General features: G+C 39.9%; 2 protein-coding genes across 2 annotated transcripts; one reads left to right on the top strand and one right to left on the bottom strand.

The window, feature by feature from the left end:
* The first annotated feature begins 4,830 nt into the window (after positions 1-4,830).
* On the top strand, positions 4,831-14,576 carry ANKRD1 (ankyrin repeat domain 1). Its single transcript, XM_004369921.1, has 9 exons — positions 4,831-4,912; positions 5,525-5,704; positions 6,643-6,780; positions 7,127-7,234; positions 8,509-8,607; positions 10,569-10,667; positions 10,841-10,939; positions 11,054-11,152; positions 14,134-14,576. The coding sequence occupies exons 1-9, from the start codon at positions 4,886-4,888 to the stop codon at positions 14,242-14,244; spliced, it is 960 nt and encodes a 319-aa protein (XP_004369978.1). The 5' UTR covers positions 4,831-4,885; the 3' UTR covers positions 14,245-14,576.
* Positions 14,577-27,651: 13,075 nt separating this feature from the next.
* Positions 27,652-59,543, bottom strand: RPP30 (ribonuclease P/MRP subunit p30). The gene is made up of 11 exons (XM_004369920.2): positions 59,443-59,543; positions 57,608-57,663; positions 57,019-57,075; positions 56,537-56,611; positions 55,541-55,612; positions 42,006-42,095; positions 34,179-34,295; positions 33,559-33,588; positions 33,108-33,145; positions 32,646-32,725; positions 27,652-27,837 (listed from the first exon to the last, which is right to left on the bottom strand). The coding sequence occupies exons 1-11, from the start codon at positions 59,522-59,524 to the stop codon at positions 27,728-27,730; spliced, it is 807 nt and encodes a 268-aa protein (XP_004369977.1). The 5' UTR covers positions 59,525-59,543; the 3' UTR covers positions 27,652-27,727.
* Positions 59,544-63,988: the final 4,445 nt, after the last annotated feature.

Here is a 63,988-nt window from a genome sequence, read left to right as displayed (position 1 = left end):
AGATTTGTTCATTCTTCTGGCAGTCCATGGTATATTCAATATTCTTTGCCAACACCATAATTCAAAGGCATCAATTCTTCTTCAGTCTTCCTTATTCAATTAAAAATACCATGGCTTGGGTCAGGCACACCTGATAACATGTCCAAAGTTTGTGAGACAAAGTCTCACCATCCTAGCTTCTAAGGAGCATTCTGGCTGTACTTCTTTCAAAACAGATTTGCTCTTTCTTCTGGTAGTTCATGGTATATTCAATATTCTTTGTCTCCCTAATTCAAATGCATCAATTTTTCATCGGTCTTCCTTATTCATTGTCCAGTCCTCACATACATATGAGGTGACTGAAAATGCCATGGCTTGGGTCAGGTACACCTAGTCCTCAAAGTGACATCTTTGCTTTTGAACACTTTAAAGAGGTCTTTTGCAGCAGATTTGCCCAATGCAATACGTCATTTGATTTCTTGACTGCTGTTTCCATGGGCACTGATCGCAGAGCCCAGTAAAATAAAGTCCTTGACAACTTCAATATTTTCTCTATTTATCATGATGTTGCTTATTGGTCCAGCTATGAGGATGTTTGTTTTCTTTATGTTGAGGTGTAATCCTTACTGAAGGCTGTAGTCTTTGATCTTCATCAGTAAGTGCTTCAAATCCTCTTCACTTTCAGCAAGCAAAGTTGTGTCATCTGCTTATCGCAGGTTGTTAATGAGTTTTCCTCCAATCCTGATGCCACGTTCTTCTTCATATAATCCAGGTGTTTTAATTCATCTTGGTAAGCAAAAGTTATTCCACTATAGCCTTCACCTACCACTAACACTGGGAAGCTGCCAATATCTGTGAAAAAGAATCTTTTATTTATGAGCGACCCAACTGGCTTAGGGCAGTTTGCATCCACTTTCTATCCAGAGCCCTGCGCAGAGGAGAACTTAAGTCTTGACTGTCCCCTTCCTTTGAGAGATGAAGACAGATGTCACAATTCTGCTCAAAATGTCCCCAATACTTTAGGCTTTTCAAATACAGGTGATTCTTTTCCGGGCTGGTGGGGGAGGGGAAACAACCTTGAACCTTGTTTGCTTCACTTTTATGATCTCCCTTTGGCATTTCAGAGTGTGTAACTGAGCCATGGCTTGGCAGTGAGGATGCCTGGATTCCTGGCTAGGCTAAGTCAGCCACTTCACAGAGCCAAGAAAGGTGAGTAGCAGCTGGAACTGCTGAGGCTGGTAAGAGGGATGGCAAAATGAGCAATTGCAAGTACAACAGTGGAACAAGGAGTCTTCTGAGTCAGAATCTGGCAATAGCCCTTGGAGCCCTTCATTTTAGTGTCAAGGTGAGTATTCTAAGGATAAGGATTATTAATAACAATCAAATTGTATATGCTATAAAATGCCTTTGATTGCAATGGATAAAAAAATGACCATTTTGAAAAACAATCTAAATTTCCATAAATATGAGATGGTTAAATAAACTATAGTATGTCCACACATGAAAATCCAAGCAGCTGTTTAAAATAATGAGATAGATTTGTTTGTGCTGATAGAAGACTATCTCCAAAACACGTTATTGGGTAAAAAAATCAGTCAGATCTCAATTAAGCAACATTCTCTGTGTGTTATTTTAATTTCTAACAATAATGTATGTGGTTAAGAGCTATGGCTGCTAACCAAAAGGTCGGCAGTTGGAATCTACCAGCCCCTTCTTGGAAACCCTATGGGGCAGTTCTACTCTGTCCTATAGGGTCACTATGAGTCGGCATCGACTCAAAGGCAACAGGTTTGGGTTGTTTTATTTTTTTTAATATAATTAAGAAATATAATAAGAAAAATAAAAAGTCTGGGTAGAAGTACAATGTCTTAAACTTCAGGTTTTATGCGGAAAGATGAAATTGCTCTTGGAGCTGAGCTATACGGCACCGGAAGCCAAGAGGTGTCTGGGCATGTCTTGTGACCCCTAGGTGATAGCAGTAATTGCTTTCGGCCCTGCTTCTCTGCCTCTTACTTTCTCCAGCTATAAACAAGGTTATAATTCTGGTCACAGTCATTTCACCCATTGAAATGCATAGATCCTGAGGTTTCCTGAGGTAATATTGGCAAAGCTCAAAGACCATTCCCCTGTTTATTCTGACTATAGATTTTTTATAAAACCCATTGCCACAGAGTCCATTCCGACTGACAGTCACCCAACAGGAAAGAGCAGAAGTGCCCCATAGAGTTTCCAAAGCTGTAATCTTTATAGAAGCAGATTGACACATCTTTCTCCCGTGGAGCGATTGGTGGGTTCGAACCACTGACCTTTCAAGTTAGCAGCTGAGCGCTTTAACCACTGTGCCGCTAGGGCTCCATATTGTTGATACTGGGTTGCTAAATGATTGCAGAACCAGCTAAGAGCTTAGTTGTTTTCATTCATCTTGATAAGGAAAAGCTATGCCCAGTTTGAGCCATGACGAAGCCGAACATACAAATTTCAGAACTTACCCTACTAGGTGAACTTTTAAAGAAAGGAAGCTCCTTACACACAAATGACAGAGAACTTTCCTCTAGTTGAGAAGTTTTGTTTTCAAATTTGATGAATAAGAATGATTTGAAAATACAGTTTTGTTTTGTGTGTTGTTAGGGAGAAAAATGCATCAGAATCTCTTTTTGGAAAGCAAATCTTCTCATGTTTCATAATGACAAACTAGATCAACATGGAAAAAGGTGGAGCGGCAAGCAGGGCAGTGATTATGCTGGTCCTGACCCCCCACCCCCACCCAGGATCTGCCCAATTCGCCCCTTTAAGTTCTGCCCATTCCATCAACCATTCCTCAAGTGCCATTCTTCTGCAGAACCTCCCTTATAGAATCAGCCAGGTTTTAGGGAATAATTAAATGATCAGAGGAGGGACAGAGCTTGGTGAACCATTCTAACCCCTTTTACTTGCATTCTTTGAGGTGACTTGAACACTGTAAAATCTTTTAATCAGTTTTCATTGGGGCCTGAATGGGTTCAGGAAGGAACTGCCCCAGGAAATCCACTCTGGGCTCAGTGATTCTCTGCCACTATTGAAAGGAATCAAAACACTTCAGCCTAACTTCCACCACTACTTAATACTTTTGTAGCAAATTACTTAATGTTTCTCTGTCTCAGTATCTTCCTTTGTAAAATGAGAGCATTGATCTTGCCCCATCTTAGAAGGCCCTGACAGCTCTGGGATGCCATATTCAAGACCCTTGATCAACCCATGGTTCCTCCCCAATATCTCCTAACATTCCCCTCAGTTTGGGTTAGGCTGGAACAAAAAGGCATAAGAAATGGTAGGAAAAGCTTAAATTTTTTCTGTGTCACTTCTCACTTAGAAAAAGGGCCCAAAGTAAATAGTAATGGCTGTATTCCCATCTAAGAAAAGACCAGGAGATTTCCTTTAAGTGAACTCTGTTTTGGGATGGGATATTAAGAGACCAGAACATATGACGTAGGAGTTATTGAGAGGGTTCTTCCTTGTCAGTGTTTCAGTTCTGGGGGTTGTTGTCTCATTCTGAAAGTTCCAGAAAATCCACCCACTAGCTGATCAGTTAAAGAGGGGAAGAAGAGCATGGCAGCCACATTTGTTACTTGGGTGAGTTTAGGGGAGTGATCGACACAGAAAGGTCAAAATAACGGCCTAATTAGCACTCCCCTCCATAAATATCTCCCTTCCCTCACTCTTGCCTCCTTTCCTTTCCTGGAAAAATAAAGCTTTAAAATGGTTTTGAAGCTAGTAACTTCAGTTTCTCCTTGATCTGTAAAGAGGTAAGCATTTTTACATAATTTAACACCTCTGAGATAGAAATCTGAAACAGAAGTCTTTTTCAACCCTCCCTAAGGCAAAGATCATCTACCCCTCTGGCAATGTTCTCATACCTTGCTGCATCAGAATCATCTGGGTGCTTTGAAAAATACAGATTCCTAGGATCATCATAAACCCACTCAGAATCCCCTGGAAGGGGGCCCAGGATCTGCATTTTTGACAAGTTCCCACAGGTGATTCTTTTATCGATAGCATTTGAGAACTTTGGCGCATGATATAATCAAGTTATGCCTTTGCTTATACTTGGTCTCATATAATCTATCCCTGCGCCACTTGGATCCTTCTGAAGCAAAAAAAAAGAAAAAAAAGCTCCAGTTAGTATGCTGTTTTAGAACACAGTAAGAATGTCATGTGCTAATTCTGTCCAGTGACACCATGAAATAAAAGTGTATTACTGAATGCTTTCAATTTCTTATAATGATGGTAAGGTGGCATGTCATGGGGCCTTTTTAGCCCCAGACATCACTCCAGAGAATTCCAAACAGATATAGACAAGTGCCATTAGGACCCGGATCCTTTCTCCTGAGGCTATTTACACATAGGAATAGGATGTCCTGAAGCATCACTTCCCCACACTGAGGTGTTGATAAGTCTGGTTATCAGAAAGATATTATTGGGAGTGTGATATGCTGGGCATTTACATTTTCTTGATAGGTTAGTCATATGAAAGCTGACAAAGAAGGGAAAAGAGCAGCGATGTGGTGCAATATCAACAGACAGCTGTCCCCTGGCTTCTTGATAAATAGGATGACTCACATTGCTGAGTGGTGTGGTCACTGCCAGAGGAATGGCCCTCTCACATTTCTTCCTGATTCACATATTCTGTGGGGTTGGCTTGTTGGCCCCTCCCTCTTCGGCTTCCCAGACACTGAGTCTGGAATGAAAATTCACCTGCCTCTGAGTTGGCCGCCGAGGCGGTGTAGGGGTGTTACTTGGGTTCCCAGGTTGGAAGATTATCTCACCCAGCCCAAGCTATATAAGCTGACTGGTGTGGACTGGCTCAGCAGAGCCGACTCCAGGGGTTCATTCCATAGAAGCGAAACATACAGACCTACTTCGGGCAAAAATGATGGTACTGAAAGTAGAGGAGCTGGTATGTAAGACTTATTATCTTTACTGAATGAAAAATGGCTCAGTCTTTTTTTTATTTGAAAATTTTCTTTCAGGCATGATGCATAGTTATTCTGAAAATATCACATGTGGAAAATTGTTGGTTGATGTGATGGAGTAAGTGAAACTGGAAAAAACGAACTGTCAGTAATGAATTATCTGCATCTTGTCCGTTTTTTATCCTCTTTGGTTTCATGACTAAAGTATGGAATCACGTGTAATTATCAAAATGCCTTAGAGAAGATGTTCTATTTCAAGAAAATATATCCGGAAACTCTATAACTCAAGGCCAAGAGTCATCAAAAGTACCTAAAATTGAAGAATTTTAAATAATCAGAGGGGGTTGTAGCTTTCCTAGGAAAGATATGATTAAGCAAATTAAAAATTGATGTAAACATGTCAACCTTACTCAAACTTTTGTTTAAACAAGAGACTAAGACAAGTACCTGAAAGCAATCCTGGAACACCTGTAGCTGCTTGTTGTACCAAGGCAGGCCATCACCAGGGAGGGCGACCAAGGACTTCCTGTGGCATCTTCTGTGGAGAGTGACCCAGCCAGGCCCTGCTGCTCTGACCCTGCCGTCTTCTTCTGTAGGTCATGGGGAAAAAGAATGGCAACGGAGAGACAGGGGAGTTCCTGCCTGAGGATTTCAGAGATGGAGAGTACGAAGCTGCTGTTACTTTAGAGAAGCAAGATGACCGGAAAACACTTCCTGGTCACCATGAGAGCCTGAGGGAGCAACAGTGGAAAAGTGAGAAAGAGAGAGAGGCAGAGGTAAGAACTTTCTCGAGGAGTCCACGAGTTGGAGGTTGGGGTTGCGGTGGGGGACGGAGATGCCAGGGAGGAAGGAGAGAAGAAAGAAACAAAATAAATGCAACCATTCCAAAGGCTTTCCTTTATCAAATTCTAACCCATAAAGAAGCAATTTATATGGAGCAGGTTGTGGGAAACAATTCTTTGACAAGACTATCACTTCTGGATTCTGACTCAATGATTTAATGTGCTATGACCATGTCCTGATGGAAAGATAGGCTTGGAAAGAAAAGCATGTCTAGTGGATTTCTGATGTTACATGCTGTCTAGTTAATTCCAACCAAGAGAGACGTTTTTTCCTCAGTGACACGGTTTGCAGACCATGGATTATTGTTTTGACTATGTCCACTGTCTGTGCTGACACAATCTGTGTTGCTGGGTGAATTTTTATTTTTCACTAACCACAGATAAAACACAAATTAGTTAGCTATCGTCCCGAGACAGTCTGTTTCACAGTTCCTGTTTAGCGGGCTACTTGAAAGAGATAGGTATTAATATTTCAGAATTTTATGCTTATTATTGGATTCTTTCGGGTTAAAATTTTTTTTTTTTAATTTTTGAGGATGATAAAACAAATTCCACAGAAATCTGGGGCTTATTTATGCCAGTAATTACAAAATAGACACTTAGGGATTAGATTGTGTCTCCCATTAGTCAAGGGCTGATTCTACAAGCAAAGAAAGTGAAGATAAAGGAATTAACTGAAAATGAAGCCCCCAACTACCTTAATAAGAAACACTACATTGAAGTCAAAGGTTTATTTTAAAATCTTTAATTTTTTTTGGCTTGAACTTTTTGCTAAAAGGATTTACTTCAGACCCTTCAGAGTTTGTTTAGACACAACCAGAACCCTTGTCGGTAGAGCCCACCATGTTATGAAATGTGAATTTCTATTTTAGCTCAAGAAGAAGAAACTAGAACAGAGATCAAAGCTTGAAAATTTAGAAGACCTTGAAACAATCATTCAGCTCAAGAAAAGAAAAAAATACAGGAAAACAAAAGTTCCAGTGGTGAAGGAATCTGAACCTGAAATCATTGTAAGGGCTGTTCAGTTTTGTACTACTACGCATCTGTGGTTATGCTGCCCGTTAACCAACTGCTCTTGAGTCAATTCCGACTCGTAGTGATCCTATAGGACAGAGCAGAACTTCCCCATGGGGTTTCCAAGGCTGTAATCTTTACAGAAGCAGACTGCCACATCTTTCTCCCACACAGTGGCTAGTGGGTTTGAACCACCCACCTTTTGGTTAGCAGCTGAGTGCTTAACCACTGCCCCACCAGGGCTCCTGTGGGGTTGTGCTACATTGGTATAAATATCTGTGAAGGGTTTGGTTGAATGTTAGAAAGATCACAGTAATGCTTATACTAGGTTTTTGGCTTTAGACAGAACCTGTGGATGTGCCTAGGTTTCTGAAGGCTGCGCTGGAGAACAAACTGCCAGTAATAGAAAAATTCTTGTCAGACAAGAACAATCCAGATGTCTGTGATGAGGTAAGGTTTATGCAAAGTACTGAAAAATCCAGTTCATTAATTCTGTGTTTCTTATGCTTTACTGCAGCCTTGCTAATATGGTGCCAAAATCATTCCACCTGAAATAGTTTTCTCAGCTGTTGCCACGTATGCCAAGGATCAAAATAGGAGAGCACAGTGGTTCCCTCCCTCAAAAAAAAAAAAAAAAAAAGATCTGAATTAGTGCTATGGATTGCATTGTTTTCTATACTCCACCATACGTCTAGCTGATTTTTCTGTCTGTCTTTAACTTCTTAGATTCTTGGTAAATAAGACAGGGCTAACAACTCCCCTTTGGAGAAATATACCCTTAGCATCATCTTTGCTTGGACCCAAACACATCAGTGCTAGACTAAGAATCTGGAGACTGGAGTTCAAGGCCTAGCTCTATCACTACTTGGCTATTTGATCTTTAGCAGCTAATTTACATTCTCTAGGCCTTGGTTTCCTTTCTGTAAACGGAAGGTATTGGAGTGAAATAACACCTAAAGTTGTTCCAGCTCTGTTGTGTTGTTAGGTGTCATTGAGTCAATTTCAACTCATAGTGACCCCATGTGACAGAGTAGAACTGCCCTATAGGGTTTTCTAGGCTGTAATCTTTATGGGAGCAGATCGCCAGGTATTTCTCCCACGGAGCCACTGGGTGTGTTTGAACTGCCAACCTTCAGGGTAGCAGCCGAGCTTAAGCACTGCATCTCTAGGGCTCTTGTTCCAGCTCTAATAGTCTATTAATCCATTTATTTGAAGTCAATTTATCAGAAAACATAAGTCGCTTTTGCATTCTTTCCCCCATAAATTGAAATGGGGGATCATTTCTAAAACTGAACTAGAGAAATGAGTCTTTTAAAAATGAATTGACTACTTTTTGATATTCAACCTAGCTATAGAGCAAGATGGAAGAAAACCATCTGATCTGCATGGCAGATGCTACACAAACAATGGAGGTACAAAATTCAAGAAAAGGAAATGTCAACATTTAGGTAGTTTTGAACCTTTAAGTTTGCATCCTTCAATGTAGACCTCTGAGTATTTAGAAACGTACATTACAGGAAGCGCAAATCTCGATTGCAGAATAATTGTTCTAGTTGTTCTGCAATTTTAGTAAATTTGAGATTTCTAGTTCATAAATATGCACTCGAGTTTCTATCAATTAGGTCATCAGAGTTCCCAGCCTCATGCCTCTTAGTTGAAAAGGAAAGGATTTATGCACATTCTCGAATGCATTGCTATCTCTTTTTTCATCTCTATCCTGACAGTATAAACGGACAGCTCTTCATAGAGCCTGTTTGGAAGGACATTTGGCAATTGTGGAGAAGTTAATGGAGGCTGGAGCCCAGATCGAATTCCGTGATATGGTAAATATATTTCTTTGCTTGGAAATGAGCCAAAATAAATCAACTATACCAAGCTTGAAAAAAACTACAATGAAAAACTGGGCTGATGGGATTGAAAATTGATCTGAAAGCACTCATTTCTCTGTACAAAAGAAAGTTGGGAGATGGGACTAGGTCATGTGGAAAGTATTTTCCATACATATTGAAAAGGAGAGGAGTGTTCCAGTGAAAGAAGGAAGTACAAGCTGTCAAACAGATTTCAATATCCTCATCAGAGAGTTGGGTCATTATCAAGACAGTAGCATTACTGAGAAGTTACCCATTTGCCGCTTGTCTTTCAGCACACCCTGTCCTTCCATTATACCTGGCAGCCTGCTCATGGCCCCTTGACTGCCAGCAACAGATCAGAATTCTCTAGTTGCACACTTTACATGATAGATGCCGATTACCATTGGTGAGACTTGGGGCTAGACTGTATACTAACTGAATTTCATCTACAGAAAGTAGCTGCTCTTCAGACCTCAGTAATTCAGACACTGTGATTTCTACTAAGACCAGCATATAGCATACTTTATGAACCGAAGCCTGGGCTTGGAAAAAGCTTCATTTATTTAAACAAAGCCCAATTTGATTTCATAGCAAAGTGGAAAGTGGTAATAGGCAGCTTCTGTCTGGAGGTGAGATGAGAAGGCAGAGAGGGTTAGGAGCCGGTTTAATGGACACGGGAAATCAGAGGTGGAAAGGAGGAGTGTGCTGTCACAGTGTAAGGAGAGCAATTAGGGTCACATAACAATGTATGTATAAATTTTTGTATGAGAGACTAACTTGAAATGTAAACTTTCACTTGAACTACAACAATAAACAAAAAAAAGAAAAAGTGGAAAGTGGATACCAAAAACTTGCAAAGGACTTAGCCAAAATGGAAGCCAAAAGACAAACACTTTAAAAAAAAAAAAAAGAAAAAGTAGAAGAAATAAAAAAAAAAAAATGCTTGCATGTAAAACCTGTTGCAGTCAAGTCTCATAACAACCCTATAGGACAGAGTAGAACTGTCCCATGGGGTTTCCAAGGCTATAATCTTGACAGAAGCAGACTGCCATATCTTTTTCCCATGGAGTGGCTGGTGGGTTCTAACCACCAAACTTTTGGTTAGCAGGCAAGCGCTTAACCACTGCGCCACACTAAAAATCATAGGTGTAGGATTTGGAAGGCCAGGGGCATATCAAATAGATCAGTGATAAGGGAGCCCTGGATGAACCAATACAGTGTGTGCAGTGACCACAGTTGAGAGCAGTTGAGACAGAGGCTGTGCTAGCATAAAGGACGGCAGAGAAGCAACAAGAGATGGATAAAGAGCAACAGGGACCCAGGATGATCTGTCAGATCTGAATTAAAATCTTCTGGAAGGGACTACTTTCATTCTGCCTGAGTTTTATAAATAGATTCGTCTAGAACTTTTGTGTGTATTTGGCAAAAGTGGTTAGAAGTTCTGGGTAGATGTGGATTTGAATATTTCTTTTGCCACTTACTAGCTGTGTGTTCTTGGGCAAGTAAGTTGAACTTTCTGGAGCCTTGCTTTTCTCATCTGTAAAATGAGCATAGTAACACCTACTTCAAAATGTTGCTGTCGGGATAGATGTGTCTAGAGTGTGTAGCACAAGGGTGAAACTTAGTAAATCCTCAGTAAATGGTAGTTCTTATGTTTTTTTAATTAGTTGGTTTCTGAAGAGCCTCCTAATGATACACACACATGCACACAAATACACATGAGTACATACACTCACACATACAGGCCAGCTAAAACCATTGGGCAAGAATCTTCAACTACAATAGATAGAATTAGCAATCCAGATGAGAGCAACCCAGTGTTACCAAAGAAGTCCTAGCAAACCTCAGGATCTCCTGGGCCTTAGAAACCAAGTATTAATTCCCTTGACCAGCTTCTTATTGACATTCTCATGTCCATTTACTTCCCGGTATAGCTCGAATCCACAGCCATCCACTGGGCAAGCCGTGGAGGAAACCTGTATGTCTTAAAGTTGCTGCTGAACAAAGGAGCAAAAATCAACGCCCGAGATAAGGTATTTCTCGTCCTCCTTCTTCTCTGCCTCCCAGCCTCATCGTTGTAGTCAGCTGAAGCCCGAGCCCCATGCAGGGGCCATAGCGGCCACTTCTCCCTCTCTTACATGCCTTGGGGTCTAGGGCAGTCTCCGTCCCGGCTCCCAGCCAATCAGCAGTCTTTGCAATTTTCCAGTTGCTCAGCACACCGCTGCATGTGGCCGTGAGGACCGGCCACTGTGAGTGCGCAGAGCATCTCATCGCCTGTGAGGCTGACCTCGACGCCAAAGACCGAGTGAGTAGCCTTGTTCGTTATTTATTTGGAATCATTCCTCAACCTGGGGTTCTCTTGCGGGGCCCACTTTCCGGCTTCAGAGCCACCCTGAGCCTGTTTTTTCTGCTTCTCTAGGAAGGAGATACCCCTCTGCATGACGCCGTGAGACTGAATCGGTATAAAATGATCAGACTCCTGATTCTGTATGGCGCGGACCTCAACATCAAGAACTGTGTAAGTACTAGAAACAAGGGCACTACCTTTGGGATTTCTAATTTACAGAAACGTGTCTTAAATACGTGAAAATATTCCCACAGTGGTAGTATTTGATGGAGGGTGGAATCTTGTGATGGTTTAAATGTCCCTGTCAATTTCCATAAGGACATTGTAAACCTTGGTAATAATAACTCAGGTCACTTGGTCAGAGATGGAGGAAGATGTAGTGACTGATACGACTTCAGTGGGAATCCCTGGGTGATGCAAACAGCACTTTTGGCTGCTAACCAAAAGGTTGGTGATTTGAGCCTAGACAGAGGTGCATTTGAAGACAGGCCTGGCAATCTACTTCCAAAAAAAATCAGCCATTGAAAACCTTATAGAGCACAGTTCTACTCTGACACCCACGAGGTCACCATAAGTTGGAATCTATTTGACGGCAGCTGGTTTTTTGAATGACTTCAGTGCATAGTATGTTGTTGCTCTTATGTGCCAACAAGTAGATCCTGACTCATAGCAACCGTATAGGACAGAGTAGAACTGCCCCCATAGGGTTTCCTAAGCTGTAATCTTTACAAGAGCAGATCGCCAGGTCTTATCTCCTGTGGAGCAGCTGGTGGGTTTGAACTGCTGACCTTTTGGTTAGCAGCTGAACACTTAACCATTGCTCCACTAGGGCTCCTTAGTGTATAATATAGTACCTAATAACTCTTAAAATTTGGTCTTGAAAATAAAAGGTGCTCAAAACTATTCACCTTCACAAACACCTGTGTCAGAGAAGACCAGTCTGCCTCGGCCATCCTTGGCTGTGCAAGACCTGGGGTAGTTAGGAATATAGGCACCCACCTTCCCCAAAATGATCTAAAGTTCTGCAGTGGTCAGTGCAGCCAAGGGCCAATGAGTTCAAATGAATCAATATTCAACCCGAGTAATTCTGAATGGTCCTCTCTTCCTTGTACCACTGTGAAATGTGTTAACTTTCTTCCAGGGTAGCCATGCTTTTGCCTACGTTTCTGGAATAATTTCCATTCATTTTCCACTTTGTTTCTCTGCACATCCCTCAAAATAATTCCTTTTCTCAGGCCCTGAAAATGCTGTATAAGTCCCTTCTATAAGTATTAATTTAATTTCACCTCTAAGCAGGGAACATAACTTTTCCTCATGGTCCCAATTCTCAGTGAAACATCATCTAATATAAGCTTAAAAAATACCACTTGGGGGAAAGGGTGTAAATTACTGAAGAAAAAATTGAAAGAAGCTTTCGGTGAATCCCTTTGCTAAGAAGGAAAAAAAAAAAAAACAGTCATCTTAGAATGTGAATAATTTTCTCCTCTTATTTGTGTTATTACGAGACTGAGAGGAATATTGTATCATAAAAAATAATAACTGGCTTGGTGACAGGAACAAAGAATAGTGATAAATGGAGACTGCTTGAGATGGGAAAGTGTTAACAGTAGGGTTCCCTCATACTTAATATTGGGGCTAGTCTGATCTAATATTTTTTAAAACTATCTGAAAAAAAAATAGATACAATGAAATCTCCAAAGCTGCAAAAAATACAATTTTTTTTCGGCAGTGAGATGCCAGCAGTAGAGATACCTAGCATACAGAGTTAGAGAAACTGTGGAAGTAGGCAGAAAATCAGGAGATGAATTTCAATAGAGAGTAGTGCAAGGAATTTGAGAGAATAATCCAAAATATACAAACAGGGTTCCAAAAAAGTGTTCTGGACCCATTAATTTCATTGACCCCAGTGTATCAATGTTTCCAAAAAAGACCAGTAAGCTATTGGATACCATCTTAAGGTAATTGGAAACAATACACAATACATTATTTTATCCTTGTCCAAAACTGTCTTAATGTCTACCAATGAGTGTTCTTCAAGAAAGACACACAGAGGTGGGTAAGTTTTAAAATAAAGGTTACAAGGCCACTAACTCAAATGGCCACAGGGGCCAGGTAGATGGCATAAAATTTTTAAATAGGTAGCTGGTGGGTTCTGTGTACCTAACTCTTGTAAAGATGTTGGCCCTTCCCCAAGCCAGTCCATTGCAGCTATGTGGAACCACAGGTACTGTGTTGCCAGTTCTTCTGATTTTTTTCATAGAGGTCACAAATCCAATTGGGAAATCTCAGGATTTCCAAATGTTGCCAATTAATTCTAATTTAAAAGAAATGTAAGCTCTGTTGGGGACAAACAAGACAGGTCTGCAGACTGATTTGCATCTCAAAGCTGCCAGTTTGCAACCTCTGGGTTAAGAGGTAGAAACACTTCAGAATAAATAGAGGTGGAAAAATTTAGGACTTTTCATATCTAAAGACAAAAATTGAGAGGTGACACGGTTTTAATTTTTATAAATACCTTGAGACACACATATAATGGAAATAAAAGTTTGGTTTTAATAAGTTATTTACTCACATATGTCTCTGACGTCAACTCCAAGAAATTAATTTCTGGGGAGAGCCCAACATAAATTCTGAGTTCTGAGAAATCTGCTCCTAGAAGCAGTAATAATACCTGAGCAGTACCTGAGTACTTAAGCCAAGGGATTGAGGCAGCTCATTTACCGCCAATTTCTATCAATCAAGAAATCATTTTCCAAATTAATAGAAACTGGTTCTCAGTCAAGAGGGATACCACCAGCTCCCCACACCCATTCTACAAGGTTCTGGAGGTACATAAAGGCATTTTTTTTAGTTTCAAAGTGACTTGCAGTGGTACTATTGCCAGTTAGTGTCTAGGGACCAGGGATTTTACCAATACCTGGGGAAAGTCCCACAGGGAAAAGACATTACTAACCTAAAATGCCAAAAGCATCCCCTTGAGAAAAGTGAAGGCCTGGTTTGAATATAAACCGCAAATCACACGTAGTGTAAAACATTAAACACTTCTGTAACATGCACCTGTGCATTACCTCGTTAAACATACACAGGGAGAGAACGTGAATTTATAGATGCCACCCACCTGGAAGTCAAGTTTTCTCATTTATTTTGACCAGGCTGGGAAGACCCCGATGGATCTGGTGCTGCACTGGCAGAATGGAACCAAAGCAATATTCGACAGCCTCAAAGAAAACTCCTACAAAACCTCACGCATAGCTACATTCTAAGGGAAATAACAACGGACTCTTTCACCAACTGCTTTACACCGGCATTTTGAAGGCACGACCCAAGAGAAGAGCAACTACCTGTAAAACCTAGCTTTGGTTTATCAAACTGTGGTAAAGCTGTACCTAACAAAGTTTCGAGAAAGCACAGGGATATAGGCATTACATTTCCATTAGTTTAGTGAAATTCACCCTATTTATTTTTATTTATTCCAGGTTATTTATTTACTTGGATGCCACTGATATTTCGAGCCTTCCTGATAATCATTTGGTGATCAAAGCTTAAATTTGTGTATACATTTCCAGAGCCTTCCCAGAAACGGTTCTTAAACCAGAATAATGAGCAATGCTGGAAGTGCCGGCTTAGGTGTCACTTCACTCGAGTAAGGTATTTCAAGGTGTCTTTAAAAGACAAAGGTGATCATTGCAGCCCTCTTCTGAATTTTTAATGCTGAAGTTTGAAGGAAGCAACGGAAGGCATTTAGTGACAGGAAAGAAAGCAAAGTAGAGCGAAAGGGATTCCGTGAGAAGAACAGTAAAGGCAGCCATTTCTCCCCTGGGCCTGGTATGTTACCCAGTCATGCACTGTATCAAGGTGACGAGAATGTCATGAGTGTACGCGTAGGACAGTGGATGGAGCGGGCAACTGCATCATGCAGAAATGAGTTTGCTCAAAAAAGGATGAAAGTAAATACAAACTGTAAATGTGTAAATGTATATTGTGCTGTATGTACATTTTATATTCATAATAAAAACAAACTCTAAACCTCTTTCTCAGTCTTTCTATAAAGTATGGTGGGAAAGAACTGTGCGAAAAAGGCTATTTAGGAGGAGTTTTTTCATTGTCTTCCACATTTGTCCACGCGGAAGCACTTCTCAGACTTTAATTTGTATACACATCACTTGGGGGCTTGTTTAAAATGCAAACTCTTATTTAGATGAGGTGGGTCCTGAGACTGTATTTCTAACAAGCTTCCAGGTGTGAGCTGTGGTGTGCCGCCATCACACTTTGAGCAACAAGGCTGTGAGAACCATACGGTTACAAAGGAGTTAAAGTTCTCTCAGGCCTAATGATGCGGAGAAAGAGACCCCTGGTGGGTGCAGTGATTACTGCAAGTTAATCAAGTGTTTCTTAGGAAGTTTCCACCAGAGCTTGACTGAAAAGAAAAAAAAAAAATCAAAACTAAACCATTGCCATCGAGTCAATTCCAACTCATAGTAACGCTATAGGACAGAGGGGAGCTGCATCATAGGGTTTCCAAGGAGCGCCTGGTGGATTCGAACTACCGACCTTTTGGTTAGCGGCAGTGGCACGAGCTGGCAGTGCCAAAGGCTTCCCACGACGGAACACACCCGATCAATGATTTCTGACCTTTAAAGTTATTTTGTTGCCAGATGCTGGGCCAGGTGCCTCAGACGTGGTGAGAAAAATGGACCATCCCTGCCCTGACCCGTGGAATAGAAAAGTATTAAATAATCACAGAAATAAATACACAGTAGCAATCTGTAGTAAGTCCAATGACAGAAAAAGTACAGAGTGCTATCAGAGTATGTAAGATGCGGAGAAGAGGCATAACTAAGTTATGGCAGGTAGGGCGTGCGCCCTGGCTGCCGCCTGACGAGTGCGCTAATGAGCCGTTTCTATCGGCCATTGCAGTTTCCATCACCAGCTGTGAACGATCTTTCAGCAAATTAAAACTAATTGCCATAGACACTTCATAGATGGGCCCCTGATGTGGAGGCACATAATTTGATAAGGAGGGGGAGTTCTACAAAAACTTCTTTGAGGTGGGACTTTGAAGGTGGGTTTAAAGGATAAGTTACAGTCATTCAAGTAGAGTGTTCTAGGCAACAGGAAGAGCATGGGGAAGGGCAAGCATTGGGGACAGTTTGGCACTTGCGGAAATTTATGGAGGTCAGTGAAGCCCAATGTGGAACATAGAATTTGCTAGGATGAGTACCCCTCAAAAAACTCATTCCAGATAGGATCATATACATAACCTCTTAGATACGCCTCTAACATTTGGGAGGGTGTGTAGAAAGTCTTTCAGTTAGCTGGCCATGAACACATGCAGAGTTGTGAGGATTGTTTGAATTATTTTTGTACTTTTCTTCCTAGTCTCCTGTCAATCCATAGAGTCCACCTCCCACAAACATTGAAAGTTTTGTTCTGTCTGTCATCTTCCTTTCTTCCAATCCCCTTTTGCCAGACCTTTGCCCTCCCTGCAGGGTTGTGGCTCTAACTTGGCAGACCCTTAAGGCTCAGGGTCCTACTAGTTCTTCAGAGTAAAGCACCTGCAACACAGTCAACTTGCTGATGTCTCCCTTGGTATAACCTGGATGTGGTGTTATGCAACGAAATTCTTTTTATAATGTCCTCCTCAACTCTCCCTCTCCACAAGAGGTGGGAGGATAAAGAAGAGAAAGGAGTGAGGAGTTAAAAAACAATTCGTGTTGCCACATATAAATATTTGCACTAGTATAGAGGTAGAGGGTATAAGAGACAACATGGAATAAATCCAAGTGGAATGAAGCCAACCCGAGTTATCTCTGCTAATGGAAAGGATAAACACTTCAGGCAAAAATTCCAAGTCTCCATCACACAAGTGGTCAACTTTTATAAGCTCTTCACCTTCCCACCTGACTCAGCTCTTGGCCCACAATCAGTCTTTTGTCTTTCGTTCTCTCAGTGAAGGGCACATCCCATGGCCAATCAAGAATCCTGGAAGTTGTTCTTGACCTTTTCTTTCCCTCACTCCTACCTTAGTCAACCACCAAGTCTTCTTACCAAGTATGTTGTTGTTGTTATTAGGTGCCGTCCAGTTGGTTCTGATTCATAGCAACCCTATATACAATAGAACGAAACATTGCCCAGTCTTGCGCCCTTCTCACAGTCATTGTTATGCTTGAGCCCATTGTTGCACTCACTGTGTCAATCCATCTTGTTGAGGGTCTTCCTCTTTTTTGCTGACCCTCTATTTTACCAAGCATGATATCCTTCTCCAGGGACTGATACCTCCTGATAACATGTCCAAAGTGTGTGAAACATAGTCTCGCCATCCTTGCTTCTAAGGAGAATTCTGGTTGTACTTCTTCCAAGACAGATTTGTTCCTTCTTTTAGCAGTCCATGGTATATTCAGTATTCTTCACTGACACCACAATTCAAAGGCATCAATTCTTCTTTGGTCTTCCTTATTCATCGTCTAGCTTTCACGTACATATGAGGCAACTGAAAATATCATGACTTGGGTCAGGTGCACCTTAGTCTTTAAGGTGACATCTTTGCTTTTCAACACTTTAAAGAGGTCTTTTGCAGCAGATTTGCCCAATGCAATGGATCTTTTGATTCCTTGACTGCTGCTTCCATGGGTGTTGATTGTGAATCCAAGTAAAATGAAATCCTTGACAACTTCAATCTTTTCTCCGTTTATCATGATGTTGCTTATTGGTCCAGTTGTGAGGATTTTTGTTTTGTTTACATTGAGGTATAATCCATACTGAAGGCTGTGTTCTTTGATCTTCGTCAGTAAGTGCTTCAACTCCTCTTCACTTTCAGCAAGCAAGGTTGTGTCATCTTCATAACGCAGGTTGTTAATGAGTCTTCCTCCAATCCTGATGCTGTGTTCTTCTTCATATAGTCCAGCTTCTCAGATTATTTGCTCAGCATACACGTTAAATAGGTATGGTGAAAGGATACAGCCCTGTAGCACACCTTTCCTGACTTTAAACTATGCAGTATCCTCTTGTTCTATTTGAAGGACTGCCTCTTGAGCTATATACAGTTTCCTCGTGAGCACAGTTAAGTGTTCTGGAATTCCCATTCTTTGCAATGTTATCCATAATTTATTATGATCCACACAGTCGAATGCCTTTGCATAGTCCATAAAACACAGATAAACATCTTTCTGGTATTCTCTGCTCTTAGCCAGGATCCATCTGACATCAGCAATGATATCCCTGGTTCCATGTCCTCTTCTGAATCCGGCTTCAGTTTCTGGCAGTTCCCTGTGGATATACTGCTGCAGTCACTTTTGAATGGTCTTCAGCAAAATTTTACTTGTGTGTGATATTAATGATATTGTTGCATAATTTCTGCATTATGTTGGATCACTTTTCTTTGCAACGGGCACAAATATGGATCTCTTCCAGTCGGTTGGACAAGTAGCTGTCTCCCAAATTTCTTGGCATAGATGAGTGATCACTTCCAGTACTGCATCCATTTGTTGAAACATCTCAATTAGTATTCCGTCAATTCCTGGAGCCTTATTTTTTGCCAATGCCTTCAGTGCAGCTTGGACTTCTTCCTTCAGTACCATCGGTTCCTGATCATATGCTACATCCTGAAATGGTTGAACGTCGACTAATTCTTTTTGACATAGTGATTCTGTGTATACCTTCCATCTTCTTTTGATGCTTGACGCGTTATTTAATATTTTCCCCACAGAATCCTTCACTATTGCAACTCAAGGCTTGAATTTTTTATTCAGTTCTTTCAGCTTGAGAATGCAGAGCATGTTCTTCCCTTTTGGTTTTCTACTGCCAGGTCTTTGCACATGTCCTTATAGTACTTTACTTTGTCTTCTCAAGCCTCCCTTTGAAATCTTCTCTTCAGCTCTTTTACTTCATCATTTCCTCTTTTTGCTTTAGCTACTCGATGTTCAAGAGTCAGTTTCAGTGTCTCTTCTGACATTCATTTTGGTCTTTTCTTTATTTCCTGCCTTTTTAATGCTTCTTGCTTTCTTCATGTATGATGTCCTTGATGTCTTTCCACAAATCATCTGGTCTTTGGTCATTAGCATTCAACGTGTCACGTCTCTTCTTGAGATGGCCTCTAAATTCAGGTGGGATATGCTCAAAGTTGTACTTTGGCTCTCATGCACTTGTTCTAATTTTCTTCAGTTTCAATTTGAACTTGCACATGACCAATTGATGGTCTGTTCCACAGTTGGCCCCTGGCCTGTTCTGACTGATGATATTGGGCTTTTCCATTTCCTCTTTCTACAGAGGTAGTTGATTTGATTCCTGTGTATTCCATCTGGTGAGGTCCACATGTATAGTTGCTGTTTATGTTGGTGAAAAAAGGTATTTGTACTGAAGAAGTCATTGGTCTTGCAAAATTCTATCATGAGATCTCTGGCATCGCTTCTATCACCAAGGCCATATTTTCCAACTACCAATCCTCTTCTTTGTCTCCAGCTTTCTCATTCCAATCACCAGTAATTATCAATGCATCCTGATTGCATGTTTGATCAATTTCAGACTTTACCAAGTATACCATGTAAATAGCTCTTTAACCTGTCCACCTCCTCCTATCCCATGTGCCACTTCCCTAGCTCAGATCACCATGGTGTCTCCCTGGATTACTCAAAGGGCCTCGATGGGTTCCTGGGTTCCAGGCTTACTTCCTGCCATTCTGTTCTTCAGGTTGCAGCCAGAGCGATTTTTCTAAAACACAAATTTGATTGAGTCGCCCTCCTTTTTAAAACCCTTCAATGATAGTTCCCTCAGGATAAATGAAAACTTAATGGTTTATGAAATCCTTAACATCTGGCTAGTGTTCTTTATTCTCACCTCTCATTACTTTCCAAATAAAACTTTAAATTCTAACTCTATTGAATTTTCAGTTCCTTAAAAGATCCAGGCACTTTTACTTTTTTCACACACTGTGCCAGCTCCTTGGAAGGCTCTACTTCCTACCCCTCCCCACTCCCCTGCATAATTTCTCCTCACCCCTCCCCTCAGGTTTAGCTGTATTTCCTCCAGGAAGCCATCCTAGAATCCTTAGATTTTGTTAGTTCCCCCAGGTGTGTTCCTGTTGTGCTTACTCCCCCCAAGTTATAACATCTATCACACTGCATTTCCCCCAAAATGAAAAATCTTTTCTTCTCCTCTTGTTCAAGCAATACATACTCATTATAAACATTAAGACAGTATAGACATGAGTAATGAAGGCAAACATCATGAATAGTCTTAAAATCATGGCATTCTTCTTGATTATTTCTGTGCACATTACATATGCATTTAGTTTTATAACTTTGTTTTCAATTGAACAACTTACTGTATACATGGTGTTCTTTTGTTTGAATGTATAATAAATCATTTAACTAATCTTGTACTTATTAGACATTTAGGTTGTTTCTATTTCCCCACTATTTTAGACATTGTTGCAATGAATATCCTTATCCATGTATCTTTTAAACCTAACCATTTGTGAAGAACAAATGTACAGAAGGAACTATGAGGTTAGTGTAAAATTATATCTCCTTCCACAATATACGGAGCCCTGGTGATGCAGCGGTTAAGAGCTCAGCTGCTAACCAAAAAGGTCAGCAGTTCGAATCCACCAGCTACTCCTTGGAAATCCCTATGGGGCAGTTCTACTCTGCCCTATACGGTTGCTATGAGTCGGAATTGACTCCATGCCAACAGGGTTGGGTTTTTTGTTTCCACAATGTACATGATTGCCTTTCTCCAAGATCTTGACAATGCTGGGTTTTTATATATCTTTCTATTTTTCATCTTTTTTTTCAACCTGACCAGCAAAATAAAGATGTATTTTTGATGATTTTTCACTTATTACCAGGAAAGCTCAGCATCTTCATGTTTACTGAATTTTTTTTTAATTGTCTACCTGCTTTGCCCAATTGTCTATTTTTCTATTAGGTTCTTTGCCCAATTGTCTATTTTTCTATTAGGTTCCCTAGAAGCAGTACTGGAAATGAGGATTTTGTGCAAGTGATTTACAGAGAGTGCTCTGTAAGGGAGTGAGAGAAATAGGACAGGGCAGGAGCAAAAAAGGGACAAAGATGTGATTTCAGAAGTCTATCCTACCCTGATCCCACAGGGAGCTCTGGAGCATGAGTTGCACCACCAAAGCTAGCAGGCTGGCTGTAAAACCCTGCACCAGTCATTGGCCACTGGTCAGCCTCAGAGGTGGGCAAACCTTCTCAGGCCTTTCTGGGTAAGGTGACTTCTGTCAGCACAGGACAATCTTCTGGAAAAGAGAAGCCATTATTGGTACCCAACACCCAGAACAGCTGGGAGATGGGTGCACCAGCCTGGTAAAGGGAATCTGGGTGAATACTAACAACGTTTGTTATGTAAGTTTTTTTCTTTTAAAAAAAAACAACGTCTTAAAAGCTAAGGATGTTAAACCTCTTGGGAATATGAATTGTACATGTATTTCCCTAGTTGTTTGTACTTTTTTCTAACAACATTTTACAGACAAATTAACTAGTTTTTCTGTTTTTTTTTTGCATTGGTGATCATGCCTAGAAAGGTGTTTCTCAACCCAAGACTATAAAATACATATCTATATAAGTATAGAAGCATCAAAAGAAGATGGAAGGAATACACAGATTCACTGTAACAAAAAAAGAATTGGTTGATGTTCAACCATTTCAGGAGGCAGCATATGATCAAGAACCGATAGTACTGAAGGAAGAAGCCCAAGCTGCACTGAAGTCATTGGTGAAAAACAAAGCTCTAGGAATTGACAGAATACCAGTTGAGATGTTTCAACAAATGGGTGCAGCACTGGAGGTGCTCACTCATCTATGCCAAGAAATTTGGGAGACAGCTACCTGGCCAACCGACTGGAAGAGATTGATATTTGTGCCCATTGCAAAGAAAAGTGATCCAACATAATGCAGAAATTATCCAACAATATCATTACTATCACACACAAGTAAAATTTTGCTGAAGATAATTCAAAAGTGGTTGCAGCAGTACATAGACAGGGAGCTGCCAGAAATTCAGGTGGGATTCGGAAGAGGACGTGGAGTGAAAGATAACATTGCTGACGTCAGATGGATCTTGGCTGAAAGCAGAGAATACCAGGAAAATGTTTACCTGTGTGTTATTGACTATCCAAAGGCATTCGACTGTGTGGATCATAACAAATTATGGATAACATTGCAAAGAAGGGGAATTCCAGAACACTTAATTGCACTCATGAGGAACCTATATATAGACCAAAAGCCAGTCGTTCTAACAGAACAAGGGGACACTGCGTGGTTTAAAGTGAGGGAAGGTGTGTGTCAGGGTTGTATCCTTCCACCATACTTATTCATTCTGTATGCTGAGCAAATAATCTGAGAAGCTGGACTACATGAAGAAGAATGTAGCATCAGGATTGGAGGAAGACTCATTAACAACCTGCGTTATGAAGATGACACAACCTTGCTTGCTGAAAGTGAAGAGGACTTGAAGCACTTGGTGATGAAGACCAAAGACCACAACCTTCAGTATGGATTGCACCTCAACATAAAGAAAACAAAAATCCTCACAACTGGACCAATATGCAACATCACAGTAAATGGAGAAAATATTGAAGTTGTCAAGGATTTCATTTTACTTGGATCCATGGAAGCAGCAGTCAAGAAACCAAACGACATATTTTATTGGGCAAATCTGCAGCAAAAGACCTCTTTAAAGTGTTAAAAAGCAAAGATGTCACTTTGAAGACTAAGGTGAACCTGACCCGAGCCACGGTATTTTCAATTGCCTTATATGTATGTGAAAGCTGGACAATGAATAAGGAAGACCGAAGAAGAACTGATGCCTTTGAATTACGGTGTTGGCGAAAAATGTTGAACGTACACCAAGGACTGCCAGAAGAATGAATAAATCTGTCTTGCTAGAATTACACCCAGAACGCTCCTTAGAAGCAAGGATGGCGAGACTTCATCTTCATGTACTTTGGACATGTTATCAGACCAGTCCCTGGAGAAGGACATCATGCTTGACAGAGGGTCAGCGTAAAAGAGGAAGACCCTTAAGGAGATGGATTGACACAGTGGCTGCAACAATGTGCTCAAGCATAGAGCAACGATTGTGAGAATGGTGCAGGATCTGGCAGCATTTCGTTCTGTTGTACATAGGGTCAGTATGAGTCGGAACTGACTCAAGGGCACCTAACAACTAGTTGCCATGGAGTGGATTCTGACTAATAGTGACCCTACAGAACAGAGTAGAACTGTCCCATAGGGTTTCCAAGGAGTAGCTGGTGGATTTGAACTGCTGACCTTTTGGTTAGCAGCCAAGCTCTTAACCACTGCACCACCAGGGCTCCAACAACAATGAACAACATATATATATAACCTACATTTTTCTCTAGTATTTTGCAAGATTGTTTTAAAAAGTAAATATTTTTTCAGTACATATGTATTTTTTATTTTGTTTTAGGTGAAAGTTTACAGAGCAAATTAGTTTCTCATACTTTATACACGTATTGTTTTGTGACATTGCTTGCAATCCCCGCAGTGTGTCAACACTCTCCCCTTCCCCACCCTGGGTTCCTTGTTTTGTCTCATTTTCCTGTCCCTTCCCACCTTTTTATTTTTACTTTTGGGCAGGTGTTGCCCATTTGGTCTCATTTACATAATTGAAAAAATATGTTCCTCACCCGTGTTACTGTTTTATAGACCTGTCTAATCTTTGGCTGGGGGATGAACTTTGGGAATGACTTCAGTTCTGAGTTAAAAAGAGTGTCTGGGGGCCGTAGTCTCAGGGTTCTTCTAGTCTGTTAGGCCAGTACGTCTGGCCATTTTTGTTGTTGTTGTTGAATTTGAATTTTATTCTACATTATTCTTCCCACTGTTTGAGATCCTTTATTGTGATCCCTGTCAGAGCAGTCAGTGGTGGTAGCTGGGCACTATCTAGTTGTTCTGGGCTCAGGCTGGTGGAAGCTATGGTACTTTTGGTCCATTAGTCCTTTGGACTAATATTTCTTTTGTGTCTTTGGTTTTCTTCATTCTCCTTTGCTCCAGCCTGGATGGGACCAGTAGATGCATCTTAGATGGCCACTCGTAAGCTTTTAAGACACCAGACACTATTCACCAAAGTCGGATACAGAGCATTTTATGAACCGTTATGTCAATTGACCTAGATGTACCCCAAGACCATAGTCCTCAGTCCTCAGCCCTCAGCCCAGCAATTTGGTCCCTCAGGGTGTTTGGATGTGTCTATGTAGTTTCTATGACTGCCTTGGTCAAGTTGTGTTGACTTCGCCTGTATTGTGTACTGTCTTTCCCTTCACCAAAGTTAACACTTGTCTACTAGACATTCATTCCCCTCCCCGCCCCTACCCTCCCTCATAACCATCAAAGATCTTTTCTTTGTGTGTAAATCTTGAGTTTAAAAAAATAAGTTCTTATCAACCTGAGTTTACTGTGGTAGGTACTGGATGCGAAATAGATACTTCTTTCCCAAATAATGAAATGGTTGACACTTAGAGGGTACACTGTACGACAGGCTCTGTTCTAAACCCGCCACAAATATTGATCTAATCAACGCAATAATTCCATAGGTAGGGAGAACAGATGAAGGATATGCGGCAGAGTGGTTAAGTAATTCACCCAAGGTCACAGCTAGTAAATACCAGCAGGGTTGGGATGTTAATGCAGGTAGTTTGTCTTCAGTCCATGCACTTAACCGGTTATCTGTACTGCCTCTCCCAAATAGGTAACCAGTTGTCCAAATACCACTTAATGAATAATTCATCATCTTGTTTTATTAACTAGAGTGTTTCATTAATCTTTCTGAATACCTGCACCAATACACTATTTTAGTTACTAGAGGTTTGTACTAATTTTCAGCAATACAAGTCTGTCCCATTATATTTTTCCCTGAAATTTCCTAGCTATTCTTTTTTTCAAATGAACTTTTAATTTTACCAAATCCAAAAAAACTAACAGATAAACAAGTGAACAAAAACATCGGCAGGCATTCTGAGTTTGTTACATTCATAGACTAACTTGGGGAGAAGTGGATTTACAATTTGAGTCTCCTCATCCAAAAAAATACAATGTCTCTCCCCATTATCTCAGTCTTCTTTAATTTGCTTTATTGCTTTCATTTTCTCCATAGAGGTCCCAAACATGTCTTGGTAATTTATGTCTTTGAGAATAGGATCAAACCTGACTTTGCTATTCACTGGTGACCAGCCATCACACCCTCCTGTTTGGAACAACGGGATAGGCATATACTCACAAATTCAAAGCAGGTACAACTGCAAACACGTATCATGCAAGTGTGCATAAACTAAGAAGCACTGGTATTTCTTTTTTTAGTTGCTTCTCTTGAGTTTTCCAAGACATCTGCAAATAACTATTTTATGTTCTTTGTAACGTAACATTAAAATCCTCACGTATACCTGCTGCAATTGAGGCTAGTATATGTCAGTTAATTGAAAAAGTAGATTAAGGAGAGGCATCATAAAAAATTAAACATACATCCCTCGAACATTTGAGTTTAAAATATATAAATTTGCCAATCTTTTAAGGAAGGTCAGTCTTTTCTTGAGCAGGTGGATCCACTGGTGGGAGAGCTGCAGCTGTCTTTGTCGCATTCCAGTTTCTTTAAAGTAGCAAGAGAACTTAGGACTCCAGTGAAGGAATCAGAGTGCAGATTTTTACTGGATCTCCCCCCAGTCTTGGCCATCCTGCTCACACTTGACAACAGTTCTTCTTAACAACCCACCTTTTTCAAACCTTTCGAAAGCATCAACTCAGTTTTCCTGAGAATTCTTTTTTTTCTTATAGTCCATCAATTTTCATAACTTTTAGTTTACCTAATTTATAATACTAAATACCCGTTGCCACGGAGTCAACTTTGACTCACATGGTGACTCCATGTGTCAGAACAGAACTGTGCACCACAGGATTTTTAATGGCTGATTTTTGGAAAGTAGATCGTCAGGCCTTTCTTCCGAGGTGCCTCTGGGTGGACTCGAAACTCCAGACCTTTTGATTAACAGTCAAGTGCATTAACTGTTTACACCGCCCATTACCAAGGGACGCCACAATACCAAATACAACTGGCATAAACAGACTTGTGAATGAATAGCTCACTTTTGGTAAATTCAAAGGGAGTGAGGGCAGAAGCCAAGTGGCACACTAGAAAGTGGCAGACCATTCATCTAGTGGCCATTGGTTTTCCAGAGGGAATGGACACAGTGGGCTAGTCCATCAAATTAGTCAAAAATGTTTTATATTTAGAACCATTGTGCTTAATATATATACGTACGCACAGATATACATACGTGTGAAATAGTCTTCTATTTGTATTTTGCAAGAGTTTTTATTGTTATTTTTAAAATCAGGAATGGATTTTAAATTTTATCAAATGTCTTTCTGGCATGTTTAGACGATTCTGATTTTTCTCATTTCATGTATTAATATGAAAATGTATATACAGCATATTAAAAAGAATGAAATATCCTTAAATTCCTAAAATAAATCTCACCTGGTCAAGGTGTACTATTATTTTAATGGATTCTCTTTACCAATATTTAGGCATTTATATCCGTAAGTGAGATTGGTGTAAAGTTTTTTGATTTTTTAAATTATCTTTTCTCTGACTCAGAACAGTGTTTTCTCATTTAAAACATTTTTTTTGTTCAATTATGCCTCTTGCTCTACTCTTTTATTTTGGAGCCCTTGTATTGATATAACTCCCTGTAGTGAAAGCAGTTTGCGCTTGACTACTAGCCTATAGGTTCACAATTTGAACCTATCCAGCGATGCCATGGAAGAAAAGCCTGGTGATCCACTTCTACAAAGATTACAGCTAAAAAAACTCTATGGCGTTCAGTTCTACTGTGTAACACATGGGATCACCATGAGCTGGATTCAATTTGATGGCAACAGTTTCGTAGCAGTATAGCATAAATGCAGACTTTGTAAAAAAAGGCTACTTCTATCTAACGTGATGATGCTACCAAAAAAAAAAAAGTTATTTCCAAAGCTGGTTAAGCCAAATGCACTGATATTTTTAATACAGTTATTAGGAAAGCCAATACTAGGTTTTCAGGGGTTTCCAACAAAAAGGAAGGAATGCTACTTCAAGGACATCACAGAGGTTGGAAGTAGCAAAGGAAGAGGCCCAGTGTAAGGCATGATCATATGTGCCTCACACAATCCCTCTTGAAGCCTCTACAAATTTGTAACAATTCCTTTTCAGAAGAACTTTGCCTTGATGAGTACATGGTACATGAAAGCGAAGCTTAAAAAGAGCTCCATCAACTAAAGGTCACTTCTTTACTATCAGTTTTCATAGTCCTCAAAATAACCACTTCTTGAATAGTAAGATTAAAAAATAATAAGCCATGTATACCAAGTACAGTAGAAAAGCACGAGTTTTTAACGAAACAAGAAACTTTTGTAAACGGTTTCTTGCAATGTGAAAACATTTTCTTATTCAATTAAATCTGCCAGGATTTATTACTTACACAAAGGACAAGGGAAGTTGTCTCTGATTTTCCCTTAAAGTACAACTAAATTCATTAAGCTGGTAGCCTTTTTTTTTTTCTTTTTAATGTTTCACTGGGTTTTGTTTGTTATTTGAATGGCTTGAATACAACGTTGTTTTTGTAGACTATTGATTTCTAGCTCCAAATTAGAACAGTAAATCATACAACGGTTTTATTTGCAACTATAAAAGGGTAGAGGGGAGCACGGATGGAGACCGACTGCAGGATTCTGTTCAGCCCTCGCACTTGGCTTTCTTGCACGCTGGAAGAGAACTGTCATCCTCTTCTGACGACCGAGGTTTCTTCACTGTGGAAACAATTCCAAAAGCAGTCTTTCTAGTTTCTATAAAACCAACAGGGAAAAATCATAGTGCTTGAAGTTAAAATGTGATTAAAAAAGAGGTGGTTAACAAGTATCATCATATCACTCTGATCTCTAGCACTAGTAAATGGTACAATCATAATGAACTGCTATAGGTGCTGCTGTCAATTACTGTCATTCCCTTTTCTCCCCCCGACATACACATACACATATACCACTACATTACTAACATCTAATTCATTGCTAAGGGTTATCTCAAGGGTAAAACTGCAGGGCAAGGCTACCCCTAAAGGTCTGTCTGTCCCTGGCACTTATTGCAGCCAGAACTCAAGTCATACATGTTGGTGCCCCAGAGGGTTTATGTATGGTAGAAAGACAGACAAACCAGGAGAGCAAGTACAGCACGTACTTTTATTGCTCCCATGGAGGTGTGCGTTTGCCTCATTTTCAGCAGGTACCACATCCGTCTCTCTTACTAGACTACCTCTGAAGAAACCATCACCTTATCGTGCCAACACCCAGCAATGCCTGGTATGTAACAGGTGTTCAATAAATACCTGATGAGTGAATGACTAAATCCAAACTCACACGTTTATGGATCCCTTATACTCTGGTTGACAATGGACAAAGAAAAACAAAAATTATGAATGCTTAGGTCAGGCTGGCAACAGAGTTCAACTTAGCCAACTTCTGGGCCAGACACTGTGTGATATGCAGAGGTATAAGGATGCCTAACAGACAACACCAAGACTTCCTCCTTGGTAAGCGCATAAAGACAAATATAACAGGAACAGAGGCACCTACAAGAATTAATTATCTGAATCAATCAAGGAACACATCATGAAATAGGTGACAACAGGAACAAAGAAGAAGGAAAAAGGGGGAAGTATTCCTTTGCAAAGACAAGGAGAGAGATGTAAGAAGAACCTAGTATTTTCAGAGAACAATACGGCTGATGTGATGGAGGAGTGTGAAAACACTAGGGGGAAATGAAGCTGGAAGGATAAAGGTCAAGTGTCATGAAGAGGGATTCACACTTTGTCCTCAGAAAATGGAAAGGGACTAGGGAGAGAATCATTAGCTAGGAAGGACACAGAATCAAGAACTTGACGAACAAAAGCTTAGTTAAGAGTTATTTCTTATAAAAGTCAATTTCTAAGAGTTAATAAGCATCACCTCATTCATCCTAACTAATCTACCAAGTCTACTAAAACTTTGCCAGTTATTTAAAAAAGCCCTTTAATTTATACAAGGAACAAAAACTGCTCTCAGGGTCACTAAAATGCCAACACAATCAGAGAACTTCAAAATAAATGGAAATAGCCAATGATTTCCATTTCACCAAATGAAAAATATTGCATTGAGAGATGTTTATTCAAAGCATTATGATCCTGAGTAATAGTCTGAAATTCAGCTGAATGAACAAAAAGTATAAAAATTAAATTGTGAAAACCAGCACTTTTTAACAAAACAAAATGCAATGGTTTCAAAATTATTTTAGTTCCATTTCAGAAATGTTACACTATTTATGTCACATGAACATTTACTTCTTAATCTAAGTTGATATAAATAAATGAAAAACCAGAACCTTTATAATTATCAAATAAAGTAAAACTTGTTTAGTGTAAATAAGTCTTTTAAAAATAAATCTATTCCATTCCTGGGTATATACCCAAAAGAATTGAAAGCAGCAACTCAGGCAGGCACATGAACACCAATATTCACTACAGCACTATTCACAATAGCCAAAAGATGGAAACAACACAAATGTCCATCAGCAGATGAATGGATAAACAAAATGTGCTATATATATATATAAATGTGGTATATACATGCATACAATTTAGCTTTCATGAGAAATGAAATTCCACTATATGAACTTCGAAAACATTATGCTAAGTGAAATAGGCTAGACACAATAGGACAAATATTTTATGATTCCACTTACATGAAATACCTAGAATAGGCAAATCCATCAAGACAAAAGATTAGTGGTTACTAGGTGATGGAAACCCCGGTGACATAGTGGTTGAGAGCTACAGCTGCTAACCAAAATGTTGGCAGTTTGAACCCAAACGGCGCTCCTTGGAAACTCTACGGGGCAGTTCTACTCTGTCCTATAGAGTCGCTGTGAGTTGGAACTGACTTGATGGCAACAGGTTAGGTGCTGAGGGGAGGGGCAGATAGGGAGTTTAAAAGAAAAAACAAAGTGAAACAACAACAAAACCATTCAGGAATATCAGCAAGTGAAAAAGTAAGATGCAGAATGCCACTGTGACAAAAAGATTTTTTTTTTTGTAATAACAAGGAGTTACATTTGTGTAGGGCTTTGCTTTACGATGTGTTTTCACATATAGTATTTCACTTAATCATACCGCTAAGGAAAATCTGCAACTGCCTCTACCCACACTACCCATTGCCGATGAGTCGATTCCGATTTATAGTGACTCCATGTGACAGAGAACTACTACTCCATAGGGTTTTCTAGGCTGTAATCTTTACGGGGAGCAGATTGCCTTGTCCTTCTCCTGTTGAGCCGCTGGGTGGATTTGAACCACCAACCTTTCTGATAGCAGCTGAGTGCTTAACGCTGCACCACCAGGGCTCCTTATTTAGTAGTACACGATTTTGTTCATGAGAGGTCAAGGTAGGTGTCCCCAGTAGGTCCATCTTGGTCCACTGGCTGACTGAGGAACCAAACTCATCAATCATAAGCCAAATTCTCTGACTTTGAACTTCTTCCTCTCTACCTTCCTATAACCTCCTCAGCATCGCTATTCACTGGCTTCTGGAACTCCACAGACCCCATCTAATTCTGATTTCCCTGAGGCAAGCCTTCCAGTGCTGAAAGCCAGCTATTATGTGTCCCAAGTCTTCTGTTGTCCAGGTTGGACACTTGGAAAACATGTACTGCTTTCAACAATCCCTCACATGATAAGGTTTCCAGACTCTTTAAGAATCTATTAACCATCTTCTGGAAGTGCTCCAGTGCACTGCTGTCCTTAAATGCAGCACTCAGAACTATACAGATGCCAGTTGGGACTTCATTAGAGTAAAGTATAATAATGAGAATCTCAACCCTCTTGCCTCAGAGTCCTTTATTTCTTATACTGTAACCTAAGACTGAATTAGCAATCTTAGGAACTGTCTCATACTGATCCCTCAGTCAACTAAAGCCTGAGTAACTGTATAATTCATCATTTGTATTGGGATGCTTTTCGGTGTTCAATAATCCTGCAGGAACAACAGGCATAAACTAGGACTGTCATGGGCACACTGGGGCAAATGGTAATGTTACCTAAAGCCCACAAGTCTTTTTAGTTGAGCTTCTATAAAAAGCCTGGCTTTATATAACCAGTGCTGAGTAGTTGAGTTTTTAAAGTTATGTGCAGAACCTCTTATTTTTCACTACTACTTTTTTTTTTTTTTTTCCTGTTTTAGTTTCCTTTTCTTGTTTAATCTACTTTGGAATACCAATTGTTATCCAAATTTTGACGATTCCTTATATTCATTTAAAACAGATAAAATAATGGCAGAACTGCCAAAGCATGAATCAACTATTCTTTAATTTCAAGAACATCTTGATAAAAATCCCAACTAATGTGGTCATTTCCGGAGCTTATGCAATGGGGTGTAGGCTACATAGTAACAATCTCAAACTAAAAATGTTGAAACCAAAAGCAAAATTATCTAATTCATGGTAAGCCAATACAGTAAGCAGTTCTCCCAAATGGAAATCAGATCATTAAAATGCAGACACAACATACAAAGTCTTAAAAAAACCTACCTATTCATATGCTAAATAACTTAGTTATATTCAGCAATGTACTGTGTATGAGTGAGAATGTACTAGAAGGCAATGGATTCTGAAGTTTACAACACATCTGGGTGATAGCAATTAAATTACTTCTTCACCAGTACCATTGGCTCATAAAAATTACAAAGAGAATGAAGATAAAACAGCAGATCAAATGTGTAGGTTTTCTGTTTTTTAATAAAGCTTCACTTTTATTTTCCAAAGTCTCAATATATTAAATACTTCTAGTTCAATTTTTATCATCTGGTGGCGCACTGGTTAAAAGCTATGGCTGCTAACCGAAAGGTCAGCAGTTCGAATCCACCAGCCGCTCCTTGGAAACCCTATGGGGTAGCTCTAGTGTATCCTATAGGGTCGCTATGAGTTGGAATCCACTTGAGGGCAACGGGTTTGGGTTTGGTTTTTTGGATGAGTAAGAAATTCAGTGGGTTCAAGTAGTGGAATTAAGGCTAAGAGGCAGATAAATGTAAAATAAAATGTGAGTTAAAAATGTACAATCTGTACATTCTTGACCATGTAAACAGGAAAAAGAGTCATGATGAGAATAATAAATGCAAAAAGTTATGGTCGGAGTTTGTTGGGTTATAAAAATGTATTTGCTGTTTTTGTTTTCCTAATAAATGGCTGACCATATATCTTTAACATTTCAGTTCTCTAAGACAGTGATTTTCACAGGGAAAGCACGCTCCTCTGGAGAGGAGGGACAAGGATAGGAGATTAGAAGCCTCTCAAAACATGGGCCAGGGCACAAATCTATCTATAGCTTAAAGGACTACATTCAATACTCATTTCTGTAACACAAACTACATTCATTCCACCAACGATGAAGCATAAAGCCTGACATGAAGGGTGAGAAAGTAATGAGGGATATGGTTAAACAGGTTGAGAAAAGATGAGCCAAAAAGGACTCTGGAGGACACAGCAATAAAAGTAGGTATGGTTCAATTGTTTGATTAAAAATGACTTGCTTCAAACATGAACCTTTGACGTTTTCATTGGAAGAACTGCTCACCTCCGTGGAGAAGCGTTGCTCTGCAGTTGGTGGACACCGCAGCCTTAGCGTCACTTTCAGACAGCCCAAACAGCAACCCTCTGGTGGGGTCATTAAAGACTTCAACCCAGACTCAGCCAAGGACACGAGACTAACACAAACATAACTAAAAATGCCAGCTCACCTAGTCGAACTGAGAGAGAGACTTTACTTCTATAACAGTTCTTAGCCCAACTAGAACATGCATCTAAGAAGAGATTTATTTAAGTTTTTATAGTATAGAGTCCCTCACTCCTCTTTTCCCATCTCACCCTTAATCCAGAAAACAGAAAGAGTTGCTCTCCATGAGCTGATGTAGTTTTTTTTTTTTTACAGCTATTAATCAGTAAACTTACAGTAAGATGTTGAGAAAAATATTTTAACTATAATACCACTTTGAACTCCAAATTTCCTAAAAGAAAATTTCAACTCAGAAAAGGATACAAGTTTGCCACATCATATGGGCCTCTTATTTCTAAAGGCTAAAATAAAATGAACAAAAAATAGATATGAGAGGACAAGTTATTCATAACACTTCAATGACTTCATTTGGAGTAAATTAACAGGATACTTAAATATCCAAAAATAAGAAAGTCAACTGCAGAATTTTTAAGTCATTATAATCCTAATGGGTATCTCAAGTTTTTGAAAATATAAAAGAACCTTGAAAAGCATTTTGTAACAGTATAAAGGAAAAATCATTTGCATAAACAAAGCTTCAAACCCGAATGGAATGGGGAGATATTTCACTCTCCAGCAACGACAGTGAACAAATGCACAGTTAAAAATGCAAACATGCAATAAATATTCATTACATTGCTATTTTCTTTTCTAGAAAATTTTCAAAGTTTTCTAAGTTGAAAAACAAAAACAAAGTACTTAATGCCAGACTTACCCCTTCTGCAGCACTAGATATAATTATGTTCTATAAAATAGAAAGTGATCAATATTAATCTTATATAAATATAAAAAAAAAAAACAAAAAAAACTGCAGTCTTATCATACGAATACCCAGCAATCACACTTTAACATTTAAGACCCAAATACCAAATTCTTTTTAAAGATAAGGTAAATAACTACAGTGAAAGAATGACAGATCACATGTCAAACTAAAGGCAGCCTTTAATAATAACAAATTAGAACAGCTTTCTCAATAGGTCTTAGAAAAGATGAATTAGTTAAAAAAAAAACTAGTTTAAAAGGTCACGTAACTTTAATTCAACTCAATGGTGATAAACAGTTGTTATCTAGACTATTTATACTCTTCACAGTAGTAAAGTGCAAATTCCTTATTGAAAGATAAGGGTTTTCCAGAATCTTTCCTCCCCTTACATTATTCTTCCCTCAATATTTTTGTTTCCCTTAAAATTTGCAGAGCTCATCAACATGGGAGAATTTGTTTCTGTGCCTTGAGACCTTTCTGCTTTAAGAACAAGGATTCAATCTGAAATTCCAGTGTATTAATAATAATAAACGGCTAGGTTTGAAAAACATGCTAAAATGATGGAACCATACCTTTCCTTTGCAGATCTGCATCAAATTGAGGGCATTGCAAATTGTGTACCTTCTCATTGTGGAGTCTTTGATGGCAGGGCTGTAGACAAGTTCGAAGCCCAAGCCTCGGTCAATTGCCTTTATGGGAAATAAAGAAAATAAACTGTCAAGGATAAACACACACTGTCCAACCTTATTTTCACTAAATTCCCCCTGCCTCGCCCCCTCACTGCTCCATCTCCTGCTTGTCAAGGTACGGCCTTAAACAAAGGTGGATTCATGCCCAACTGGCACCATCCACCAGGCAAAGAAAACAGATCTGTGGCCCTATCTGGCCAACAGAGTTGATCTTATCTGTGGGGAAGACGACCTTATATAAACAGGAATTATGATGAGGCTAAGGACAGCAAAGTCCCAGTAGGGTGGCGAAGGGGCTACTGCTCCATAAACTAGCAAAAGGAAAACAGAGTTGCTCCATATGCTTAGGGTAAACTGAGTGCAGCGCAAACACAATAAACCAAGTCATTTGATCCAAGAATGAAAAAAGAGACAAGTTGTAAAAAACCCGAAGAATGGATGTAGGGAAAGTGTCTCAGGTAAGTCACGTATTACTACGAATATGCTGAATAAAGGAATAATAATAACAGCCACCATTAATTAAGAGCTGACTCTGCGCCTGGAACAGTGTTGAGTCTTAGGCATTACTGAACCCTTATAATACGTTTAAAAGGATACCTTGAAAAGGCACTGTGGCAGAGACTGCTGATTGCCCTCAATATCAGTTCTCCCCTTTTCCTTCAGTAATTGTCGTTGTTGTTGTTTGTTGTAGTTGAGTTGACCCTGATTCATGGCGACCCCATGCGTGCAGACTAGAACTACTCCATAGGGTTTTCAAGGCTCTGACCTTTCTGGAAGCAGACTGTCTTCCAAGGAGCCTCCGGCAGATTGGAACCGCCAACCTTTTGGCTAGTAGTTGAGGGCTTAACCGTTTGCGCCACCCAGGGACTCCTTTTCTTTAGTAATAGAGCCCTTGATTTCCATCTGGGAAAAGATGGAAGCAACCTGGGCCCTTGACAACTCTGCTCAGCTCACAACATGAGATTGACCATTTACATGTAAAAAAAAAAAATCTTATCTAAGATACTCTTAATAGGTAGGCATCAGTGTTGGCATCTTATAAGTAATAGCCTGGAAGGGGTGGAAATGAAATTGAAATCAGGTGGGTCTCAACCATTAAAGTATTTAGCTTCCTTAATGAACAACTCAGTTATCTGCATTCATTCACAACAGATGTGTTTTAGGCCCCCTGTGGCCCCGGTGGCACAGTGGTTAAGAGCTTGGCTGCTAACCAAAAAGGCTGGCAGTTTGAACCCACCAACTGCTTCCTGGAAATCCTACGGTAGTCCTACTCTGTCCTATTGGGTCGCTATGGTCGGAATCAACTCAACAGCAACAGGTTGGGATATGTACGGGAATGGTGAGCTTTGGCTCAGCATTCTAAGAGCTTACCTTCTTAGAGTTTACAGTTCAGTGGGGGATGGGTAAGGGAGGAATTAAGTACTTAAATAGGAGGAGAAGGAGCATTTTCAGACAAAGGAAAAGGCTCTGTGTTTGGAAGGAGCATGCATAGCACGTACAGAAGGCCAGAGGCCGGAGAAGAGAGAACAAGGGGAAGCTCTGTGGTGGGAGCCAATGGCTAAAGAAGATGGGAAGGGGCAACTGTGCAGGGCTCAAGAGCTGGTGACAAGGATAATCCTAACAGCAATGGGAAACATCTGAAGGACTTTAGCATGGAGGTGGTAAGTAGCGTCACATTGCAAAGGTCACTTGAGTGCAATGATCTTCTGAATGAACAAAGAAAGGAAGATGAGGCACAGACCAGGCATTATGGCCCAACTCTCTGCCTAGTAAATGAGATTCTATTACCCAGAGGGGGACAAGTTGGGATTGCTGCAGGTCTACTCCTGAGCGTTTAGGGGGAATAGAATTGCTTGCCTTCTTCCAGAACTGTAAGTCCATCTTGATTTAATTCAGGTGTACCTGGCAGCCCCCTCTACAATCCCTTCCTGAACATAGATTTTCTTTCTTCCATCCCCTAATTCTTCTTTTTCCTTAACTTTTCCTCCTGCCTTACAGCTCCTACATTTTTAGACTTTCTTGTTGTTGTTAGGTGCTATAGAGTCAATTCCAACTCACATGTACAACAGAGCAAAACAGTGTCAGGTCCTGTGCCACCCTCACAATTGTTGCTATGCTTGAATACATTGTTGCAGCCACTGTGTCAATCCATCTTGTTGAGGGTCTCCCTCTTTTTCGCTGACCCTCTACTTTACCAAGCATGATATCCTTTCCCAGGGACTGGTCCCTCCTGATAACAAGTCCAAAGTACGTGAGACAAAGTCTCGCCATCCTTGCTTCTAAGGAGCATTCCGGCTGTACTTCTACCAAGACAGATTTATTCGTTCTTCTGGCAGTCCATGGTGTATTCAATATTCTTCACCAACACCATAATTCCAATGCATCAATTCTTCTTTGGTCTTCCTTATTCACTGTCCAGCTTTTACATGCATATGAGGTGACTGAAAACACCATGGCCTGAGATAGGTGCACCTTAGTCCTCAAAAGACTTTCCTACATAGCTGTTACCGGCTTAGTTAGAATTTTAATGCTATTTCTACACAGCAACCTTCCCTTCTCCCCTTTTTATCAACTCTTTCCCACCTCTAATTCTCTGACTTGTGCTATTTCTGGTAATGACATTTAGTATGATACTCTCTGTGCAATAGTTAAATGTATATTTCATTCTTCCCATCTTAGCTTGTACACTTTTTGAAGCTGGTATCAGGATACCTCCTTGAAATATACAATCATCTTTTATACAACAAGCGTTTAATATATTTATATTCTGAGTGAATAAATAACAGCTTATGGAAGGAAGATCATGTGATAATGCTGTTCACTATGGATTATCCACCATAAAAGGAAAAAGGGTGAATTTGAAAATATCCCTTTAGCCATATTTTCAACTATCTCGCTGGCTATTTCTCTTACCAAAGCTGCTAAATAGTAAAAGAGGCTGACTTAAATTTATCTTCCTCATCCTTTCAGTTGTTGAACTAAAACACAAGGCAGTAGAAGGGAGAAGGGAAATAAAAGCTGTGGACAGACCAGGTCCCAAAATATTCCTAGTTAAGAGAATCTAAATTTCTAGCCACTTGTAGGGGTCAGATCAAAATTCAAACCCCTTTTGAGAAGAAAACCAAAAACCTGGTGCCATTGAGTCAATTCTGACTCATAGTGGGGGAGAGGAGGGAGAAAAATTACAATTGTCAACTTATTTTTTAAGAAAAAAGTGAACGATTTTGATCTGTGGTACATTAATCAAGTTCACTTTCACACTGCTAAGAAAATGGAAACACAGAAATTAAAAGTAATGTGTTACTGAAGGTTGCAAAAAGTTCTTTCCTAACACCTTATTACAAATTTTTATGGACTCAATACCTCGGCTCCTGCTTCTTAAGACCATTTTAATGCAAATTACCTTAAGCTCATCAAATGATTGTTCCTAAGAACCTCTTCATAAACAGGGACAGTGCCTGCCTGATTGGCTTTTGTTTGCATCTCTGACCAAAGGCTCTGGAATGGGCAGATGACAGGATTTCAATGCTAATGAGAAATAACAGTTATAAAAATGTTGCAAACCAAGAGCAGGTGTGCGACACTTGAATCAAGAGACACTGATGATAAAATTTCAAGGGCGAAGCAAAGCTTTAGAGAAAAGAAAAAGAAAGTAAAAAAATGAGGAGATGATTACTGACAAAATATACCTACTCCCTTTAATTTCATAAAAACTGGTTCTTTACTGAATTCAAAACTATGACACCCTTTTGGAGTATCTTTTTTTCCCCTTGAATATGTAAGTTCGTACGATTCGTAAATCAAAACAATGTAAGAACACATTTTTTATTTTTTTTGGAAAAATCAAAGAGAAGGTAATAAAGATATATTCTGCTTTAAGAGACTCCTTCACAAAACTTGGATTCATAAAGCTCATGTTTTAAAGTATGAAATTATTCTGTGCTTAACAAAGAGCTCTGCTATAAAGTAACTTTAAATATAGCATTTCCCAGTGTGGGAAATGACAGTAGATTTGGAATCAGAGGGCTTGAATCCAAATACCAAGTCAACCCTTTGGGAGAGATGTGTAAGTATGTGTGAGCCACAAACTACCTGAGTCTCAATGCTCTTACCTGCATAATGCAGACAATTAACACGTACCCCACTCCAAAGCTGCTGAGCTACAGCAGGTGTGAAAGTGCTAAACTGTAAAGTGATACATAATTAGAAGTCACTTGATTATCCAAGAGGAGGAGTGACGCCCAGCTTTTTAGAAACACATCTATCCCATGATAGAGTTGTGATTCCTGTACAAGTACCTAGGCCGTAGAAGAATGTTCTAGATTTTACAGGAGAGTATGTAATAACAATTATGGTGCCCAATGCATGTGGTGAAGATGACAAAAGGGACAAGAGCTGTAAGATATGTAAGTGGAGTGACGATTTGCTATGTTCTAGCTCCTGGGCCCTCCTTCAAACTCCCCTTTTACGCCTATAATCCTCAGATGGTTTCTGGCCTACAGGTAAAAGACTAATTAACTGCCTATCTTAACACTCCTGCTTTTCATCACAAGAAAAGGTGAAAAACCTATACAAGTTAAGAAGATCTGTGCCGCTTTCTCACGTGCCCAATAAAGTGATCCTAAAAAAGCCAGACTAACAACTTCACGGGGCTGAAGACCAGTTTATCCTCAAGGTCGAGGGAGCATGCAAGAACCAAGACTTGAGACTGAACTGTTAACCCACAATCACTATATGTTCAGTGCTTTAAGCTCAGTGAACGTATTTCCATACTTCAACATAAACATGTAGCTCCATATCCAGATTAAATATTATGTTACAAATAATACATACATTCCTATACAACTATTATTTACCCTGAACAATAAGCTGGACACCTTTTATTGTATGTTTCCAAGTTTCTGTTACACAAAAAATAGGTGAATAAATCAGCAGGGACTTTTCTGCTTCCTGACCAATTCACACTGCAGCCTACTTCTACACTAGATGAAGACTAAAAATATTCTTGTTCAGCCTTTTCTCCCACTCCATCATCTAGTTTTTATTAAATAACATATGTAAAATGTTCACACCAGGGGGGGAAAAAAAAAAGCACACACTGTGCTAAATACTGCATATCCTTCTCAGCTGTCAATTTTTACTTTCCAGAATTCTTAAGAAATGTAGGAATTAAGCCAAAAATATCCAGCAAACAACAGCAGTTTTCCGGAACTTAGAGATGGAATCACAGGGGTGGGCTGTCCTGGTGCTGCAGCCTTGAGTGCCACTCTCCTCCTCATGCTGCCAGAGTGCCCGACTGCCCCCCTGCATGCAACTCCTGCCGAATGCTGATCACCAGCTAATGATGAATCGCAAGCAGAATCTGCCAGGGTCCCCAAACTGTACACTGACAGGCTAAGACAGATGCCCATCATTCAAAAAACAAATTTTAAGGAGACTCATTATGGGCAGAAGAGCCCTGCTGGAGCAATGGTTAAGCGCTTGGCTGCTAACCGAAAGGTAGGCAGGTGAAATCCACCAGCCGCTTCATGGGAGAAAAGACCTGGTGATCTGCTCCTATAAAGATTTCGGCCTAGGAAACCCTATGGGGAGGTTCTACTCTGTCCTATAGGGTCAGTATGAGTCAGAATCGACTCAACAGCACACAACAATATCATTATAGGCAAGATATTGGGGTAATGGGGAAAAAAAAAAAAAAAAAGACCATGACAGTTGGTGCTCTCTAGAAGCTCACAGTTTGAACAATAAGACATGTTCATGAGAAACCCAAGAGAAAGCCCTCACCAAATAGCCATGGGGAATCTTACCATTGCCGTGGGGCATGAGGAATAATGTGCTGTGCATTGCTGTCCATTCCATGGACTTGTCCTTAGCATCACATGCTACTATCTCCTCCCAACCAAGCACAGTATCATATGTGGGTTTACTCAGGCAAAGCCGTCTAGAAAATGGCCTTCCTAGTTCAGGAAGGTGAAGAGAAAGGTGAAAAAGTTGGTAAGTGTAACAGCAATTTGCAGAGCAGACTTCACTGCCTAACTCCAGGGGACGCCATTTAAGGAAAACCTGGATTGGCAGTTTGAGGCTGATTATAAACTTAAGCAAACTGCTAGAGACAGAGATTGCTACCTCTGGAGAGGAACAACATGTGAGGCCAACAAGATTGTCAGAATCTTGGGTATATTAGGTTTATGGCTTTTAGAACAGGTACCTGGGGGACATCAGAGATCTCGTCTGACAGGGAATCTGAACTGAAGAGTTTGACTAAAGAGCTGAACAGGTTCTCCTTGCTAGCCTTCATTTTCCCACATTTGATAAATGAGCTGTTGAACAACAAAGATCTCAAACTCTAAAATAGGATGACTTGGGATTATTTATTTATAAGTACTGGCAGGAACATGGGAAAACAATGATTTGAGTATAAACCAATATTTTTTATATGTTCAGCAGTACTCTCAGTATTTACCAGGAAAGAGCTATTTTATAGTTTTTTCTTTAAATATATGACTTTAAAAACTTTAGTACTTTTCAAGTATAGTTTTAGGAGCTTATTTTTAGGGGTAGAACATAAGGCGACTTAAATTTTTCCACACTGGATTAAATTTTTACACACCATCTAGATCATTTTCTCCTCTCACATTGTTTCCCCCAATTCTCAACATCAAATCAATTTCCTAGCAGCAAAGACTGAGGAAGTTATGGTTCTACAGAGACAAAAGAATAGGAATTACCAACTTTCAAAAAATATATATAAATTTTTCAATTCTGACAGGATTGGGTATGGTATTTAGACTGTGTCCCTTAACAGCCTTCTTCTCTTTTGATAGTAATTTTTGAAAATGGGAGACTGAGTTTTGGAAGCCGTTATTTTAAACTAATATCCTAATTCTTCCTAGGGTCTGGCTGGTGATGCAAATAGTTAACAGCTGTGCTGACCTCACATTACTAGAACAGTTACTGATGTGAAATAGTATCACCTTTATGATGGAAAAAGGAGCCCTGGTGGTGCAGTGGTTAAAGCGATCAACTGCTAACTGAAAGGTCAGCGGCTCGAAGCAGCTACCAGGAGAAAGATGTGGCAGTCTGCTTAGATAGAGATTTACAGCCTTGGAAGCCCTATGGGGTCGCTATGAGTCGAAGGCAGTAGGTTTTATGATGGAAATGGAAGGGCAATGAGACTTACAAGAAGGCGTGAAAGAAGACGATGGGTAGGGAAATACAAAAGAAAATTACGTGAAAGAATAACAAGGAAGATTTTATAGCAGAAGGAGGAACAAAAAGTTCCCTGAACGCACAGCTGCCCTCTTAGATTATTATAAAAGTAGTTCCAGGTTTTTGTGTGCACCAGATGCTTTGATCCAGAGCTTAATTTCACATGGGCCACTCCTAGGCGATCTCCATGGCCTGCTCCCTCCTGTCCCTCCTCAGCTCGCTGGTGTCTCAGGAAGCATCTACATTCTTTTTCCTTCTTCTTTCTTACTGGTCTATTTCCTCCATGTTCAGCCTTTAAGTGGCATCGTTATCAGCTACCCTCTTCTTAAGAAATATCCTCCACAAATTTTAGTTTTGAAGGCCTTTCAAACAAAAATCTTGAGAATTTACTGGATATTTTTTAGTTTGAGCTTTCATTCTCCTTTTAAACAACTTTACGAAAATAAAACCCTCTGTTCTAAAACTGTCTCTCAAATACAGAATGAGAAGTGTAATACTTACCACATTAATAGGGGGCCTTCTGAAGTAAAATGGTAGTTTCTCTTTTACAGTTATGCAGACTAAATCCACATCTAAATGTGTGCAAGCTACCTGTCAAGAGAGAAAAAAAAAAAAAAAACAAAACAGGTCAAGCCGAAAGGAAAACCATAAGACTTGGACACAGGGTCAAACCTGACGTAAAGAAACATAAATAGAATTGGTTCGCTCCATAGGTGTTACGATGGTTCCAGGCTGGTATACATCTGACCTTTTATAAAATCAGCTGCTTAGCCATCTTTTCAGGTTTGGTTTCAATGGTTTAATTGTAATCCAGCTGAAGCAGAGTGGTATGTCCACAGACCTTCTCAAAAGGCATAAAGACCCTCTTTATTTAGATGACCTGCTACATAAAGATGGGTTGCTGAGTGCAGTTTGGTTTCTGGAAGGTTACTTCTGATCGTTCCAGAAACGCAAGAAGAAAATAAACGAAAAGGGATGTAGGCATGGTCTGTGTATTCCACGAATTATTTACTGAGCACTTTTGTGGCAGGAACTGTCCCAGGCCTGTGGCCCCAGTCTATTGAGGGGTTAAAAAAAGACTAACATGGCATTACCGAGGACGCTCTGTTCTAATATTAATGGAAACAGTCTACATAAACAGTCTCCCTGTTTTTGTAATCACTAAAGGCAGAGTTGTTACAAATCAAATGATAGTGAATGCATTTTTTCAACTTTCTATTTCCCTTTCCTTTGTTCTAGTTTTTGCTATTACTTGTTGATCAATACTATGCATTTATTTCCGAAGGAAGTTTGAAGCTGCCTACAAAAAAAGACATACAAGACAGACAGGGAAGTCAGGGCAAATGGAAAACCAGGGAAAATGAAATGAAGCTAGGGAAAGTTTACTAGCATAGAAGGCCAGAAGGCACTGTTAGAAGATGCATATCTGGCTCTGATGTTGCCAGTATTTGACTTACACTGATAAAAAGAACTGGCTGCTTTGTACTGTATTAAAAATAAACTTAACCAACAATGCTGGTATGTACAGGCTTGAGGAACAAATTCAAACTGCCAGGTGGCTATGCCAGCAAACCCACATGGACCAAAGAAAAGGGGGGGAGTGAAAGGGGGTAATAATGGCCTGTAGAATCGGCTCCGACCTTCAGCAGTGACAGCAATGTCACATCTTGTACCTTTACCTTCAGAATCCCCACTTCAGTCACCCCTCCCCCTCCCCCAAGGCTTTAGGAAGGAAGGGGTGTTCCAGGTGGTCTGGCTTTAAGACAGTCATGGTAACTCAGTAAACCTAGGAAGTAAAGTCGCTTTGGCAGAAAGACCTGCCCCATCGCAGCCGCTACAACTGTCCCACTCGTAGTCATTGAAAGTTTGATAAGTATGGATGAAGAATAGCTCTGAACAGTAGCTAAAACAAGCTTAGCTTCTGTTCACCAGTTTTTTTACTCTCAGACTGGTAAAAATTACAAAATTCAATAATACATTGCTGGTGTGGGAATGAATAAGTGGGCACTCAGAGGGTCTTTAAATCAGCACAGGGTCTTGAACAGCACTTTGGCAATAACTATCAAAATTTTAAATGCACATGCCACTTGGCCCAGTAATTTCACTTACAGGAAAGCATGCTATAGGTAGATACTATTGTTAGCTGACGTTGAGTCAGCTCTGACTCATGGTGACCTTATGTGTAACAGAACAAAATGTTGCCCAGTCCTATACTGTCTTCATGATTGCTGGTAAACTCTAGACATATTTCTACAGATATATCCTACAAATGTTTAAGGACATTACTACAAGGACGATCATTGCCACACCAACCGCATAAAACTACACACAATTAAACATTATTCAATTCTACTGAAATAGGTTATGGCCTCTTTATACAAGGGAATATGCTGACTCCTTAAATGTAATGAGGTAGATCTTTAATTGGTATTACGGAACAATCTCCAAGATATACTGTTGGGTGAAAAAGCAAGGTGTTAAGTAGGAAGGAAGGAGGGAAGGAGGGAGGGAGTAATGAAGGAAGGACCAGGTAAACAATATTTCTGAAAAAAACACACAAGAACTGTTAGTGGAGGTTGCCTGTGGAGAAAAGGGAGAGGGAGTTTTAGGTGGGAGGCTTACTCTTCATTGCATACCCTTTCGTACTGTTCGAGATTATTATCATAAACATCAATTATTTTGTCAATAAAAAAAGCTGATTAATTTTTTAAAAGCCTGTTAAACTTTCTTCCCCAGAATAAAGCCAAATTACATTACTTTTTCCTTATGTATTGTTCCTTTCTTCCCCTCTCCAGTATAACAGTGGCCAATTAAAAGTATCTCTTGTGCTGGTTTAAGTACATCCGTTATAATAAACTTTTAGTAACAGAGAGCAGCTCCACTTGGCTCCCTCTGGCACCTAAACTTAAAATGTCCCAAATGGAATTCTTTTTTAATTTAGCTTTCTATACATCCAAATCTTCAACTGATACACCCAAATTATAAAACAAAAGCTAATGTTCACATTATAATGAAATGCTTTTTAAATCATTAAAAAGATTAAATTATGTCCAGTATTATTTCAGTGTTAAGACGCTTACTGTAGTTTTCTCTGGAAACTAGTAGGTCAATATGAATCCCATCAGCTGTCCTGAACTTTTTTTTGGTCAGGGACACCCATAAGGATTTAAGGAAAGTGTATACCCACAAAAATGCACATACATACAAACCTTTGCTTTTATGGTACAAGGGGAGCAGGTGTAGTGGGTCACAGTCCCTCCAAAGCCTCTATATGGATGTCAAACTCTTTGCCCTCAAGTCGATTCTGACTCACAGTGACCCTACAGGACAGAGTAGAACTGCCTCATAGGGTTTCCAAGGCTGCAGTCTTTAAGGAAGCTGACTACCACATCTTTCTTCTGCAGAGTGGCTGGTGGGTTCAAACCACAGACCTTTTGGTTAGCAGCTGAGTGCTTTAACCACTGTGCTACCAGGGCTCCTTTTATGGATGTCAGGTTAATACAAGTTGGTATTTTATGATAAACATTATGCAAGAGAGGCTCACCTAGGGAAAAGAGAGATATCCATAAACAGTGGCATTTAACCTTAAAAATTCATTGCCGTCGAATCAATTCCAACTCATAATGACACAACAGAACAGGGTAGAACTGTCCCATAGGGTTTCAGTGGCTGGTGGATTCGAACTGCCAACCTTTTGGTTAGTAGCTGAGCTCTTAACCACTGTGCTACTAGAGCGCCACTTTTAACCTCAGGCATGTACATAAATCCTCTAAGTATCTAAGTATCTAAATGGAGATTACTAAGGCCCGTGCCCATGGATTCTCATTCAGTAAGTAGGGCCTGAGAACCGGCATTTTAACAAACACACCAGCTAATTCAGAACAGTGGAGCCAGACCACATCTTGAAAAACACTGTCTTTAAAGATACACACTTTCCACAGTGCCTGAGGTACCGGTAGTAAACATATCTTAACAGTGCTCTTCCAAGGAGAGGGCACGGATTTCAGGAGCAAGAAGCAAAGAGAACTATTTCATTTATTTTTTTAATTCACCCTCTTAAAAATTTGTTTTTTGTATGTGCATATTAAGGAGCCCTGATGGCACAGTGGTTAAAGTGCTCGGCTGCTAAAAAAGGTTAGCAGTTTGAACCCACCAGCCTCTCCACAGGAGAAAGATGTAGCAGTCTGCTTCTGTAAAGATTTACAGCCTTGGAAACTCTATGGGGCAGTTCTACTCTGTCCTATAAGGTTGCTATGAGTCAGAATCAACTCGGCAGCAACAGGTTTGGTTTTTTTTTGGTTGTTATGTGTATATTAGGGAGCTCTGGTGGCTCAATGGTTAAGTACTCGGCTGTTAACCAAAAGGTCGGTAGTTCAAACCCACCAGCTGCTTTGCAGGACAAAGATGGAACAGCCTGCTTCCACAAAGATTTATAGCCTTGCAAACCCTATGGGACAGTTCTACTCTGTCCTATAGGGTTGCTATGAGTCAAAATCAACTTGACGTCAACTGGTTTGGTTTTTGGTTTATGTGTTTATTATTTTATGAAGCATACTAGAATAATGGAACATACAAATTATACAAAAATAAACATACATATTTTGGGGATGCCAGTTCAATTTCTTTAAACTGACAGGGTATACAAAGTAGTCTGGAGACTTCTGGTTTAAATAACTTGAATTTATTCACCCTGTCCAGTCACTTTAAACCTTAAATGGGAATAAGTGACTCAGAAGCTCCTGAAACTTCTAGTTAAATCTCTCTCTCTGCCATTCCACAGCAGCCCCCATGCCAAGAAGCCCTGGCCAATGGATCTTCCTCACAGTCTTTAATCTTTGCCTTATTTCTCAGGTAGCTCGGTAGGAAGTTTTTTTTTTTTTTAATTGTTGTGCTTTAAGTCAAGGTTTATAATTCAAGTTAGCCTCTCATACAAAAATCTATACATACGTTACGTGATCGTAGTTGCTCTCCCTATACTGTGACAGCACACTCCTCCTTTCCACCCGATTTCCCGTGTCTATTCAACCAGCTCCTGACCCTCTCCGCCTTCTCATGTCACCTCTGGACAGGAGCTGCCCATTTAGTCTCATGTATCTGTTTGAGTTAAGAAGTACTCTCTTCACGAGTATCATTTTATGCCCCATAGTCCAGTCTAATCTTTGTCTGAAGAGTTGGCCTCGGGAATGGTTTTAGTTTTGGGCCAACAGGGAGACCGGGGGCCATGTCTTCAGGGTTCCATCCAGTCTCAGTCAAACCATTAAGTCTGGTCTTTTTACTAGAACTTGAGTTCTGCACCCCACTTTTCTCCTGTTCTGTCAGGGACTCTCTGTTGTGTTACCTGTCAGGGTGGTCACTGGTGGTAGCTGGACACCATCTAGTTCATCTGGTCTCAGGCTGATGAAGTCTCTGGTTTATGTGGCCATTTCTGTCTCTTGGGCTAATACTTTCCTTGTGTCCTTGGTGTTCTTCATTCTCCTTTGCTCCAGGTGGGTTGGGACCAATGGATGCATCTTAGATGGCCACTCGCTAGCTTTTAAGACCCCAGATGTCACTCACCGAAGTGGGATGCAGAACATTTTCTTAATAAACTTTCTTATGCCAGTTGACCTAGATGTCCCCTGAAACCATGGTCCTCAGACCCCTGCCCCAGCTACTCTGTCCCTCAAAGTGTTTGGTTGTATTCAGGAAACCCCTTAGCTTTGGTTGTTTAAACCTTTTCTTGAGTTCTTATAACAGTGGTCTTATACAATATTTGTCCTTTTGTGACTGACTAAATTCACTCAGAATAATGCCTTCCAGATTCCTCCATGTTATAAAATGTTTCATGGATTCATCGTTCTTCATCGTTGTGTGCTATTCCATTGTGTAAATATACCATAATTTGTTTATCCATTTGTCCACTGATGGGCACGTAGGTTGTTTCCATCTTTTTGCTATAATGAACAGTGCTGCAATGAACATGGATGTGCATATATCTATTCGTGTGATGGCTCTTATTTCTCTAGAATATATTCCAAGGAGTGGGATTGCTGGATCATATGATAATTCTATTTCTAGCTTTTTAAAGAAGGGCCAAATCGATTTTCCAAAGTGGTTGTACCATTTTACATTCCAGTGGATAAGTGTTCCAGTCTCTCCACAACCTCGCCAACATTTATTATTTTGTGTTTTTTGGATTAATGCTAGCCTCGTTGGGGTGAGATGGTATATCATTGTAGTTCTAATTTGCATTTCTCTAATGGCTAATGATCATGGGCATTTCCTCATGTGTCTGTTAGCTGCCTGAATGTCTTCTTCGGCAAAGTGCCTGTTCATATCCTTTGCCCATTTTTCAACTGGGTTATTTTTGTTGTTCAGGTTTTGCAGTATCTTGTAGATTTTAGAGATTAGATGCTGACTGGATTTGTCACGGCCAAAAATTTTTTCCCAGTCTGTAGGTTGTCTTTTTACTCTTTTGGTGAAGTTTTTTGATGGGCATAAGTGTTTGATTTTTAGGAGCTCCCAGTTATCTAGTTTCTCTTCTGGTGCTTATGAATTGTTACTTATGGCTTGTATTCTGTTTATGCCATGTATTAGGGTTCCTAGCATTGTCCCTATTTTTTCTTCCAAGATCTTTATCGTTTTAGATTTTATATTTAGGTCTTTGATTCATTTTGAGTTAGTTTTTGTGTATGGTGTGAGGTATGGGTCTTGTTTCATTTTTTTGCAGATGGATATCCAGTTATGCCAGCACCATTTGTTAAAGAGACTGTCTTTTCCCCAATTAATGGACTTTGGGCCTTTGTCAAATATCAGCTGCTCATAGGTAGATGAACTGATGTCTGGATTCTCAACTCCGTTCCAGTGATCTATGTATCTGTTGTACCAGTACCAGGCTGTTTTGACTACCATGGTAGTATAATAGGTTCTAAAATCAGGTAGTGTGAGGTCTTCCATTTTGTTCTTCTTCTTCAGTGATGCTTTACTTATCCGGGGCCTCTTCCCTTTCCAGATGAAGTTGGTGATTTGTTTCTCCATCTCATTAAAAAATGCCAGTGGACCCCATAAAACCAAACGGGACTAATGAGGCACAGCAGTCCAGGGACAAGGACTAGAAGGCAGAAGGGGACAGGAAAGCTGGTGATAGGGAACCCAAAGTTGAGTAAGGACAATGTTGACATGTAGTGGGGTTGTTAACCACTGACGCAGGGCAACATGTGTACTGTTTAACGAGAAACGATTTTGTTCTGTAAACCTTAATCTAAAGTGAGAATAGCAGCACAACTGGAAGACTGTAATCGACGTCACTGAACTGGGCACGTAGAAATTTTTGAAATAGTGTACTCTGGCTATGTGTATTTTCACCAAAACAAAAAAAAGGTCGAGAAAGGAGAGGGCTGACATGTTGTGGGGTTGTTAACCAATGTCATAAAACAATATGTGTACTGCCTGTTTAATGAGAAACCATTTGTTCTGTAAACCTTCACCTAAAGTATAATAAAAAAAAATATACAAAAAAAAAAAAATGCCAGTGGAATTTGGACCTGGATTGCATTGTATCTGTAGATGGCTTCGGGTAGAATTGACATTTTCACAATGTTGGGTCTTCCTATCCATGAGCAACGTATGTTTTTCCACTTTTGCAGGTCTCTTTTGGTTTCTTGCAGTAGTGTCTTGTAGTTTTCATTGTGTAGGTCTTTTACATCTCTAGGTTTATTCCTAAGTATTTTATCTTCTTGGGGGCTATTGTAAATGGTATTGATTTGGTGATTTCCTCTTCGAAGTTCTCTTTGTTGGCATAGAGGAATCCAACTGATTTTTGTATGTTTATCTTGTATCCTGATACTTGGCTGAAATCTTCCATTAGTTCCGGTAGTTTTCTTGTGGATTCTTTGGGGTTTTCTGGGTATAAGATCACATCATCTGCACATACAGATACTTTTACTTCTTCCTTACCGATTTCCATGCTCTTTCTTTTTCTAGCGTGATTACTCTGGCTAGGACCTCCAGCACAATGTTGAATAAGAGCGATGATTAAGGGTATCCTTGTCTGGTTCCCATTCTCAAGGGGAATGCTTTCAAACTCTCTCCATTTAGGATGATGTTGGCTGTTGGTTTTGTATAAATGCCCTTCATTATGTGAGGAATTTCCCTTCTATTCCTATTTTGCTGAGAATTTTTATCACGAAGGGGTGTTGGACTTTGTCAAATGCCTTTTCTGCATCAATTGATAACAGCATGTGGTTTTTGTCTTTTGTTTTATTAATGTGATGGATTACATTGTTTGTTTTTCCAATAATGTTGAACCATACCTGCATACTCGGTATAAATCTCACTTGATCAGGCTGAATTTTTTTTTTTTTTTTGATATGTTGTTGAATTCTATTGGCTAGAATTTTGTTGAGAAGTTATGCGTCAATGTTCATGAGGGATATTGGTCTGTAATTTTCTTCTTTTTTGTGGTGTCTTTACCTGGTTTTGGTATCAGGGTTATGCTGGCTTCACAGAATAAGTTTGGGAGTATTCCACCTTTTTCTATACTCTGTTAACTCTTCTCCAAAAGTCTGGTAGAATTCTCCAGTGAAACCGTCCAGGCCAGGACTTTGTTTTGTTGGGAGTTTAATTACCTTTTCAATTTCTTTTTTTGTTACAGGTTTATTGAGTTGTTCTACTTCTGTTTGTATTAGTCTAGGTAGGTAGTGAGTTTCTAGAAATTTATCCATTTCCTCTAGGCTTTCAAATTTGTTAGAGTACAATCTGTCACAGTACTCTTACAATTCTTTTAATTTCATGTGGGTTTGTTGTGGTATCACCCATGTCATTTCTTATTCAGGTTATTTCCTTCCTCTCCTGTTTTTCTTTTGTCAGTTTGGCCAATGGTTTAAAGATTTTGTTGATCTTTTCAAAGAACCAGCTGTTGGTCTTGTTAACTCTTTCAATTGTTTTTCTATTCTCCATGTCATTTAATTCTGCTCTAATTCTTATTATTATCTTTTTTCTCGCGCTCAAGGGCTTCTTTTGCTGTTCTCTACTTGTTCCAGTTGCAGGGTTAATGTTTTGATTTTGGCCCTTTCTTCTTTTAGAATATGTGCATTTATTGCTATAAACTGACCTCTGAGCACTGTTTTTGCTGTGTCCCAAAGGTTCTGGCAGGATGTTTTCATTCTTGTTTGAGTCTATGAATTTCTTTATTCCATCCTTAATTTCCTCTATAATCCAGTAGTTTTTGAGCAAGGTGTTGTTAAGTTTCCATGTGTCTGATTTTTTTCCTTGTTTTCTCTGTTACTGATTTCTACTTTTTAAAAAATTTTTTCCCATACAAAAATTTATACATTGTTATGTGACTCTGATAGCTCTCCCCATACTGTGACAGCACACTCCTCCTTTCTACCCGATACCCCATGTCCATTCAACCAGCTCCTAACCCTCTCTGCCTTCCCATCTCACCTCCGGACAGAAGCTGCCTGTTTAGTCTCTTGCATCTACTTCAGCTAAGAGGCCCACTCCTCGCATCACTTTATGTCCCACAGTCCAGTCCAATCCCTGAAGTCTGAAGAGTTGGCCTCGGAAGTGTTTTAGTTCTGGGCTGATAGAGAATCCAGGGGCCATGGTTTTCAGGGTACCTCCAGTCTGACTATTAAGTCTGGTCTTCTTAGTAGAATTTGAGTTTTGCACCCCACCTTTCTCCTGCTCCATCCGGAACTCTCTGATTTCTACTTTTATAGCTTTATGGTCAGAAAAGATGCTTTGTAATATTTCGATGCTTTGGATTCTGTTAAGGCTTGCTTTATGGCCTAATATGTGGTCTATTCTGGAGAATGTTCCATGTGCATTGGAAAAGAAAGTATACTTGGCTGCTGTTGGGTGGAATGTTCTGTATATGTCTATGTGGTCAAGTTTGTTGACTGTGGCATTTAGATCTTCCCTGTCTTTACTGAGGTTCTTTCTGGATGTTCTGTCCTTCACCAAAAGTGGTGTGTTGAAGTCTCCTACTACTATTGTGGAGCTGTTTACCTCTCTTTTCAATGCTGCTAAGAGTTTGTTTTATGTATTTTGGAGCCCTGTTGTTGGCTGCATAAATATTTATTATAGTTATGTTCTATAACTATACTGATCCTTTAATCATTATATAGCGTCCTTCCTTAGCCTTTGTAGTGGATTTTACTTGAAAGTTTATTTTGTCAGAGATTAATATTGCCACTCCTGCTATTTTTGGACTGTTGTCTGCTTGACCTATTTTTTTCCATCCTCTGAGTTTGTTTGTGTCTTTTAAGTCTAAGGTGTGTCTTTTGTAGGCAGCATATAGACGTTCATGTTTTTTTAAATCCATTCTGCCACTCTGTCTCTTTATTGCTGCATTTAGTCCATTTACCTTCAGCATAATTATTGATAGGTATGAACTTAGTGCTGTTATTTTGATGTCTTTGTGTGTTGCTGACAGTTTTTGTTCCACTTAATTTTCTGCGCTGAGTCATTTTTCTTTATGTATTTTCTTTTCATCTTTTTCATTACTATTGATTTTGTTATTTGCTGAGTCTTATATTTTTCTTGTTTTTTATTTTCATGTGTAAGATTGTTAGTTTTCTTTGTGGTTACCTTAATATTTACCCCTATTTTTCAAAGCTTAAACCAGTCTTTTATTTCTTTATATTGCCTCGACTTCCTCTCCATATGAAAAATTTATGTCTACATTTTTTAGTCCCTCTTTTTGTTTTAATGTTGTCATCTTTTATATATTGATATCTGTTTCCCTATTTTCAGTGTTTTAGCTTTAATTTATTTTTGTGACTTCCCTATCTGGGTTGATCTCTGGCTGCTCTGACCTGTGTTCTAGTCTTGGGCTGTTATTGATTTTCTAACTGGAGAACGACCTTTAGTATTTCTTGTAATTTTGGTTTGGTTTTTGCAAATTCCCTAAACTTCTGTTTATCTGGAAATGTCCTAATTTCACCATCATATTTGAGAGACAGTTTTGCTGGACATATTATCCTTGGCTGGCAATTTTTTTCCTTCAAGGCTTTATATATGTCATCCCACTGCCTTCTTGCCTGCATGGTTTCTGCTGTGTAGTCCAAGCTTAGTCTTATTGACTCCCCTTTGTAGATGACTTTTTGTTTATCCCTACCCACTCTTAAAATTCTCTCTTTATCTTTGGTTTTGACAAGTTTGATTATCTCTTGGTGACTTTCTTTTGGGACCTATCTTACGTGGGGTTCGATGAGCATCTTGGATAGATATCTTCTCATCTTTCATGATATCAGGGAAGTTTTCTGTCAACAAATCTTCATCAATTCTCTTTACTGTTACTGCCTGCATTCTGGTACTCCAATCACTTGTAGGTTATTCCTCTTGATAGACTGTGGGAAGGTTTCTTATCTATGAGACACCTTCCAGATAATCCTAGTGGAAGACAGTATGCCATCTCCCATGGAAACAATAACATGTAAGGTAGTCAGATTTTATACTACTAATTGTTATGTGTGTGCATATGTGTGCTTTTTTGACTCATCTTAGAGACTTCACTTCAGAATACTGTATTTACAGGGAAACCTGTAAAAATTCTAGATCAACTTACAAACCAAATAAAATCACTTATAGAATACAATCTGTTAAGCAACAGATTGCTTGCTTTTGACCTGATTCCAAATCATGATATTCTTACAAAAGCTCTGTGTTTAAAAGAAACCTATCTTGTAAAATTGATTTTCTACAGAAAACAAGGAGAGCTCTAACTTCCACTGAGTCTTAAAGAATGGGTAAGTGAGATTTAGGCAGATAAGAGGAAGGATATGTTCCAGTTTAAAAATCTGTGTTTTCATGTAACTTTGACTATATTTGTAGAGTCAATTTCAAACAAACACTTTGTGAATTATTTATAACTTTCTGCCATCTTCCGGAATATTTCTCACTGCTCCACCCACCATCAAGCGTATGTTTGGCAAATTCAAACTTCTGAATAGTATGAGAATAAGCAATAAGAGAAAATTGCTACATGAAATTATAATGTATTCTGAGATCAAAAGTCTTAGCTCTACTACATAAATCTCTTATCTAAAAGCTGAGACATTTAGAGCAAATCGTTTAACTTTCAATTTTCTCCTCTATAAAATCTGTCCCAATTATTCCATATGATTTTTGTGAGGGTTAAATGAAATACATAGGTAAAATAGTTGGAACGTTATGTAAATGTGTATCTTCCAACCAAAATGTTACCTTTCAAGTGCTGTTTCTGTAATCACTAGCAAAAGGCTTGAGCCCTGGTGGTGTAGTGGTTAAGAACTCAGCTGCTAATCAAAAAGTCGGCAGTTCGAATCCACCCAGCTGCTCCTTGGAAACCTTATGGGGCAGTCCTATGCTATCCTACAGGGTCGCTGTAAGTAGGAATCGACTTCAAAGCAATGGATTTGGTTTTTTTTAGTAGAGGGCTATGGAAAGAAAGTTGGATGCTCTTCAAAATCAATTAAAAAATCAAATGTACAACAAAAAACCTAGTCTATTACCAAATTTTAGTCTACATCATAACTGAGTGACAAAAACTAAATTGCCGTTATTTAACAAATTTTAAAATGCTCTTGACCCGCCTTAGGCTTTACACTGGTCATTTCAGCACTGAGTCACACTCTCCTATGAAACTTGCAAAACCAAAGATAGCCAGACTCAACCCCTACTGAATCAGAATCTCAGTGGTGTGGGCTGAACCTGTCTGACTTCAAAAAGTTCCACAGGGGTCTCTGATGATTAAGAGCCACTTGCTCATATGCACCCCTTTTTGTGAAATGTAATTCTTGAGAATTACTATAACTGAGCATTTTATGAAGGAACTCACCAAAAGAAGGTAGGCATTCATGATTTGTGCTGTTTCCCCCCATTAATATAAAAAAATTGAGAGTTGATAGTATGCTTTGGAAACTAATTTTACCACAATTAGCCTCCTTAGTCAACAGCTCCATCTACTGGATAAAATTGGGGAAAATCTTCCTACAATTTTAGAACAGATTCTGCTTAAAAGCAAACTATGCTGTGAAATTAAAATGTCAAAGACCAGTACATTTATTTTTTTTCTGTGATATCCTTTTGTCAGATACACATCTGTCAGACGCATACTTTTTGAAACTACATAAAGAACTTTCAGAACTTTCTAAAAGTAGCTATACCTCACTTTATACAGTAAAACATGCTTCTGAAAAACTACAATATGGTTGATTCTTCCCCCTTACTACGGTGGCACAAAGGTTAAGCACTCAGCCGCTAACCAGAAGGTTAGCGGTTCAAACACACCCAGAGGCTCAGCAGGAGAAAGACCTGCCGATCTGCTCCCTTAAAGATTACAACCTAGAAAACCATTTAGGGCAGTCCTACTCTGTCACATGGAGTCCCTATTAGTCGAAAATCAATTCAACGGCACTAACAACAAGAATATAATCATTTTAAACGTCTAGGAAGTTCTGTCTCAAGTTGGTGAACAAGCACACGTTAAACTCCTTCTCCACCTGAAAAGTCACTAAAATAGGAATTTTAAAAGTACAAAAGGAATTAAATCCAGAACAGGAGGGGTATGGTGTCAGCAGACGATTGATTTTGAAAAATTTCTGGAAGACTAAAAGCTGATGTGACAATACTGGCGTATGGGTCTCACCTTAGAGCATGCAAGGGAAAGGTGAAGCAGAGAAGAGCACTTTTATGCCACAGCACAACCCTGTCCCTTCCTTCCCTCACAGGTAAGGAGAGCAGATTAAGTGGTTTTAGAGCTAGAAAGAGATGGACCAATAGTAACCTAAGAAAAGTTAAAATAGATGAATGAATGAATAAATAAATGAGATAAAGAAACAGAGGAAAACGTAATGGGCTCTTTCATTCCAGGGCCATCAAATGTCTAGCAAGATGAATTTAAAAATATGCCACCTAAATATATCTCTGCGAAATTTCGAAAATCCAAGCGTAAACTGAAAATCTTAAAATGTTCCAGAGGGGGCAGAAACCGGTCATCAATAAAGGAATGACATTAGACTTCTTACACAATATAGTAAACAATATTCTTTTACTTATCTGCTACTTACGTGAAAAAGTTTTTCTGTCTTTGGAAAAACGGCAACAATATCATACAGGCGGACCCTTGAAGAAGTTGCTCTCTAGTAATGTTAAAAAAAAGAAAGTTAACATACAGAAACAGAAAATATATATACAGAATTCCACCTAATAATCTAGTTACACTTACATTTCAATCATTTAACACTATTAATCTGCCACTGATGTTTCTGCTCAGTAGGCTCAGCCCTACTGGTGTTTTGTTTTCCAGAACACACCATGTTCTCCTTGGCTTCAGGACTTTGCATGCTCCGTGCCGTCTGTGGGAGTACTCTTTCCTGTACTTATTACTATGTAACAATTACTGATTTTTCAGGCCCCAGCTTGAACATCATCTTGCTCAGGATGGCTCCCCTGCTATAAACTCTCAGAGCATCCTTTATTTACCACCACCTCCCTTTTCAAACGTAACTCACATTTGTAATTATTCTTCGTTAAGTGCTTCTCTTGCTGATTAAACTATAACCTTTCTAAGTTCAAGGACTGTGTCTGTACTATCAACAGCAATATCCCAGCATCTAGCCTTATGCCTGGCACATGTGAACTGAATGAATAATAGTTGCCAAAGGATTCTTTAATCGTGGTATCACTACACATGTGCCATGAGTAGAACAGATATGTTATACCATGAAAATTCTGAGGCTAGGGAGAGCAGGACAGGTGTCGTGGAAATGGATCTGTAAGAGTAGGGGGAGGTGAAAAGCCACATTGTTCAATATTAATTAATACAACTTCCCACCCACCCCACCCACTGTCATCAAGTCGATTCTGACTCATAGCAATTCTATAGGGTTTCCAAGGCTGTAAATCGCTACAGAAGCAGACTGCCACATCTTTCTCCCATGGAGCCACTGGTGGTTTTGAATCGCTGACCTTTCAGTTAGCAGTTGACTGCTTTAACCACTGCACCACTAGGGCTCCTTTAATACAACTTACAAGGCCAAAAAGAGAAAAGAAAAATAACTTACCAAAACATTGCAGTGAGAGGGATCCGAAATGATAATTGTCAGTCTAGTTAAAATTTTAATTGGTCTTGATTTTCCCTATAAGAAAAGGACTATCAAACATGTACAAAATACAACCAATAGATTTTCTTCTTTACCAGTGGAAAGTATTCATTAAAAGGTACCACCTATCAATGATAACTGAAGAGCAATAACACTTAGTTCCTGTCCTCAAGAAATTTATAACACAGCTAAAGAAAAAAACATGTACATATGTTAAGCTATATGAGATTATTTAAAAGTTGTAGGACTTTCAGGGAAGATTATCAAATAAGCACCAGATAGACAACAGTAAGAGAATGTTTCATGGAAGAGCTGCCTCTTGACAGAAACAGCAGATTGGTAGGGAGGGAAGGCGTAGTACAGATTAGAGAGCATCACACATAACCAAGTGTATTTGAAATGAACGAACAGGGTATTACACTGCTTAACACCAGAACACCTACCTGTACGACTGGCAAAGTTGTGAAGAGTTCTGAAACAGCTACTGGTTTTTCAATTTCCTACAACAAATGATAAACAATCCACCTGAACTGTGCATGTTAATGGAACAAAGCATAATGGATACAGGAGGGATAAAAAATAATTTTAAGGCTGAAAAAAAAAATCTATCAATAATTTAATCTAACAGCACTCAGTAACCTAATCAGTAAAGCTGCCAGCCTAAAGAGAAAATATAAATATTTACCTGAGATTTAAGAATGAAATCAATTAGTTTAATGAGTCCATGACAAAAAATAAAAATGACTAAATGTTACCATTACAGTTAATAACAATGTACTTTTAAAATGTTATTGAAAGTGCCTTAGTTAACATCAAACCAACTTTAAGAATTATACCATGCAGTAGTACTTCACAAAAATCTTTATCATTTATACAAATATAAATCAGCTCAAAATTGTTAACATGTAAGAAAATAATAATGCACAAAGAGAGTGCATTTAATAAATACACTCATCTGTAGTCTCCATATTACCAACATAAACACAAACAATTATAAATACAGGTTTATTAACTCTAGAAATTGTACTTTACCTGTTTCTTTTCCTTAAAGTCAATAACATGATTGATGGCAACAACTGAATAGCCAACTGAAAAGAAAAATTAAACATTCATGACAAGCATTAACTGAGTAACTGGAGTAACTGGCATGTATCCTTGCTGCTAAGTGACTATGGTGAGCACAGGAAATATGGCAAAGAATAAGACATGGCCCCTCTCTGAAGAAGCTCATAGTGTATTCCGTAAAGGGATAGCATCAGGAAAAGCTTCATTGAGAAGGTAATACTTGAGATGAGTTACACTAAAAAAAAAAAAAAAAAAGATTATTTTAAAGGAACCATCAAAGCATATAAGCTCTAAAGGCCCTTAGATGTCCTATCTAATCCCCTTTCTACAGATGAGGAAAGTATGTCTCAGAGAGACAATGCTAATTAGTGGCTGCAATGGAAAGAGTCATTTTACTATGGCTACTTCATGAAGAAGACAAAAAGAAATGATGTGATTCACTTTCCTAAGGAGTGGGTTTATCTAGGACCACCTCTGAAAAGTATCAGCATCAGCTCTTACAACAAGCTGAGAACTCTATGAGAAAGAGGTTTTAACTGCAGAAACCTTTTTCTTCTTTTAACCATTAACTGCTCTGCCCCCCGCCCCGCACCCCACTTTACAGCCATTAGTAAACCCAACGATTAAAACGGGGGTTTTGTCTCTCAGGGCCTTCGCTCGCTTTGATTCAAATATGAGAAACATTCTCACATTTTGGCTATGCTGCCCACCCCGCCACCCCCCCGCCAAGTATGTCCTCTGCCCCCATCTACTCTCCAACTAAATGATGTTGTTCCATCACTCACATCCCTAAGTACTCCCCCTTCTCTGAGCCCTCACAGCACTCCGTGTCCCAGGTTGCCCAATTTGCTGAGACACACTGCCGTAACAGGCAGGGAGAGGTGGTGTTAGAAACACTGGTTTAAGAGATTGAAAGGGGATGCGCGGGAACTTCACATTTATTGTCAGCTGTGTAGGCCTAGCGTCCTGGGTATTGTAGTATTGTTAATGCAAAGCTTGCCTAGTTCACTTCTGCATGTTCCTATGATTCTGATTTATTATCCATGCCTGTATGCTCCTATGATTCTGATTTATTTTCCTTCTCTCTTTCCTCCTGTTTTCCCATGATTTTAAAAAAGTTTAAAAATTAACCTAAGTTCCTCTTTGGGAGGTAGAACAAGTGATAAAATCTGAAGGCGAGACAACTGAACACAGGATCAAGAATACCCGCAGAAGGTCAACATGTCTGCAACGAGATCACTGTGCCCACCTCAAAGGGGAACTAATATTCCACAGATTCTTCGGACCCTGACCCTGTCCCTGTCCCTGTCCCGATAAAATCCTCTGATCGGCCTCCAGAGGGGAGGAAGATTTTGGGTGAGCTCATTCGCCTCTGTCTCCTATATATCTATATACAATAAAACACTCTTGAAACTCACCTCATCCCTGTCTCAATATTGGCTTTTCCCGCAAGCGGCTGAGACCTGCGTTCCGCGGTAACAAGACTGTATACTTCGGAGACTAGCCCTGGCTTCTGCCACCCATCAGCTGTGGGGCCCTATGCCCTCTCTGGACCTCAGGTTCCCCAACTTGCACAAAGGAAGGAGCTGAACCCCCCACCCCACTCCATCCCCTGTCCCAGTTCCGCGGGCTCGGGATCAGAGCAACACCGCGGCCAGGTATCAGCCTCAGGGACATCCCAGAGACCCCAGGAGACATGAACGAGGCCCGGCCTTCCCAGATGCCTCCGAAGCGACGCCCGACAGTCTAGGGGGAAGCGATGCTAGGCAGGCCCAGCAGCCTGCAAGGCCGGGCAGACTCACGGTGAGCGGCGTTCTCCACGAGCCGGCGCAAAGCGTTCAAGTCGGCACCCGCTCGCAGGTCCAAATCCGCAAACACCGCCATGCTGAAGTCACATGACCGCCAGTTTGCGCCGTTCTGCGCAGCCGCCGGGCCCGCCTCCTCGGGCATGCTGGGAATTGTAGTCTACCTGCCCCGTCAGTCCCACCTTCTTGTTGAATACATACTTATTTTGGGGATTCGTAGGGACTTGCCCCGCCTTCAAGTACGAGCAAAAGTTAGTGTGTTAAAATCAACAGCCTCACTTCAATTATTCTTTGTCTTTTTCTGAATGAGAATGTTTGCGTTTCCCTCGGAGGAATTCAAATCCTCCTATAATGTATTAAGTGATTCATTCAAAATGCATGCATACAACTTTTATTGAGCCCCTGACGTGAAGCAGACATTTTTGCTAAGGGCTGGAAGTGCTAGTTAAAAAGTCATTTTAAAAAACGGTTTTGCTTTCCTTCCCCAAGTGTCAGTTTGTGATTTAAAATGGGCTTAACGAGATGGGAGAGCTGATTCCCAAGCCCTGAAAAGAAGACATCTAGCCGGAGCAAAGCTAGTTGCTCTGTTACAGTCAACACCTTCAACCACAAGATGGCAGGGCTCTCTAGGTTAAGCTGTTCGCGCCAACCTGATTTAGCCAGATTTGACAAGGGAAGTGCAAAATTGAAGTGTTTAACAATTTTCCATTTGAGAAATGTATAGTGTTTGATGTTTTAAACGTGGAGTGTTTGATATTTCCATTTTTTGGACTTCTGCTATAAATGAGCTCTTGAAGATTGACAAATCAATTATCCGATAATGCAAAACTGTGGAACTATAGTTTATCTCACCGCTTTTCAACTGTGATGAAAGGCCAGTTTTTTTCCCCAGTTCTTCATGAACCAGTACGAGGTCCAATGTGCACGACTAGTAGGCCCTCTGGTCTCTTCTGACTCACCAGTTTGACAACATCCAAAGTGCTCTGTACTCGGTTTGAATAAGAACAGTCCACTGACCAGGGGCTTGGACATCAGGACAAAGCCAAAGTGATGCGAACGTTTCTGACCATCTTTAACTTTTGTACTCACAATCAGTCTGCAGATGGTCTCTGGTCCACTGACCGACCGCTCCTTAAGTCATACTCCCTTACATGATTTCTTCATTGTTCTCAGAAGGGAATTTTAAGAAGGACCTGTTGTTCCCTGTGCAGAACCGAACCCATTCCCGTCGAGTCGATTCTGACTCATAGAGACCCTATAGGACAGAGTAGAACTGCCCCGTAGGGTTTCCAAGGAGCGCCTGGTGGATTCGAACTGCTGAGCTTTTGGTTAGCAGCCATAGCTCTTAATCACCGTGCCACCACGGTTTTCTGTTTCCTGTAGTAGTATGCAATTTATGTCTTAGCTGAATTTTGTAAAAAAGGAATATTTTTTCTTTCCCAATACTTGATATTTCCTAAGCGAGAAAGGAAGAAAATATGGCTTTTACAAACAGAACAAGGTCATAAGAAGCAAATCCTTTGCTTTTCATTAGAAAGTCTAGTGTTAATTTTGCAGGATCATGTAGAAATTTTCAACTACACCCTATAAAATTTAGGTTGGTCAGAAATATGAACGTGGTCATGAAGGTGAATAAGATGACAATTTAATAAATTGAGAAAAATGATAGCATTAAACTTAAAGAGTGCTTCTTTCTTTGAACGTCATGGTGCTGATGCTGTGGACTATACTACTTGGACATCTTTTCTCCTCTGTACCCTAAGCTAGTGAAGAATAGGAGAAGAAAGGGTGAGAAAGAAAATGAATAGGTAATAGTCACTGAGCACTTTCCTGAAAGCCAGCCTATTTGTTAAGTACTTGTACCCAAACTCATTTCCATCAAGTGGATTCAGACTCAATGTGACCTTATAGGACAGAGTAGAACTGCCTCATAGGGTTTCCAACACTGTAATCTTTACAGAAGTGGATTGCCACATCTTTCTCCCACGGAATGGCTGGTGGATTCGAATTGCCCATCTTTCTGTTAGCAGCTGAGTGCTTTAACCACTGCAGTACCAGGGCTTCTTGTTGCCTGACTCTAAAACAAAAAACCAACCCTGTTGCCATCAAGTCGATTCTGACTCATAGCAACACTGTAGGACAGAATAGAACTGCCCCATAGGGTTTCAGGGAGAAGCTGGTGGATTCAAACTGCTGATGTTTTGGTTAGCAGCCAATCTCTTAACCACTGCACCACCAGGCTCTGTTGCCTGGGTTTTAAAAAAAACAAAACAAAAACCCGTTGCTGTCGAGTCAATTCTGACTCATAGCTAGTTAGGTAATATTCTCTAAGTCTCAATTAAGATAAACTCACTGCTGTCGAGTCGATTCCAACCCATAGAGACCCTATAGGACAGAGCAGATCTACCCTATAGAGTTTCCAAGGCTATAATGTTTATGGAAACAGACTGCCACATCTTTCTGCCTCTGAGCAGCTGGTGGGTTTGAACTGTCAACCTTTCTGTTAGCAGTTGGGTGCTTACCCATGGTGCCACCAGGGCTCCAAGTACTCGTATATGTCATTTAATTCTCAAAGCAACTGTGGAAGTGAAGTACTGTTTTTCCCCAACATTCATATTTACATCTGAGAAATCAGAGGCTTAGGTAGTCATGATAGAACTAGGTGTGGATCCCTGTGATTTGGGCCAACTCTCACCTAGTCTACCGGCTCTTGAGCAAATCCGCCAGAGTGGGGGAAAGGATGGAGAGAAAAGGAGGGAAAGGGAGAAGGGCAAGAAGAGGTGGAGGAGAGACAAAGAAAGAGGAGAGGGGAAACAGGGATGTGGGAGGAGAGAGAGGCGTGAGATGAAGGAAGGGACAGGATGGGATGGGGAGAGGACAAAGGAAAAGGAGCAGCTCAGAAGTTGGCCTGGAAAGGTGGCTTAGGTGGCAAGGATCTGGAGCCTGGAGAAGACTCTGGCAATTTCCGACTGGAAGACAACACTACTGTAAAACTATTGTGCTAAACATTTTACATCTGGTACATGATTTAATCCTCACAACTAGCCAGTGCGAGAGAAATTGCTATTCCTATTAAACCAAGGAGGAGTCCTAAGCTCAAAGAAGACGGCTTTTGAGTCATTTTCACTTTGGTGATAAGTTTAGAAAGAGACAGTGGGTTTCAGCATGCAAAGCAAGCTTTGGACTCTTCCCCGTCTCCCCGAAGGCCATTTTCTCTTGAACTGACCTTTAAATACTGGTGTGTGCTGGCTTTGTCTCTGTCGTTCTCCTCTTTTGATTTTGGTCATCCTTCCTGGGTGAAAAGGAGCTCTGGTGGTGCAGTGGTTAAAGCGATCAACTGCTAACTGAAAGGTCGGGAATTCAAAACCACCCGCGGTTCCACAGAAGAAAGATGTGACAATCTGCTTCCATACAGATTTACAGTCTTGGAAACACTATGTATCGCCTTGAGTCAGAATCAACTTGATGGCAATGGGTTTGGCTTTTGTTTTTCCTGCGTGAAACACTCTGCCTACCCCCTGTCCTCTTGCAGCTTACAGGCTGAGGAGGAGCCAGACCAGATGGCAATAAAGGTGTGTTGGGAGCATCTGATGGTGGCCTTTCGCCCAGACTGAGGAGAAGTTGGGGAGATGTGAAGAGGGTAAAGGACAGAATCCTGGAGGAGTTGAATTAAATGTTGAAGCATGAAAACTTAGCTAGTGTCAAGGAGCAACATGGTGCCAAGGGCTGGGGCTATATCCAGAGCTGCCACAAAGTAGGTGACGTTCAGTAAAAATTTGCCAATTGAATCAATGAACCCATGACCTCTTGTTCATCTCCATACCCATAGCAACACAATTGCAGTAGTGTTAGGTGTATTCAATTATCTAATCACTTGGCCAGAAAGTCACTGAACTATGCATGTGTTGCAATAGCATGCTAATATCAGCAACCCAAACAGAACCCCCTTCTCATATCCCAAGTGACGGGGCACTTATAGGAACTATCGTGCAAATTAGGAAAAGGTGCCGCTCCTCCAGGCAGACATTGTATTTGCCCCTAATTGCCACCTGGCTGTGGAGTTTGTGCAGTGAACTAACTGCCAAACATTTCCCAAGGGCCCTGGTAGGGCATATCAGAGGGGTTAATTGCTAAACCTAGAACTCTAGTGGGACACCACAGGACATCATCAATCCAAGGAGTCTGTCTTCAATAATTCTTCATCTTCTTGCTTTCCCCCAGAAACTCCCATTACAGATCTGAAATTATGACAATTTGTCCATCTTTTGAACTGGGGTAGTCTATCTCTGCTTGAAATATTAGGGTTTGTTTTTTTCTTAAGTGCAGTTGAAAGTGAAGTATTTTATATATCTATGTCTCTGTCAAAAGTAGGAAAATAAAAGAAAGATGAAGAAAGCTTGTGCAGTATAAAATTATCATGAGAATGTGTTTGATTGTGAAAGTAAAGAGTATTCCTGCTTCTTTGATATGCAAAGTGTGCCTGTGACAAAAGAATATAACTTAAGAAGCCATTATGAAAGAAATCAAAGGAAGAACCATGAGT

Source organism: Trichechus manatus, unplaced genomic scaffold (genome assembly GCF_000243295.1).
Source record: "Trichechus manatus latirostris isolate Lorelei unplaced genomic scaffold, TriManLat1.0 scaffold00007, whole genome shotgun sequence".
Classification (NCBI taxonomy): domain Eukaryota; kingdom Metazoa; phylum Chordata; class Mammalia; order Sirenia; family Trichechidae; genus Trichechus; species Trichechus manatus.
The sequence above is the reverse complement of the archived record's forward strand: the minus strand, read 5'-3'. Positions and strand labels throughout refer to the sequence as shown.

What these genes read in the sequence shown, in the direction of transcription:
- ANKRD1 (XM_004369921.1), top strand. Translation starts at nt 4,886, where the DNA reads ATGATGGTACTGAAAGTAGAGGAGCTG. An exon ending in ATCCAGATGTCTGTGATGAG is followed by an intron (nt 7,235 to 8,508) that starts GTAAGGTTTATG and finishes CTATCCTGACAG; the next exon opens with TATAAACGGACAGCTCTTCA. An exon ending in AAATCAACGCCCGAGATAAG is followed by an intron (nt 10,668 to 10,840) that starts GTATTTCTCGTC and finishes GCAATTTTCCAG; the next exon opens with TTGCTCAGCACACCGCTGCA.
- RPP30 (XM_004369920.2), bottom strand. Translation starts at nt 59,524, where the DNA reads ATGGCGGTGTTTGCGGATTTGGACCTGCGAGCGGGTGCCGACTTGAAC. An exon ending in CGTGGAGAACGCCGCTCACC is followed by an intron (nt 57,664 to 59,442) that starts GTGAGTCTGCCC and finishes TTTTCTTTTCAG; the next exon opens with TTGGCTATTCAGTTGTTGCC. An exon ending in AGACAGAAAAACTTTTTCAC is followed by an intron (nt 42,096 to 55,540) that starts GTAAGTAGCAGA and finishes CTCTCTTGACAG; the next exon opens with GTAGCTTGCACACATTTAGA.